The 69,589-nt window shown below is 51.8% G+C and overlaps 3 non-coding genes across 3 annotated transcripts; all 3 read left to right on the forward strand.

The window, feature by feature from the left end:
• Positions 1-33,244: 33,244 nt before the first annotated feature.
• TRNAN-GUU (transfer RNA asparagine (anticodon GUU)) lies at positions 33,245-33,318 on the forward strand. Its single transcript has one exon. It is a non-coding gene; the product is annotated as a tRNA-Asn (tRNA).
• A 7,587-nt stretch (positions 33,319-40,905) lies between these two features.
• Positions 40,906-40,979, forward strand: TRNAN-GUU (transfer RNA asparagine (anticodon GUU)). Its single transcript has one exon. It is a non-coding gene; the product is annotated as a tRNA-Asn (tRNA).
• Positions 40,980-44,995: 4,016 nt separating this feature from the next.
• Positions 44,996-45,069, forward strand: TRNAN-GUU (transfer RNA asparagine (anticodon GUU)). The gene has a single exon. It is a non-coding gene; the product is annotated as a tRNA-Asn (tRNA).
• The last annotated feature ends 24,520 nt before the right edge of the window (positions 45,070-69,589 follow it).

Consider the following 69,589-nt stretch of genomic DNA (forward strand, 5'->3'; position numbering starts at 1 on the left):
GCTAGCGCAATCGGCTGTTAACCGAAAGGTCTGAGGTTCGAGCCCTTCCGGGTGTGGTGTGTTGCTTTTTTTCTGTGGACTGATAGCTTTGAAGATATGTTCTGATGGTGATGAGAGTGAAGCAGGACTGTCTCCATGGCGCAATTGGCTAGCGCGATCGACTGTTAACCGAAAGGTTGGAGGTTCGAGCTCACCCGGTGGTGGTGCGGCGCTTTTTTTCTTTGGGCTGATAGCTTTGAAGATATGTTCTGATGGTGGTGAGAGTGGAGCAGGACTGTCTCCGTGGCGCAATTGGCTAGCGCGATCGGCTGTTATCCGAAAGCTTGGAGTTTGGAGCCCACCCGGTAGTGGTGCGGCGCTTTTTTTTCTTTGAGCTGATAGCTTTGAAGATATGTTCTGATGGTGGTGAGAGTGGAGCAGGACTGTATCCGTGGCGCAATTGGCTAGCACGATCGGCTGTTATCCGAAAGGTTGGAGTTTCGAGCCCACCCGGGGACGGTGTGTCGCTTTTTTTTCTTTGCGCTGATAGCTTTGAAGATATGTTCTGTTGGTGGTGAGAGCAGAACACGACTGTCTCCGTGGCGCAATTGGCTAGCGCGATCGGCTGTTAACCGAAAGTTTGGAGGTTCGAGCTCACCCGGTGGTGGTGCGGCGCTTTTTTTCTTTGGGCTGATAGCTCTGAAGAAATGTTCTGACGGTGGTGAGAGTGGAGCACGACTCTCTCCGTGGCGCAATTGGCTAGCACGTTCGGCTGTTAACCGAAAAATTGGAGTTTGGAGCCCTCCCGGGAGTGGTGTGTTGCTTTTTTCTTTGCACTGATAGCTTTGAAGGTATGTTCTGTTAGTGGTGAGAGTGGAGCACGACTCTCTCCGTAGCGCAATTAGCTAGCGCGATCGGCTGTTAACCAAAAGGTTGGAGGTTAGAGCCCACCCGGTGGTGGTGCGGCGTTTTTTTTTCTTTGGGCTGATAGCTCTGAAGAAATGTTCTCACGGGGTAGAGAGTGGAGCACGACTGTCTTCGTGGCGCAATTGGCTAGCGCAATCGGCTGTTAACCGAAAGGGTTGAGGTTCGAGCCCACCGGGTGGTGGTGCGGGCTTTTTTTCTATGGTCTGATAGCTTTGAAGATATGTTCTGATGGTGGTGAGAGTGGAGCAGGACTGTCTCTATGGCGCAATTGGCTAGCGCGATCGACTGTTAACCGAAAGGTTGGAGGTTCGAGCCCACCCGGTGGTAGTGCAGCGCTTTTTTTCTTTGGGCTGATAGCTTTGAAGATATGTTCTGATGGTGGTGAGAGTGGAGCCGGACTGTCTCCGTGGCACAATTGGCTAGCGCAATCGGCTGTTAACCGAAAGGTCTGAGGTTCGAGCCCTTCCGGGTGTGGTGTGTTGCTTTTTTTTCTTTGGGCTGATAGCTTTGAAGATATGTTCTGATGGTGGCTAGAGTGGAGCAGGACTGTCTCCGTGCGCAATTGGCTAGCACGGTCGGCTGTTAACCGAAAAACTGGAGTTTGTAGCCCTCCCGGGAGTGGTGTGTTGCTTTTTTCTTTGCACTGATAGCTTTGAAGATATGTTCTGATGGTGGTGAGAGTGGAGCACGACTGTCTCAGTGGCGCAATTAGCTAGCACATTCGGCTGGTAACCGAAAAATTGGAGTTTCGAGCCCTCCCGGGAGTGGTGTGGCGTTTTTCGTTGCGCTGATAGCTTTGAAAACATGTTCTGATGGTGGTGAGAGTGGAGCAGGACTGTCTACGTGGCGCAATTGGCTAGCGCGATCGGCTGTTATCCGAAAGCTTGGAGTTTGGAGCCCACCCGGTAGTGGTGCGGCACTTTTTTTTCTTTGAGCTGATAGCTTTGAAGATATGTTCTGATGGTGGTGAGAGTGGAGCAGGACTGTATCCGTGGCGCAATTGGCTAGCACGATCGGCTGTTATCCGAAAGGTTGGAGTTTTGAGCCCACCCGGGGACGGTGTGTCGCTTTTTTTTCTTTGCGCTGATAGCTTTGAAGATATGTTCTTATGGTGGTGAGAGCAGAACACGACTGTCTCCGTTGCGCAATTGGCTAGCGCGATCGGCTGTTAACTGAAAGTTTGGAGGTTCGAGCCCACCCGGTGGTGGTGCGGCGCTTTTTTTTCTTTGGGCTGATAGCTCTGAAGAAATGTTCTGACGGTGGTGAGAGTGGAGCACGACTGTCTCCGTGCGCAATTGGCTAGCACGGTCGGCTGTTAACCGAAAAACTGGAGTTTGTAGCCCTCCCGGGAGTGGTGTGTTGCTTTTTTCTTTGCACTGATAGCTTTGAAGATATGTTCTGATGGTGGTGAGAGTGGAGCACGACTGTCTCAGTGGCGCAATTAGCTAGCACATTCGGCTGGTAACCGAAAAATTGGAGTTTCGAGCCCTCCCGGGAGTGGTGTGGCGTTTTTCGTTGCGCTGATAGCTTTGAAAACATGTTCTGATGGTGGTGAGACTGGAGCACGACTGTCTCCGTGCGCAATTGGCTAGCGCGATCTGCTGTTGACCGAAAGGTTGGAGGTTCGAGCCCACCCGGTGGTGGTGCGGCGCTTCTTTTTCTTTCGGCTGATAGCTCTGAAGAAATGTTCTGACGGTGGTGAGAGTGGAGCACGACTGTCTCCGTGGCGCAATTGGCTAGCACGTTCGGCTGTTAACCGAAAATTTGGAGTTTCGAGCCCTCCCGGGAGTGGTGTGTTGCTTTTTTCTTTGCGCTGATAGCTTTGAAGATATGTTCTGATGGTGGTGAGAGTGGAGCACGACTGTCTCCGTGGCGCAATTGGCTAGCACGTTGGGCTGTTAACCGAAAAATTGGAGTTTCGAGCACTCCCGGGAGTGGTGTGTTGCTTTTTTCTTTGCGCTGATAGCTTTGAAGATATGTTCTGATGGTGATGAGAGTGGAGCGCGACTGTCTCCGTGGCGCAATTGGCTAGCGCGATCGGCTGTTTACCGAAAGGTTGGAGGTTCGAGCACACCCGGTGGTGGTGCGGCGCTTTTTTTCCTTTGGGCTGATAGCTCTGAAGAAATGTTCTGATGGTGGTTAGAGTGGAGCACGACTGTCTCCGTGGCGCAATTGGCTTGCGCAATCGGCTGTTAACCGATAGGTCTGAGGTTCGAGCCCTTCCGGGTGTGGTGTGTTGCTTTTTTTTCTTTGGGCTGATAGCTTTGAAGATATGTTCTGATGGTGGCTAGAGTGGAGCAGGACTGTCTCCGTGCGCAATTGGCTAGCACGGTCGGCTTTTAACCGAAAAACTGGAGTTTGTAGCCCTCCCGGGAGTGGTGTGTTGCTTTTTTCTTTGCACTGATAGCTTTGAAGATATGTTCTGATGGTGGTGAGAGTGGAGCACGACTGTCTCAGTGGCGCAATTAGCTAGCACATTCGGCTGGTAACCGAAAAATTGGAGTTTCGAGCCCTCCCGGGAGTGGTGTGGCGTTTTTCGTTGCGCTGATAGCTTTGAAAACATGTTCTGATGGTGGTGAGACTGGAGCACGACTGTCTCCGTGGCGCAATTGGCTAGCGCGATCTGCTGTTGACCGAAAGGTTGGAGGTTCGAGCCCACCCGGTGGTGGTGCGGCGCTTCTTTTTCTTTGGGCTGATAGCTCTGAAGAAATGTTCTGATGGTGGTGAGAGTGGAGCACGACTGTCTCCGTGGCGCAATTGGCTAGCACGTTCGGCTGTTAACCGAAAATTTGGAGTTTCGAGCCCTCCCGGGAGTGGTGTGTTGCTTTTTTCTTTGCGCTGATAGCTTTGAAGATATGTTCTGATGGTGGCTAGAGTGGAGCAGGACTGTCTCCGTGGCGCAATTGGCTAGCGCGTTCGGCCGTTAAACGGAAGGTTGAAGGTTCGAGCCCACCCGGTGGTGGTGCGGGCTTTTTTTCTATGGACTGATAGCTTTGAAGATATGTTCTGATGGTGATGAGAGTGAAGCAGGCCTGTCTCCATGGCGCAATTGGCTAGCGCGATCGACTGTTAACCGAAAGGTTGGAGGTTCGAGCTCACCCGGTGGTGGTGCGGCGCTTTTTTTCTTTGGGCTGATAGCTTTGAAGATATGTTCTGATGGTGGTGAGAGTGGAGCAGGACTGTCTCCGTGGCGCAATTGGCTAGCGCGATCGGCTGTTATCCGAAAGCTTGGAGTTTGGAGCCCACCCGGTAGTGGTGCGGCGCTTTTTTTTCTTTGAGCTGATAGCTTTGAAGATATGTTCTGATGGTGGTGAGAGTGGAGCAGGACTGTATCCGTGGCGCAATTGGCTAGCACGATCGGCTGTTATCCGAAAGGTTGGAGTTTCGAGCCCACCCGGGGACTGTGTGTCGCTTTTTTTTCTTTGCGCTGATAGCTTTGAAGATATGTTCTGATGGTGGTGAGAGCAGAACACGACTGTCTCCGTGGCGCAATTGGCTAGTGCAATCTGCTGTTGACCGAAAGGTTGGAGGTTCGAGCCCACCCGGTGGTGGTGAGGCGCTTCTTTTTCTTTGGGCTGATAGCTCTCAAGAAATGTTCTGACGGTGGTGAGAGTGGAGCACGACTGTCTCCGTGGCGCAGTTGGTTAGCGTGATTATCAGTTAACCTAAAAGTCGGAGGTTTGAGCCCACCCGATGGTGGTGCGGCACTTTTTTTGGGCTGATAGCTTTGAAGATATCTTCTAATGGTGGTGAGAGTGGAGCACGACTGTCTCCGTGACCCAATTGGCTAGCGCGATCCGCTGTTAACCTAAAGCTTGGAGTTTGGAGCCCACCCGGTAGTGGTGCGGCGCTTTTTTTTTCTTTGAGCTGATAGCTTTGAAGATATGTTCTGATGGTGGTGAGAGTGGAGCAGGACTGTATCCGTGGCGCAATTGGCTAGCACGATCGGCTGTTATCCGAAAGGTTGGAGTTTCGAGCCCACCCGGGAGTGGTGTGTTGCTTTTTTCTTTGCACTGATAGCTTTGAAGATATTTTCTGATGGTGGTGAGAGTGGAGCACGACTGTCTCCGTGGCGCAATTAGCTAGCGCGGTCAGCTGTTAACCGAAAGGTTAGAGGATCGAGCCCACGCGGTGGTGGTGCGGCGCTTTTTTTCTTTGGGCTGATAGCTTTGAAGATATGTTCTGATGGTGGTGAGAGTGGAGCAGGACTGTCTCCGTGGCGCAATTGGCTAGCGCGATCGGCTGTTAACCGAAAGCTTGGAGTTTGGAGCCCACCCGGTAGTGGTGCGGCGCTTTTTTTTCTTTGAGCTGATAGCTTTGAAGATATGTTCTGATGGTGGTGAGAGTGGAGCAGGACTGTATCCGTGGCGCAATTGGCTAGCGCGATCGGCTGTTATCCGAAAGGTTGGAGTTTCGAGCCCACCCGGGGACGGTGTGTCGCTTTTTTTCTTTGCGCTGATAGCTTTGAAGATACGTTCTGATGGGGGTGAGAGTGGAGCACGACTGTCTCCGTGGTGCAATTGGCTAGCGTGATTTGCAGTTAACCGAAAAGTTGAAGGTTCGAGCCCACCCGATAGTGGTGCGGCACTTTTTTTGGGCTGATAGCTTTGAAGATATGTTCTGATGGTGGTGAGAGTATAGCAGGACTGTCTCCGTGGCGCAATTTGCTAGCGTGATCGGCTGTTAAGCGAAAGGTTGGAGGTTCGAGCCCTCCCGGGAGTGGTGTGTTGCTTTTTTCTTTGCGCTGATAACTTTGGAGACATGTTCTCACGGTGGTGAGATCTGAGCACGACTGACTCCTGGCGCAATAGGCTAGCACGTTGGGCTGTTAACCGAAAAATTGTAGGTTTGAGCTCTCCCGAAACTGGTGTGTTGCTTTTTCCTTTGCGCTGACAGCTTTGAAGATATTTTCTAATGGTGGTGAGAGTGGAGCACGACTGTCTCCGTGACCCAATTGGCTAGCGCGATCCGCTGTTAACCTAAAGGTTGGTGGTTCGAGCCCACCCGGTGGTGGTGCGTTGCTTTTTTTTGGGGTGATAGCTCTGAAAAAATGTTCTGACGGTGTTGAGCATGGAGCACGACTGTCTCCGTGGCGCAATTGGCTAGCGCGATCGGCTGTTAACCGAAAGTTTGGAGGTTCGAGCCCACCCGGTGGTGGTGCGGCGCTTTTTTTTCTTTGGGCTGATAGCTCTGAAGAAATGTTCTGACGGTGGTGAGAGTGGAGCACGACTGTCTCCGTGGCGCAATTGGCTAGCACGGTCGGCTGTTAACCGAAAAACTGGAGTTTGGAGCCCTCCCGGGAGTGGTGTGTTGCTTTTTTCTTTGGATTGAGAGCTTTGAAGATATGTTCTGATGGTGGTGAGAGTGGAGCACGACTGTCTCCGTGGCGCAATTAGCTAGCACATTCGGCTGGTAACCGAAAAATTGGAGTTTCGAGCCCTCCCGGGAGTGGTGTGGCGTTTTTCGTTGAGCTGATAGCTTTAAAAATATGTTCTGATGGTGGTGAGACTGGAGCACGACTGTCTCCGTGGCGCAATTGGCTAGCGCGATCTGCTGTTGACTGAAAGGTTGGAGGTTCGAGCCCACCCGGTGGTGGTGCGGCGCTTCTTTTTCTTTGGGCTGATAGCTCTGAAGAAATGTTCTGACGGTGGAGAGAGTGTAGCACGACTGTCTCCGTGGCGCAATTGGCTAGCACGTTCGGCTGTTAACCGAAAAATTGGAGTTTCGAGCACTCCCGGGAGTGGTGTGTTGCTTTTTTCTTTGCGCTGATAGCTTTGAAGATATGTTCTGATGGTGGTGAGAGTGGAGCGTGACTGTCTCCGTGGCGCAATTGGCTAGCGCGATCGGCTGTTTACCGAAAGGTTGGAGGTTCGAGCCCACCCGGTGGTGGTGCGGCGCTTTTTTTCTTTGCGCTGATAGCTCTGAAGAAATAATCTGATGGTGGTTAGAGTGGAGCACGACTGTCTCCGTGGAGCAATTGGCTAGCGCAATCGGCTGTTAACCGATAGGTCTGAGGTTCGAGCCCTTCCGGGTGTGGTGTGTTGCTTTTTTTTCTTTGGGCTGATAGCTTTGAAGATATGTTCTGATGGTGGTGAGAGTGGAGCAGGACTGTCTCCATGGCGCAATTGGCTAGCGCGATCGGCTCTTAACCGAAAGGTTGGAGCTTCGAGCCCACCCGGGGACGGTGTGTCGCTTTTTTTTTCTTTGCGCTGATAGCTTTGAAGATATGTTCTGACTGGGGTGAGAGTGGAGCACGACTGTCTCCGTGGCGCAATTGGCTAGCGCGATCGGCTGTTAACAGAAAGGATGGGCGTTCTAGCCCACCCGGGGGTGGTGCGGCGCTTTTTTTTCTTTGGGCTGATAGCTTTGAAGATATGTTCTGATGTTGGTGAGAGTGGAGCACGACTGTCTCCATGGCGCGATTGGCGAGCGCGATCGGCTGTTAATCGAAAGGTATGAGGTTCGAGCCCACCCGGTGGTAGTGTGTCGCTTTTTTTTCTTTGCGCTGATAGCTTTGAAGATATGTTCTGATGGTGGTGAGAGCAGAACACGACTGTCTCCGTGGCGCAATTGGCTAGTGAAATCTGCTGTTGACCGAAAGGTTGGAGGTTCGAGCCCACCCGGTGGTGGTGAGGCGCTTCTTTTTCTTTGGGCTGATAGCTCTCAAGAAATGTTCTGACGGTGGTGAGAGTGGAGCACGACTGTCTCCGTGGCGCAGTTGGTTAGCGTGATTATCAGTTAACCTAAAAGTCGGAGGTTTGAGCCCACCCGATGGTGGTGCGGCACTTTTTTTGGGCTGATAGCTTTGAAGATATCTTCTAATGGTGGTGAGAGTGGAGCACGACTGTCTCCGTGACCCAATTGGCTAGCGCGATCCGCTGTTAACCTAAAGCTTGGAGTTTGGAGCCCACCCGGTAGTGGTGCGGCGCTTTTTTTTCTTTGAGCTGATAGCTTTGAAGATATGTTCTGATGGTGGTGAGAGTGGAGCAGGACTGTATCCGTGGCGCAATTGGCTAGCACGATCGGCTGTTATCCGAAAGGTTGGAGTTTCGAGCCCACCCGGGAGTGGTGTGTTGCTTTTTTCTTTGCACTGATAGCTTTGAAGATATGCTCTGATGGTGGTGAGAGTGGAGCACGACTGTCTCCGTGGCGCAATTAGCTAGCGCGGTCAGCTGTTAACCGAAAGGTTGGAGGATCGAGCCCACGCGGTGGTGGTGCGGCGCTTTTTTTCTTTGGGCTGATAGCTTTGAAGATATGTTCTGATGGTGGTGAGAGTGGAGCAGGACTGTCTCCGTGTCGCAATTAGCTAGCGCGATCGGCTGTTAACCGAAAGCTTGGAGTTTGGAGCCCACCCGGTAGTGGTGCGGCGCTTTTTTTTCTTTGAGCTGATAGCTTTGAGGATATGTTCTGATGGTGGTGAGAGTGGAGCAGGACTGTATCCGTGGCGCAATTGGCTAGCGCGATCGGCTGTTATCCGAAAGGTTGGAGTTTCGAGCCCACCCGGGGAAGGTGTGTCGCTTTTTTTCTTTGCGCTGATAGCTTTGAAGATACGTTCTGATGGGGGTGAGAGTGGAGCACGACTGTCTCTGTGGTGCAATTGGCTAGCGTGATTTGCAGTTAACCGAAAAGTTGAGTGTTCGAGCCCACCCGATAGTGGTGCGGCACTTTTTTTGGGCTGATAGCTTTGAAGATATGTTCTGATGGTGGTGAGAGTATAGCAGGACTGTCTCCGTGGCGCAATTTGCTAGCGTGATCGGCTGTTAAGCGAAAGGTTGGAGGTTCGAGCCCTCTTGGGAGTGGTGTGTTGCTTTTTTCTTTGCGCTGATAACTTTGGAGACATGTTCTCACGGTGGTGAGATCTGAGCACGACTGACTCCTGGCGCAATAGGCTAGCACGTTGGGCTGTTAACCGAAAAATTGTAGGTTTGAGCTCTCCCGAAACTGGTGTGTTGCTTTTTCTTTTGCGCTGACAGCTTTGAAGATATTTTCTAATGGTGGTGAGAGTGGAGCACGACTGTCTCCGTGACCCAATTGGCTAGCGCGATCCGCTGTTAACCTAAAGGTTGGTGGTTCGAGCCCACCCGGTGGTGGTGCGTTGCTTTTTTTTTGGGGTGATAGCTCTGAAAAAATGTTCTGACGGTGTTGAGCATGGAGCACGACTGTCTCCGTGGCGCAATTGGCTAGCGCGATCGGCTGTTAACCGAAAGTTTGGAGGTTCGAGCCCACCCGGTGGTGGTGCGGCGCTTTTTTTTCTTTGGGCTGATAGCTCTGAAGAAATGTTCTCACGGGGTAGAGAGTGGAGCACGACTGTCTTCGTGGCGCAATTGGCTAGCGCAATCGGCTGTTAACCGAAAGGGTTGAGGTTCGAGCCCACCCGGTGGTGGTGCGGGCTTTTTTTCTATGGTCTGATAGCTTTGAAGATATGTTCTGATGGTGGTGAGAGTGGAGCAGGACTGTCTCCATGGCGCAATTGGCTAGCGCGATCGACTGTTAACCGAAAGGTTGGAGGTTCGAGCCCACCCGGTGGTGGTGCAGCGCTTTTTTTCTTTGGGCTGATAGCTTTGAAGATATGTTCTGATGGTGGTGAGAGTGGAGCAGGACTGTCTCCGTGGCGCAATTGGCTAGCGCAATCGGCTGTTAACCGAAAGGTCTGAGGTTCGAGCCCTTCCGGGTGTGGTGTGTTGCTTTTTTTTCTTTGGGCTGATAGCTTTGAAGATATGTTCTGATGGTGGCTAGAGTGGAGCAGGACTGTCTCCGTGCGCAATTGGCTAGCACGGTCGGCTGTTAACCGAAAAACTGGAGTTTGTAGCCCTCCCGGGAGTGGTGTGTTGCTTTTTTCTTTGCACTGATAGCTTTGAAGATATGTTCTGATGGTGGTGAGAGTGGAGCACGACTGTCTCAGTGGCGCAATTAGCTAGCACATTCGGCTGGTAACCGAAAAATTGGAGTTTCGAGCCCTCCCGGGAGTGGTGTGGCGTTTTTCGTTGCGCTGATAGCTTTGAAAACATGTTCTGATGGTGGTGAGAGTGGAGCAGGACTGTCTACGTGGCGCAATTGGCTAGCGCGATCGGCTGTTATCCGAAAGCTTGGAGTTTGGAGCCCACCCGGTAGTGGTGCGGCGCTTTTTTTTCTTTGAGCTGATAGCTTTGAAGATATGTTCTGATGGTGGTGAGAGTGGAGCAGGACTGTATCCGTGGCGCAATTGGCTAGCACGATCGGCTGTTATCCGAAAGGTTGGAGTTTCGAGCCCACCCGGGGACGGTGTGTCGCTTTTTTTTCTTTGCGCTGATAGCTTTGAAGATATGTTCTTATGGTGGTGAGAGCAGAACACGACTGTCTCCGTTGCGCAATTGGCTAGCGCGATCGGCTGTTAACCGAAAGTTTGGAGGTTCGAGCCCACCCGGTGGTGGTGCGGCGCTTTTTTTTCTTTGGGCTGATAGCTCTGAAGAAATGTTCTGACGGTGGTGAGAGTGGAGCACGACTGTCTCCGTGCGCAATTGGCTAGCACGGTCGGCTGTTAACCAAAAAACTGGAGTTTGTAGCCCTCCCGGGAGTGGTGTGTTGCTTTTTTCTTTGCACTGATAGCTTTGAAGATATGTTCTGATGGTGGTGAGAGTGGAGCACGACTGTCTCAGTGGCGCAATTAGCTAGCACATTCGGCTGGTAACCGAAAAATTGGAGTTTCGAGCCCTCCCGGGAGTGGTGTGGCGTTTTTCGTTGCGCTGATAGCTTTGAAAACATGTTCTGATGGTGGTGAGACTGGAGCACGACTGTCTCCGTGGCGCAATTGGCTAGCGCGATCTGCTGTTGACCGAAAGGTTGGAGGTTCGAGCCCACCCGGTGGTGGTGCGGCGCTTCTTTTTCTTTCGGCTGATAGCTCTGAAGAAATGTTCTGACGGTGGTGAGAGTGGAGCACGACTGTCTCCGTGGCGCAATTGGCTAGCACGTTCGGCTGTTAACCGAAAATTTGGAGTTTCGAGCCCTCCCGGGAGTGGTGTGTTGCTTTTTTCTTTGCGCTGATAGCTTTGAAGATATGTTCTGATGGTGGTGAGAGTGGAGCAGGACTGTATCCGTGGCGCAATTGGCTAGCACGATCGGCTGTTATCCGAAAGGTTGGAGTTTTGAGCCCACCCGGGGACTGTGTGTCGCTTTTTTTTCTTTGCGCTGATAGCTTTGAAGATATGTTGTGATGGTGGTGAGAGCAGAACACGACTGTCTCCGTGGCGCAATTGGCTAGTGCAATCTGCTGTTGACCGAAAGGTTGGAGGTTCGAGCCCACCCGGTGGTGGTGAGGCGCTTCTTTTTCTTTGGGCTGATAGCTCTCAAGAAATGTTCTGACGGTGGTGAGAGTGGAGCACGACTGTCTCCGTGGCGCAGTTGGTTAGCGTGATTATCAGTTAACCTAAAAGTCGGAGGTTTGAGCCCACCCGATGGTGGTGCGGCACTTTTTTTGGGCTGATAGCTTTGAAGATATCTTCTAATGGTGGTGAGAGTGGAGCACGACTGTCTCCGTGACCCAATTGGCTAGCGCGATCCGCTGTTAACCTAAAGCTTGGAGTTTGGAGCCCACCCGGTAGTGGTGCGGCGCTTTTTTTTCTTTGAGCTGATAGCTTTGAAGATATGTTCTGATGGTGGTGAGAGTGGAGCAGGACTGTATCCGTGGCGCAATTGGCTAGCACGATCGGCTGTTATCCGAAAGGTTGGAGTTTCGAGCCCACCCGGGAGTGGTGTGTTGCTTTTTTCTTTGCACTGATAGCTTTGAAGATATGTTCTGATGGTGGTGAGAGTGGAGCACGACTGTCTCCGTGGCGCAATTAGCTAGCGCGGTCAGCTGTTAACCGAAAGGTTGGAGGATCGAGCCTACGCGGTGGTGGTGCGGCGCTTTTTTTCTTTGGGCTGATAGCTTTGAAGATATGTTCTGATGGTGGTGAGAGTGGAGCAGGACTGTCTCCGTGGCGCAATTGGCTAGCGCGATCGGCTGTTAACCGAAAGCTTGGAGTTTGGAGCCCACCCGGTAGTGGTGCGGCGCTTTTTTTTTCTTTGAGCTGATAGCTTTGAAGATATGTTCTGATGGTGGTGAGAGTGGAGCAGGACTGTATCCGTGGCGCAATTGGCTAGCGCGATCGGCTGTTATCCGAAAGGTTGGAGTTTCGAGCCCACCCGGGGACGGTGTGTCGCTTTTTTTCTTTGCGCTGATAGCTTTGAAGATACGTTCTGATGGGGGTGAGAGTGGAGCACGACTGTCTCCGTGGTGCAATTGGCTAGCGTGATTTGCAGTTAACCGAAAAGTTGAAGGTTCGAGCTCACCCGATAGTGGTGCGGCACTTTTTTGGGCTGATAGCTTTGAAGATATGTTCTGATGGTGGTGAGAGTATAGCAGGACTGTCTCCGTGGCGCAATTTGCTAGCGTGATCGGCTGTTAAGCGAAAGGTTGGAGGTTCGAGCCCTCCCGGGAGTGGTGTGTTGCTTTTTTCTTTGCGCTGATAACTTTGGAGACATGTTCTCACGGTGGTGAGATCTGAGCACGACTGACTCCTGGCGCAATAGGCTAGCACGTTGGGCTGTTAACCGAAAAATTGTAGGTTTTAGCTCTCCCGAAACTGGTGTGTTGCTTTTTCCTTTGCGCTGACAGCTTTGAAGATATTTTCTAATGGTGGTGAGAGTGGAGCACGACTGTCTCCGTGACCCAATTGGCTAGCGCGATCCGCTGTTAACCTAAAGGTTGGTGGTTCGAGCCCACCCGGTGGTGGTGCGTTGCTTTTTTTTGGGGTGATAGCTCTGAAAAAATGTTCTGACGGTGTTGAGCATGGAGCACGACTGTCTCCGTGGCGCAATTGGCTAGCGCGATCGGCTGTTAACCGAAAGTTTGGAGGTTCGAGCCCACCCGGTGGTGGTGCGGCGCTTTTTTTTCTTTGGGCTGATAGCTCTGAAGAAATGTTCTGACGGTGGTGAGAGTGGAGCACGACTATCTCCGTGGCGCAATTGGCTAGCACGGTCGGCTGTTAACCGAAAAACTGGAGTTTGGAGCCCTCCCGGGAGTGGTGTGTTGCTTTTTTCTTTGGATTGAGAGCTTTGAAGATATGTTCTGATGGTGGTGAGAGTGGAGCACGACTGTCTCCGTGGCGCAATTAGCTAGCACATTCGGCTGGTAACCGAAAAATTGGAGTTTCGAGCCCTCCCGGGAGTGGTGTGGCGTTTTTCGTTGAGCTGATAGCTTTAAAAATATGTTCTGATGGTGGTGAGACTGGAGCACGACTGTCTCCGTGGCGCAATTGGCTAGCGCGATCTGCTGTTGACTGAAAGGTTGGAGGTTCGAGCCCACCCGGTGGTGGTGCGGCGTTTCTTTTTCTTTGGGCTGATAGCTCTGAAGAAATGTTCTGACGGTGGTGAGAGTGGAGCACGACTGTCTCCGTGGCGCAATTGGCTAGCACGTTCGGCTGTTAACCGAAAAATTGGAGTTTCGAGCACTCCCGGGAGTGGTGTGTTGCTTTTTTCTTTGCGCTGATAGCTTTGAAGATATGTTCTGATGGTGGTGAGAGTGGAGCGTGACTGTCTCCGTGGCGCAATTGGCTAGCGCGATCGGCTGTTTACCGAAAGGTTGGAGGTTCGAGCCCACCCGGTGGTGGTGCGGCGCTTTTTTTCTTTGCGCTGATAGCTCTGAAGAAATAATCTGATGGTGGTTAGAGTGGAGCACGACTGTCTCCGTGGAGCAATTGGCTTGCGCAATCGGCTGTTAACCGAAAGGTCTGAGGTTCGAGCCCTTCCGGGTGTGGTGTGTTGCTTTTTTTTCTTTGGGCTGATAGCTTTGAAGATATGTTCTGATGGTGGTGAGAGTGGAGCAGGACTGTCTCCATGCCGCAATTGGCTAGCGCGATCGGCTCTTAACCGAAAGGTTGGAGCTTCGAGCCCACCCGGGGACGGTGTGTCGCTTTTTTTTTCTTTGCGCTGATAGCTTTGAAGATATGTTCTGACTGGGGTGAGAGTGGAGCACGACTGTCTCCGTGGCGCAATTGGCTAGCGCGATCGGCTGTTAACAGAAAGGATGGGCGTTCTAGCCCACTCGGGGGTGGTGCGGCGCTTTTTTTTCTTTGGGCTGATAGCTTTGAAGATATGTTCTGATGTTGGTGAGAGTGGAGCACGACTGTCTCCATGGCGCGATTGGCGAGCGCGATCGGCTGTTAACCGAAAGGTATGAGGTTCGAGCCCACCCGGTGGTAGTGTGTCGCTTTTTTTTCTTTGCGCTGATAGCTTTGAAGATATGTTCTGATGGTGGTGAGAGCAGAACACGACTGTCTCCGTGGCGCAATTGGCTAGTGCAATCTGCTGTTGACCGAAAGGTTGGAGGTTCGAGCCCACCCGGTGGTGGTGAGGCGCTTCTTTTTCTTTGGGCTGATAGCTCTCAAGAAATGTTCTGACGGTGGTGAGAGTGGAGCACGACTGTCTCCGTGGCGCAGTTGGTTAGCGTGATTATCAGTTAACCTAAAAGTCGGAGGTTTGAGCCCACCCGATGGTGGTGCGGCACTTTTTTTGGGCTGATAGCTTTGAAGATATCTTCTAATGGTGGTGAGAGTGGAGCACGACTGTCTCCGTGACCCAATTGGCTAGCGCGATCCGCTGTTAACCTAAAGCTTGGAGTTTGGAGCCCACCCGGTAGTGGTGCGGCGCTTTTTTTTCTTTGAGCTGATAGCTTTGAAGATATGTTCTGATGGTGGTGAGAGTGGAGCAGGACTGTATCCGTGGCGCAATTGGCTAGCACGATCGGCTGTTATCCGAAAGGTTGGAGTTTCGAGCCCACCCGGGAGTGGTGTGTTGCTTTTTTCTTTGCACTGATAGCTTTGAAGATATGTTCTGATGGTGGTGAGAGTGGAGCACGACTGTCTCCGTGGCGCAATTAGCTAGCGCGGTCAGCTGTTAACCGAAAGGTTGGAGGATCGAGCCCACGCGGTGGTGGTGCGGCGCTTTTTTTCTTTGGGCTGATAGCTTTGAAGATATGTTCTGATGGTGGTGAGAGTGGAGCAGGACTGTCTCCGTGGCGCAATTGGCTAGCGCGATCGGCTGTTAACCGAAAGCTTGGAGTTTGGAGCCCACCCGGTAGTGGTGCGGCGCTTTTTTTTCTTTGAGCTGATAGCTTTGAAGATATGTTCTGATGGTGGTGAGAGTGGAGCAGGACTGTATCCGTGGCGCAATTGGCTAGCGCGATCGGCTGTTATCCGAAAGGTTGGAGTTTCGAGCCCACCCGGGGACGGTGTGTCGCTTTTTTTCTTTGCGCTGATAGCTTTGAAGATACGTTCTGATGGGGGTGAGAGTGGAGCACGACTGTCTCTGTGGTGCAATTGGCTAGCGTGATTTGCAGTTAACCGAAAAGTTGAGTGTTCGAGCCCACCCGATAGTGGTGCGGCACTTTTTTTGGGCTGATAGCTTTGAAGATATGTTCTGATGGTGGTGAGAGTATAGCAGGACTGTCTCCGTGGCGCAATTTGCTAGCGTGATCGGCTTTTAAGCGAAAGGTTGGAGGTTCGAGCCCTCCCGGGAGTGGTGTGTTGCTTTTTTCTTTGCGCTGATAACTTTGGAGACATGTTCTCACGGTGGTGAGATCTGAGCACGACTGACTCCTGGCGCAATAGCAAGCACGTTGGGCTGTTAACCGAAAAATTGTAGGTTTGAGCTCTCCCGAAACTGGTGTGTTGCTTTTTTCTTTGCGCTGACAGCTTTGAAGATATTTTCTAATGGTGGTGAGAGTGGAGCACGACTGTCTCCGTGACCCAATTGGCTAGCGCGATCCGCTGTTAACCTAAAGGTTGGTGGTTCGAGCCCACCCGGTGGTGGTGCGGCGCTTTTTTTTCTTTGGGCTGATAGCTCTGAAGAAATGTTCTGACGGTGGTGAGAGTGGAGCACGACTGTCTCCGTGGCGCAATTGGCTAGCGCGATCGGCTGTTAACCGAAAGTTTGGAGGTTCGAGCCCACCCGGTGGTGGTGCGGCGCTTTTTTTTCTTTGGGCTGATAGCTCTGAAGAAATGTTCTGACGGTGGTGAGAGTGGAGCACGACTGTCTCCGTGGCGCAATTGGCTAGCACGGTCGGCTGTTAACCGAAAAACTGGAGTTTGGAGCCCTCCCGGGAGTAGTGTGTGGCTTTTTTCTTTGAATTGAGAGCTTTGAAGATATGTTCTGATGGTGGTGAGAGTGGAGCACGACTGTCTCCGTGGCGCAATTAGCTAGCACATTCGGCTGGTAACCGAAAAATTGGAGTTTCGAGCCCTCCCGGGAGTGGTGTGGCGTTTTTCGTTGAGCTGATAGCTTTAAAAATATGTTCTGATGGTGGTGAGACTGGAGCACGACTGTCTCCGTGGCGCAATTGGCTAGCGCGATCTGCTGTTGATTGAAAGGTTGGAGGTTCGAGCCCACCCGGTGGTGGTGCGGCGCTTCTTTTTCTTTGGGCTGATAGCTCTGAAGAAATGTTCTGACGGTGGTGAGAGTGGAGCACGACTGTCTCCGTGGCGCAATTGGCTAGCACGTTCGGCTGTTAACCGAAAAATTGGAGTTTCGAGCACTCCCGGGAGTGGTGTGTTGCTTTTTTCTTTGCGCTGATAGCTTTGAAGATATGTTCTGATGGTGGTGAGAGTGGGGCGTGACTGTCTCCGTGGCGCAATTGGCTAGCGCGATCGGCTGTTTACCGAAAGGTTGGAGGTTCGAGCCCACCCGGTGGTGGTGCGGCGCTTTTTTTCCTTTGGGCTGATAGCTCTGAAGAAATAATCTGATGGTGGTTAGAGTGGAGCACGACAGTCTCCGTGGCGCAATTGGCTAGCGCAATCGGCTGTTAACCAAAAGGTCTGAGGTTCGAGCCCTTCCGGGTGTGGTGTGTTGCTTTTTTTTCTTTGGGCTGATAGCTTTGAAGATATGTTCTGATGGTGGTGAGAGTGGAGCAGGACTGTCTCCATGGCGCAATTGGCTAGCGCGATCGGCTCTTAACCGAAAGTTTGGAGCTTCGAGCCCACCCGGGGACGGTGTGTCGCTTTTTTTTTCTTTGCGCTGATAGCTTTGAAGATATGTTCTGACTGGGGTGAGAGTGGAGCACGACTGTCTCCGTGGCGCAATTGGCTAGCGCGATCGGCTGTTAACAGAAAGGATGGACGTTCTAGCCCAACCGGGGGTGGTGCGGCGCTTTTTTTTCTTTGGGCTGATAGCTTTGAAGATATGTTCTGATGTTGGTGAGAGTGGAGCACGACTGTCTCCATGGCGCGATTGGCGAGGGCGATCGGCTGTTAACCGAAAGGTATGAGGTTCGAGCCCACCCGGTGGTAGTGCGGCGCTTTTTTATCTTTGAGCTGATAGCTTTGAAGAAATGTTCTGACGGTGGTGAGAGTGGAGCACGACTGTCTCCGTGGCGCAGTTGGCTAGCGTGATTATCAGTTAACCTAAAAGTTGGACGTTCGAGCCCACCCGATGGTGGTGCGGCACTTTTTTTTTGGGCTGATAGCTTTGAAGATATCTTCTAATGGTGGTGAGAGTGGAGCACGACTGTCTCCGTGACCCAATTGGCTAGCGCGATCCGCTGTTAACCTAAACGTTGGAGGTTCGAGCCTACCCGGTGGTGGTGCGTTGCTTTTTTTTGGGGGCTGATAGCTCTGAAGAAATGTTCTGACGGTGGTGAGAGTGGAGCACGACTGTCTCCGTGGCGCAGTTGGTTAGCGTGATTATCAGTTAACCTAAAAGTCGGAGGTTTGAGCCCACCCGATGGTGGTGCGGCACTTTTTTTGGGCTGATAGCTTTGAAGATATCTTCTAATGGTGGTGAGAGTGGAGCACGACTCTCTCCGTGGCGCAATTGGCTAGCACGTTCGGCTGTTAACCGAAAAATTGGAGTTTGGAGCCCTCCCGGGAGTGGTGTGTTGCTTTTTTCTTTGCACTGATAGCTTTGAAGATATGTTCTGATGGTGGTGAGAGTGGAGCACGACTGTCTCCGTGGCGCAATTAGCTAGCGCGGTCAGCTGTTAACCGAAAGGTTGGAGGATCGAGCCCACGCGGTGGTGGTGCGGCGCTTTTTTTTCTTTGCACTGATAGCTTTCGAGAAATGTTCTGACAGTGGTGAGATTGGAGCACGACTGTCTCCTTGGCGCAATTCGCTAGCACATTCGGCTGGTAACCGAAAAATTGCAGTTTCAAGCCCTCCCGGGAGTGGTGTGTCGCGTTTTTCGTTGCGCTGATAGCTTTGAAAATATGTTCTCATGGTGGTGAGACTGGAGCACGACTGTCTCCGTGGCGCAATCGGCTAGCGCGATCTGCTGTTGACCGAAAGGTTGGAGGTTCGAGCCCACCCGGTGGTGGTGCGGCGCTTCTTTTTCTTTGGGCTGATAGCTCTGAAGAAATGTTCTGCCAGTGGTGAGAGTGGAGCACGACTTTCTCCGTGGCGCAATTGGCTAGCGTGATTATCAGTTAACCTAAAAGTTGGAGGTTCGAGCCCACCCGATGGTGGTGCGGCACTTTTTTTTGGGCTGATAGCTTTGAAGATATCTTCTAGTGGCGGTGAGAGTGGAGCACGACTGTCTCCGATACCCGATTGGCTAGCGCGATCCGCTGTTAACCTAAAGGTTGGAGGTTCGAGCCCACCCGGTGGTGGTGCGTTGCTTTTTTTGGGGGGCTGATAGCTCTGAAGAAATGTTCTGACAGTGTTGAGTGTAGAGCACGACTGTCTCCGTGGCGCAATTGGCTAGCGCGATCGGCTGTTTACCGAAAGTTTGGAGGTTCGAGCCCACCCGGTGGTGGTGCGGCGCTTTTTTTGGGGGCTGATAGCTCTGAAGAAATGTTCTGACGGTGGTGAGAGTGGAGCACGACTGTCTCCGTGGCGCAATTGGCTAGCGCGATCGGCAGTTAACCGAAAAGTTGGAGGTTCAAGCCCACGTGGTGGTGGTGCGGAAATTTTTTTTTTGGCCGATAGCTTTGAAGATATGTTCTGATGGTGGTGAAACTATAGCAGGACTGTCTCCGTGGCGCAATTGGCTAGCGCGATCGGCTGTTTATCGAAAGGTTGGAGGTTCGAGCACACCCGGTGGTGGTGCGGCGCTTTTTTTTCTTTGGGCTGATAGCTCTGAAGAAATGTTCTGACGGTGGTTAGAGTGGAGCACGACTGTCTCCGTGGCGCAATTGGCTAGCGCAATCGGCTGTTAACCGAAAGGTCTGAGGTTCGAGCCCTTCCGGGAGTGGTGTGTTGCTTTTTTTTCTTTGGGCTGATAGCTTTGAAGTTATGTTCTGATGGTGGCTAGAGTGGAGCAGGACTGTCTCCGTGGCGCAACTGGCTAGCGCGTTCGGCCGTTAAACGAAAGGTTTAAGGTTCGAGCCCACCCGGTGGTGGTGCGGGCTTTTTTTCTATGGGCTGATAGCTTTGAAGATATGTTCTGATGGTGATGAGAGTGAAGCAGGACTGTCTCCATGGCGCAATTGGCTAGCGCTATCGACTGTTAACTGAAAGGTTTGAGGTTCGAGCCCACCCGGTGGTCGTGTGGCGCTTTCTTTTTCTTTGGGCTGATAGCTCTGAAGATATGTTCTGATGGTGGTGAGAGTGGAGCAGGACTGTCTCCGTGGCGCAATTGGCTAGCGCGATCGGCTGTTAACCGAAAGCTTGGAGTTTAGAGCCCAGCCGGTAGTGGTGCGGCGCTTTTTTTTCTTTGAGCTGATAGCTTTGAAGATATGTTCTGATGGTGGTGAGAGTGAAGCAGGACTGTATCCGTGGCGCAATTGGCTAGCGCGATCGGCTCTTATCCGAAAGGTTGAAGTTTCGAGCCCACCCGGGGACGGTGTGTCGCTTTTTTTTTCTTTGCGCTTATAGCTTTGAAGATATGTTCTGATGGGGGTGAGAGTGGAGCACGACTGTCTCCGTGGCGCAATTGGCTAGCGCGATCGGCTGTTAACAGAAAGGATGGAGGTTCGAGCCCACCCGGAGGTGATGCGGCGCTTTTTTTTCTTTGGGCTGATAGCTTTGAAGATAAGTTCTGATGTTGGTGAGAGTGGAGCACGACTGTCTCCATGGCGCAATTCGCGAGCGCGATCGGCTCTTAACCGAAAGGTTGGAGGTTCGAGCCCACCCGGTGGTGGTGCGGCGCTTTTTTTCCTTTGGGCTGATAGCTCTGAAGAAATAATCTGATGGTGGTTAGAGTGAAGCACGACTGTCTCCGTGGCGCAATTGGCTAGCGCAATCGTCTGTTAACCGAAAGGTCTGAGGTTCGAGCCCTTCCGGGTGTGGTGTGTTGCTTTTTTTTCTTTGGGCTGATAGCTTTGAAGATATGTTCTGATGGTGGTGAGAGTGGAGCAGGACTGTCTCCATGGCGCAATTGGCTAGCGCGATCGGCTCTTAACCGAAAGGTTGGAGCTTCGAGCCCACCCGGGGACGGTGTGTCGCTTTTTTTTTCTTTGCGCTGATAGCTTTGAAGATATGTTCTTACTGGGGTGAGAGTGGAGCACGACTGTCTCCGTGGCGCAATTGGCTAGCGCGATCGGCTGTTAACAGAAAGGATGGACGTTCTAGCCCACTCGGGGGTGGTGCGGCGCTTTTTTTTCTTTGGGCTGATAGCTTTGAAGATATGTTCTGATGTTGGTGAGAGTGGAGCACGACTGTCTCCATGGCGCGATTGGCGAGCGCGATCGGCTGTTAACCGAAAGGTATGAGGTTCGAGCCCACCCGGTGGTAGTGCGGCGCTTTTTTATCTTTGAGCTGATAGCTTTGAAGAAATGTTCTGACGGTGGTGAGAGTGGAGCACGACTGTCTCCGTGGCGCAGTTGGCTAGCGTGATTATCAGTTAACCTAAAAGTTGGAGGTCCGAGCCCACCCGATGGTGGTGCGGCACTTTTTTTTTGGGCTGATAGCTTTGAAGATATCTTCTAATGGTGGTGAGAGTGGAGCACGACTGTCTCCGTGACCCAATTGGCTAGCGCGATCCGCTGTTAACCTAAACGTTGGAGGTTCGAGCCTACCCGGTGGTGGTGCGTTGCTTTTTTTGGGGGGCTGATAGCTCTGAAGAAATGTTCTGACGGTGGTGAGAGTGGAGCACGACTGTCTCCGTGGCGCAGTTGGTTAGCGTGATAATCAGTTCACCTAAAAGTCGGAGGTTTGAGCCCACCAGATGGTGGTGCGGCACTTTTTTTGGGCTGATAGCTTTGAAGATATCTTCTAATGGTGGTGAGAGTGGAGCACGACTGTCTCCATGACCCGATTGGCTAGCGCGATCCGCTGTTAACCTAAAGGTTGGAGGTTCGAGCCCACCCGGTGGTGGTGCGTTGCTTTTTTTGGGGGGCTGATAGCTCTGAAGAAATGTTCTGACAGTGTTGAGCGTAGAGCACGACTGTCTCCGTGGCGCAATTGGCTAGCGCGATCGGCTGTTTACCGAAAGTTTGGAGGTTCGAGCCCACCCGGTGGTGGTGCGGCGCTTTTTTTTGGGGGGCTGATAGCTCTGAAGAAATGTTCTGACGGTGGTGAGAGTGGAGCACGACTGTCTCCGTGGCGCAATTGGCTAGCGCGATCGGCAGTTAACCGAAAAGTTGGAGGTTCGAGCCCACGTGGTGGTGGTGGTGCGGAAATTTTTTTTTTGGCCGATAGCTTTGAAGATATGTTCTGATGGTGGTGAAAGTATAGCAGGACTGTCTCCGTGGCGCAATTGGCTAGCGCGATCGGCTGTTTATCGAAAGGTTGGAGGTTCGAGCACACCCGGTGGTGGTGCGGCGCTTTTTTTCCTTTGGGCTGATAGCTCTGAAGAAATGTTCTGACGGTGGTTAGAGTGGAGCACGACTGTCTCCGTGGCGCAATTGGCTAGCGCAATCGGCTGTTAACCGAAAGGTCTGAGGTTCGAGCCCTTCCGGGAGTGTTGTGTTGCTTTTTTTTCTTTGGGCTGATAGCTTTGAAGTTATGTTCTGATGGTGGCTAGAGTGGAGCAGGACTGTCTCCGTGGCGCAACTGGCTAGCGCGTTCGGCCGTTAAACGAAAGGTTTAAGGTTCGAGCCCACCCGGTGGTGGTGCGGGCTTTTTTTCTATGGGCTGATAGCTTTGAAGATATGTTCTGATGGTGATGAGAGTGAAGCAGGACTGTCTCCATGGCGCAATTGGCTAGCGCTATCGACTGTTAACTGAAAGGTTTGAGGTTCGAGCCCACCCGGTGGTCGTGTGGCGCTTTCTTTTTCTTTGGGCTGATAGCTCTGAAGATATGTTCTGATGGTGGTGAGAGTGGAGCAGGACTGTCTCCGTGGCGCAATTGGCTAGCGCGATCGGCTGTTAACCGAAAGCTTGGAGTTTAGAGCCCAGCCGGTAGTGGTGCGGCGCTTTTTTTTCTTTGAGCTGATAGCTTTGAAGATATGTTCTGATGGTGGTGAGAGTGAAGCAGGACTGTATCCGTGGCGCAATTGGCTAGCGCGATCGGCTCTTATCCGAAAGGTTGAAGTTTCGAGCCCACCCGGGGACGGTGTGTCGCTTTTTTTTTCTTTGCGCTTATAGCTTTGAAGATATGTTCTGATGGGGGTGAGAGTGGAGCACGACTGTCTCCGTGGCGAAATTGGCTAGCGCGATCGGCTGTTAACAGAAAGGATGGAGGTTCGAGCCCACCCGGAGGTGATGCGGCGCTTTTTTTTCTTTGGGCTGATAGCTATGAAGATAAGTTCTGATGTTGGTGAGAGTGGAGCACGACTGTCTCCATGGCGCAATTCGCGAGCGCGATCGGCTCTTAACCGAAAGGTTGGAGGTTTGAGCCCACCTGGTGGTAGTGCGGCGCTTTTTTTCTTTGAGCTGATAGCTTCGAAGATATGTTCTGATGGTGGTGAAAGTGGAGCAGGACTGTCTCCGTAGCGCAAATGGCTAGCGCGATCGGTTGTTAACCGAGAGGTTGGAGGTTTGAGCCCACCAGGCGACGGTGTGTCGCCTTTTTTTTCTTTTCGCTGATTGCTTTGAAGATATGTTTTGATGGTGGTGAGAGTGGAACACGACTGTCTCCGTGGCGCAATTGGCTAGTGCAATCTGCTGTTGACCGAAAGGTTGGAGGTTCGAGCCCACCCGGTGGTGGTGTGGCGCTTCTTTTTCTTTGGGCTGATAGCTCTGAAGAAATGTTCTGACGGTGGTGAGAGTGGAGCACGACTGTCTCCGTGGCGCAGTTGGCTAGCGTGATTTGCAGTTAACCGAAAAGTTGGAGGTTCGAGCCCACCCGATGGTGGTGCGGCACTTTTTTTTGGGCTGATAGCTTTGAAGATATCTTCTAATGGCGGTGAGAGTGGAGCACGACTGTCTCCGTGACCCAATTGGCTAGCGCGATCCGCTGTTAACCTAAAGGTTGGAGGTTCGAGCCCACTCGGTGGTGGTGCGTTGCTTTTTTTGGGGGGCTGATAGCTTTGAAGATATGTTCTGATGGTGGTGAGAGTGGAGCACGACTGTCTCCGTGGCGCAATTAGCTAGCGCGGTCAGCTGTTAACCGAAAGGTTGGAGGTTCGAGCCCACGCGGTGGTGGTGCGGCGCTTTTTTTCTTTGCACTGATATAGCTATCAAGAAATGTTCTGACGGTGGTGAGATTGGAGCACGACTGTCTCCTTGGCGCAATTCGCTAGCACATTCGGCTGGTAACCGAAAAATTGGAGTTTCAAGCCCTCCCGGGAGTGGTGTGTCGCGTTTTTCGTTGCGCTGATAGCTTTGAAAATATGTTCTGATGGTGGTGATACTGGAGCACGACTGTCTTCGTGGCGCAATCGGCTAGCGCGATCTGCTGTTGACCGAAAGGTTGGAGGTTCGAGCCCACCCGGCGGTGGTGCGGCGCTTCTTTTTCTTTGCGCTGATAGCTCTGAAGAAATGTTCTGACGGTGGTGAGAGTGGAGCACGACTGTCTCCGTGGCGCAAGTGGCTAGCGCGATCGGCAGTTAACCGAAAAGTTGGAGGTTCGAGCCCACGTGGTGGTGGTGCGGAAATTTTTTTTGGGCCGATAGCTTTGAAGATATGTTCTGATGGTAGTGAAAGTGTAGCAGGACTGTCTCCGTGGCGAAATTTGCTAGCGCTATCGGCTGTTAACCGAAAGATTGGAGGTTCGAGCCCACCCGGTGGTGGTGCGGCGCTTTTTTTTTCTTTGGGCTGATAGCTCTGAATAAATGTTCTGACGGTGGTGAGAGTGTAGCGCGACTGTCTCCATGGCGCAACTGGCAAGCGTGATCGGCTGCTAACCGAAACGTTGGAGGTTCGAGCCCACCCGGTGGTGGTGCGGCGCTTTTTTTTCTTTGGGCTGATAGCTCTGAAGAAATGTTCTGATGGTGGTGAGAGTGGAGCACGACTGTCTCCGTGGCGCAATTGGCTAGCACGTTCGGCTATTAACCGAAATATTGGAGTTTCGAGCCCTCGCGGGAGTGGTGTGTTGCTTTTTTCTTTGCGCTGATAGCTTTGAAGATATGTTCTGATGGTGGTGAGAGCGGAGCACGACTGTCTCCGTGGCGCAATTGGCTAGCACGTTTGGCTGTTAACCGAAAAATTGGAGTTTCGAGCCCTCCCGGGTGTGGTGTGTTGCTTTCTTCTTTGCGCTGATAGCTTTGAAGATATGTTCTGATGGTGGTGAGAGTGGAGCGTGACTGTCTCCGTGGCGCAATTGGCTAGCGCGATCGACTGTTTACCGAAAGGTTGGAGGTTTGAGCCCAGCCGGTGGTGGTGCGGCGCTTTTTTTCCTTTGGGCTGATAGCTCTGAAGAAATGTTCTGACGGTGGTTAGAGTGGAGCACGACTGTCTCCGTGGCGCAATTGGCTAGCGCAATCGGCTCTTAACCCAAAGGTCTGAGGTTCGAGCCCTTCCGGGAGTGGTGTGTTGCTTTTTTTTCTTTGGGCTGATAGCTTTGAAGATATGTTCTGATGGTGTTTAGAGTGGAGCAGGACTGTCTCCGTGGCGCAATTGGCTAGCGCGTTCGGCCGTTAAACGAAAGGTTGAAGGTTCGAGCCCACCCGGTGGTGGTGCGGGCTTTTTTTCTATGGGCTGATAGCTTTGAAGATATGTTCTGATGGTAATGAGAGTGAAGCAGGACTGTCTCCATGGCGCAATTGGCTAGCGCGATCGACTGTTAACCGAAAGGTTGGAGGTTCGAGCCCACCCGGTGGTAGTGCGGCGCTTTTTTTCTTTGGGCTGATAGCTTTGAAGATATGTTCTGATGGTGGTGAGAGTGGAGCAGGACTGTCTCCGTGGCGTAATTGGCTAGCGGGATCGGCTGTTAACCGAAAGCTTGGAGTTTGGAGCCCACCCGGTAGTGGTGCGGCGCTTTTTTTTCTTTGGGCTGATAGCTCTGAAGAAATGTTCTGACGGTGGTGAGAGTGGAGCACGACTGTCTCCGTGGCGCAGTTGGCTAGCGTGATTTGCAGTTAACCGAAAAGTTGGAGGTTCGAGCCCACCCGATGGTAATGCGGCACTTTTTTTGGGGCTGATAGCTTTGAAGATATCTTCTAATGGTGGTGAGAGTGGAGCACGACTGTCTCCGTGACCCAATTGGCTAGCGCGATCCGCTGTCAACCTAAAGGTTGGAGGTTCGAGCCCACCCGGTGGTGGTGCATTGCTTTTTTTGGCGCTGATAGCTCTGAAGAAATGTTCTGATGGTGTTGAGCGTGGAGCACGACTGTCTCCGTGGCGCAATTGGCTAGCGCGATCGGCTGTTAACCGAAAGTTTGGAGGTTCGAGCCCACCCGGTGGTGATGCGGTGCTTTTTTTTCTTTGGGCTGATAGCTCTGAAGAAATGTTCTGACGGTGGTGAGAGAGGAGGACGACTCTCTACGTGGCGCAATTGGCTAGCACGTTCTTCTGTTAACCAAAAAATTGGAGTTTGGAGCCCTCCCGGGAGTGGTGTGTTGCTTTTTTCTTTGCCCTGATAGCTTTGAAGATATGTTCTGATGGTGGTGAGAGTGGAGCACGACTGTCTCCGTGGCGCAATTGGCTAGCGCGATCTGCTGTTGACCGAAAGGTTGGAGGTTCGAGCCCACCCGGTAGTGGTGCGGCGCTTCTTTTTCTTTGGGCTGATAGCTCTGAAGAAATGTTCTGACGGTGGTGAGAGTGGAGCACGACTGTCTCCGTCGCGCAATTGGCTAGCGCGATCGGCAGTTAACCGAAAAGTTGGAGGTTCCAGCCCACGTGGTGGTGGTGCGGAAATTTTTTTTGGGCCGATAGGTTTGAAGATATGTTCTGATGGTGGTGAGAGTGGAGCACGACTGTCTCCGTGGCACAATTGGCTAGCACGTTCGGCTGTTAACCAAAAAATTGGACTTTCGAGCCCTCCTGGGAGTGGTGTGTTGCTTTTTTCTTTGCGCTGATAGCTTTGAAGTAATGTTCTGATGGTGGTGAGAGTGGAGCACGACTGTCTGCGTGGCGCATTGGCTAGCACGTTACGCTGTTAACCGAAAATTTGGAGTTTCGAGCCCTCCCTGGAGTGGTGTGTTGCTTTTTTCTTTGCGCTGATAGCTTTGAAGATATGTTCTGATGGTGGTGAGAGTGGAGCGTGACTCTCTCCGTGGCGCAATTGGCTATCGCGATTGGCTGTTTACCGAAAGGTTGGAGGTTCGAGCCGACCCGGTGGTGGAGCGGCGCTTTTTTTCCTTTGGGCTGATAGCTCTGAAGAAATGTTCTGACGGTGGTTAGAGTGGAGCACGACTGTCTCCGTGGCGCAATTGGCTAGCGCAATCGGCTGTTAACCGAAAGGTCTGAGGTTCGAGCCGTTCCGGGAGTGGTGTGTTGCTTTTTTTTCTTTGGGCTGATAGCTTTGAAGACATGTTCTGATGGTGTCTAGAGTGGAGCAGGACTGTCTCCGTGGCGCAATTGGCTAGCGCGTTCGGCCGTATAACGAAAGGTTGAAGGTTTGAGCCCGCCCGGTGGTGGTGCGTGCTTTTTTTCTTTGGGCTGATAGCTTTGAAGATATGTTCTGATGGTGATGAGAGTGAAGCAGGACTGTCTCCATGGCGCAATTGGCTAGCGCGATCGACTGTTAACCGAAAGGTTGGAGGTTCGAGTCCACCCGGTGGCGGTGCGGCGCTTTTTTTTTGGGCTGATAGCTTTGAATATATGTTCTGATGGTGGTGAGAGTATAGCAGGACTGTCTCCGTGGCGCAGTTTGCTAGCGTGATCGCCTGTTAAGCGAAAGGTTGGAGGTTCGAGCCCTCCCGGGAGTGGTGTGTTGCTTTTTTCTCTGCGCTGATAACTTTGAAGATATGTTCTGATGGTGGTGAGAGTGGAGCGTGACTCTCTCCGTGGCGCAATTGGCTATCGCGATAGCCAATTGCGTGGGCACGGTGGGCACGGCGAAATCCGTGGAAACATGGCTAAACGTTTCCTCTACCTTGTGCAGGGCTTGCTGCTCTGCGTCCCCAACGTATCTCCTGGATCTACAACGGCCACCACTGGGTACTCGCCGCATTCGCACCACTTTCCTTTCTGCAAGTCACAGCCACCGCACGTGGAACCATGTGACGTCATCCCGAAGCTGCTGCCGCCTGGCAGTGCTTGGTCTGTGACGTCATCCGATCATCGACTACTTAAAGACACCTGGAACCCCCCCTCCCTTAGTGGGCACGGCGAAATCCGTGGAAACATGGCTAAACGTTTCCTCTACCTTGTGCAGGGCTTGCTGCTCTGCGTCCCCAACGTATCTCCTGGATCTACAACGGCCACCACTGGGTACTCGCCGCATTCGCACCACTTTCCTTTCTGCAAGTCACAGCCACCGCACGTGGAACCATGTGACGTCATCCCGAAGCTGCTGCCGCCTGGCAGTGCTTGGTCTGTGACGTCATCCGATCATCGACTACTTAAAGACACCTGGAACCCCCCCTCCCTTAGTGGGCACGGCGAAATCCGTGGAAACATGGCTAAACGTTTCCTCTACCTTGTGCAGGTTAGTAGGGCGTACAGCTCATTTCGAAGCGATTGCCGCTGTTTGGTTGTTATGCCGTGCCCACGGCAGTGTCGTAAAATTGCATACGATTGTTTTTGTGCACTTCGGTTACTACTTTGTGGTGATGTCGAACAAAACCCCGGACCTACCAACCAAGACATGCTGGCTAAACTTTTAGAGGGTCAAAAAGCTCTCCGTAGTGAGGTAGCAGACCTTACAACTAAAACGGAAAACATGTTAGCAGAGCTTACACGGCGTCTTTCAGAAGTTGAGACCCATGTGGCTGAATTGAAAACTAAAAATTCAAAATTAGATGACCTGGACAACCTTCTTAAGGTCTACACAAACTCTATGAATTTCCAGGCCCGAAAGCTAACGGATCTTGAAGATCGAGGCAGACGTTCAAACTTGATTGTTTTTGGTATCCCAGAACAGCCGGAAGAAACTGAATCTGATCTTAAAAAGAAAGTCGTCTCTGAAACATTTCACAGCAAGCTCGGCGTTAAATGCACTTCTGTTGCCCGGATTCATAGGCTTGGAAGATCAGGCTCGAATAGGCCGATTATCTTGTATCTTCAAGACTTCACCGAAAAGCTAGCTGTGCTGAAAAAGGCGAGCAATCTAAAGGGAACTAACATCTTTGTTCAGAACGACTACTCAAAGCAGACGTTGGCAAAACGTAAATTACTGTGGGAAAGTGCAAAAGCCGACAAAGAACAAGGCAAGAAGGCATTTTTAGTGCATGATAAGTTGCGTGTAGGTGATGATCTGTTTATTTGGAATGACGTAACAAACAAACGTCAGTTAATTGGAAGCCGTCGGTGTGCCACGGCATCGCCTCAGTCTATCGGCAGTGCACCCGATAACGAAAGTACGGGTAGCAAGTGTTGACCAGCTGCGCAGAAGCAAGTTAGACTGATTAATATGAATGCTCGAAGCATTGGAAATAAAACCGAACAACTTGAGGCTGTACTTTTAGCATACAACCCTCATGTTGTTGTAATAACGGAAACGTGGCTCCACAGCGAAATGTGTGACCAAGACTTAGTGCCTCCAGCTTATGAAATGTACCGCAGAGATAGGGCCTCAAGAGGTGGTGGAGTTGCAGTACTTGTTAAAACAGGAATCACTGTCACCCGTTTACCGGACGTTGAAAGTACAGAAAGCATATGCCTGAGGCTTTCACTCTTCAATAAGTCTTTTGTATTGTATGCAGTGTACAGGCCGCCGAATTCGTTGCCGGATTATTTGTTTAACTTGAAAACCCATATGGAAAATTACAGTAATCAAAAGCTAATTGTCATCGGCGACTTCAATCTGCCTAATATTGACTGGAACCAAATGCAGTCGACATCAGATTTGATTAATGCAAATATACTGTTCGATATAATGCTTTCCCACAATCTCGCCCAAATTGTTCAGCAACCAACACGTGTTGGTAATGCTTCGTCCACGTTACTAGATCTTGTGTTCATGAATCGCACTATTCTTGATTGCTGTGTTTGTGTTGAACCCGGCTTATCTGATCACGACATGGTCACAGTTTCTTTTCCCTTGCATTGTAATCGCTCCAATAGCCCACCTAACTCTAAACAGGTCAAAAATTTTTCCCGTGCTGACGATACGAGCATCCAAGATTATCTTGAATGTGAATTGGTGCATTTTGATGGCGACGACGCTGCTGTTCTCTGGGATAAGTTTAAGAAACTATGCTTCCACTGCATTGAACGGTTTGTACCAAACAAAACGAAAAAACCCCCAAAGTTCACACCATGGATCACAAGGCCAATAATACAAATGAAGCGTAAAGCCAAGCGTTATCGGAAAAAAGGTGCTCCCGCTAACATTCTCAGGGAAATTCGTAACTCCCTCTCCGAAGCTATTAAAAGTGCCAAGAATTTTTATTTTACTGTCAAGTTGCAAAACTTTATCAAAGAGGACCCTAAAAAATTTTGGTATTTTATTAGGGACCGTAAAAGCTCTGTAAATCGAATCAAGTTTAACGGCACTATAATTGACAATCCCCAAACTATCGCGAAAAATTTCAACGACTATTTTCATAGTGTTTTTTCAACTTCTACCCTGCCTGTCTCAATTAGCATTGACGCTTCTGATTCAGATCCTAACCTCATTTCTTTCGATGGTGTCCTAAATTTACTGCTGCGATTAAAAGTTAAATCAACCCCTGGACCAGACAACATACCCAATGCATTTCTCCGGCGATATGCCGAAATATTGGCCAAGTACATTGTTGTGATCTTCCGAGCCTCAATAAGTTCAGCAACTTTACCCATCGATTGGAAATTGGCACGTGTTCTGCCCTTTGTGAAAAAGGGGGACCCAGAGTGCATAGCAAACTACCGTCCCATTTCTATGACTTCCGCATGTTGCAAAATGCTAGAACATATAATTGCCACTCGTATAAACAGCTTCTTAGATGATAACCACATTTTATCTCCCTTTCAGCATGGATTTAGAAAACGGTTTTCCACAGTCACCCAGTTGGTCTCAGTTATTCATCACATTGCTTCTATTTTAGACAAAGCTGGTCAGGTCGATGTACTGTTTTTGGATTTCAGTAAAGCATTCGACCGTGTTCCCCATAACAAGCTCATCGAGAAATTGCAGACTATAGGGCTTCCAAACTACCTAGTATCCTGGGTGTCTGCTTACCTGAACGGCCGGAAACAGTATGTCGACGTCTGTGGACAGACATCACCTCATCTCCCAGTAGATTCCGGCGTACCGCAGGGTAGTGTTCTAGGTCCGCTGCTGTTTATAATTTATTGCAATGATATTGTTAATGCTATTACTGATCCGGTTAAAATAAGACTTTTTGCAGACGACTGCATTATTTTCACAGATGTACAATCGCCAGATGACCAGGTTGCTCTCGACACTGCCCTTAACAATATTCTTTCGTGGTGTAACAAATGGGGCATGGTGCTCAATTTCGATAAATCTGTTTGCCTTCGAATTACTAACAGGAAAAATCCCCTTCAGTTTTCCTATTCCTCCAAAAGCCAACCCTTAAAAGAAGTCAGTCAATACAAATACCTAGGTATAACGATAACGAATAAGTTGTCCTGGAATGCACACATTGCCGATGTTTCGTCATCGGCTTTCCGTAAACTGTGTCTTTTAAGGCACAAACTCAGAGACGCCCCGTCGCAAGTGAAACTATTAGCTTATAACACTTTAATACGTCCAAAGCTTGAATACGCTTGTATTGTATGGGATCCGCATACTAAGTCAAACATATATTCCCTCGAAAAGGTTCAAAGACGAGCAGTGCGTTTTATTTACTCAAAGTATGGTCGTGGTACATCAGTTACGGAACTAATGCGAGATAACGAAATCCAGACGCTACAATCGCGGCGCCAGCTTCTCCGTCTAAAATTCTTGGACTCGCTAATTAACAATAAACTTGGGCTAGACCCATCACATTACGTTACCCCAGTTTCGACCAGGCAAACTCGTCATTCTCATGTCCGATCCTTAACTCCGTATTTTGCGCGGACAGATTTATTCAAGTTTTCCTTTTTTCCGAGAACTGTAACAGAATGGAATAACTTGCCTTCTGATTTCCGCCAAACCTTCGATCTTGATGAACCCAATGTTTAATTCTGTGAATCTTGACCCCCCCCTCCCAATATTGCTTGATTTTTTTTTATGTTTCTCTTCTACTCGCTCTTCTCCTACACAGATGTATTTTAGTCAAGCTGTGTCACTCATGTACTGATATTGTGTTTGTGTTTGTGCCCCTCCTGCTTGGGCCTTTTTGGCCTGCAGTATTTCACAAATAAATAAATAAATAAATAAATAAACTTTGGAGACATGTTCTCACGGTGGTGAGATCTGAGCACGACTGTCTCCATGGCGCAATTGGCTAGCACGTTGGGCTGTTAACCGAAAAATTGTAGGTTTGAGCTCTCCCGAAACTGGTGTGTTGCTTTTTTCTTTGCGCTGACAGCTTTGAAGTTATCTTCTAATGGTGGTGAGAGTGGAGCACGACTGTCTCCGTGACCCAATTGGCTAGCGCGATCCGCTGTTAACCTAAAGGTTGGAGGTTCGAGCCAACCCGGTGGTGGTGCGTTGCTTTTTTTGGGGCTGATAGCTCTGAAGAAATGTTCTGACGGTGATTAGAGTGAAGCACGACTGTCTCCATGGCGCAATTGGCTTGCGCAATCGGCTGTTAACCGAAAGGTCTGAGGTTGGAGCCCTTCCGGGAGTGGTGTGTTGTTTTTTTTCTTTGGGCTGATAGCTTTGAAGATATGTTCTGATGGTGGCTAAAGTGGAGGAGGACTGTCTACGTGGCGCAATTGGCTAGCGCGTTCGGCCGTTAAACGAAAGGTTGAAGGTTCCTGCCCACCCGGTGGTGGTGCGGGCTTTTTTTCTTTGGGCTGATAGCTTTGAAGATATGTTCTGATGGTGATGAGAGTGAAGCCGGATTGTCTCCATGGTGCAATTGGCTAGCGCGATCGACTGTTAACCGAAAGGTTGGAGGTTCGAGCCCACCCGGTGGTGGTGCGGCGCTTTTTTTCTTTGGGCTGATAGCTTTGAAGATATGTACTGATGGTGGTGAGAGTGGAGCAGGACTGTCTCCGTGGCGCAATTGGCTAGCGCGATCGGCTGTTAACCGAAAGCTTGGAGTTTGGAGCCCACCCGGTAGTGGTGCGGCGCTTTTTTTTCTTTGAGCTGATAGCTTTGAAGATATGTTCTGATGGTGGTTAGAGTGGAACAGGACTGTATCCGTGGCGCAATTGGCTAGCGCGATCGGCTGTTATCCGAAAGGTTGGAGTTTCGAGCCCACCCGGAGACGGTGTGTCGCTTTTTTTTCTTTGCGCTGATAGCTTTGAAGATATGTTCTGATGGGGGTGAGAGTGGAGCACGACTGTCTCCGTGGCGCAATTGGCTAGCGCGATCAGCTGTTAACAGAAAGGATGGAGGTTTGAGCCCACCCGGGGGTGGTGCGGCGCTTTTTTTTCTTTGGGCTTTGAAGATATGTTCTGATGTTGGTGAGAGTGGAGCACGACTGTCTCCATGGCGCAATTGGCGAGCGTGATCGGCTGTTAACCGAAAGGTTGGAGGTTCGAGCCCACCCGGTGGTGGTGCGGAACTTTTTTTCTTTGGGCTGATAGCTTTGAAGATATGTTCTGATGGTGGTGAGAGTGGAGCAGGACTGTCTCCGTGGCGCAATTGGCTAGCGCGATCGGCTGTTAACCGAAAGCTTGGAGTTTGGAGCCCACCCGGTAGTGGTGCGGCGCTTTTTTTTTCTTTGGGCTGATAGCTTTGAAGATATGTTCTGATGTTGGTGAGAGTGGAGCACGACTGTCTCCATGGCGCAATTGGCGAGCGCGATCGGCTGTTAACCGAAAGGTTGGAGGTTCGAGCCCACCCGGTGGTAGTGCGGCGCTTTTTTTTCTTTGAGCTGATAGCTTTGAAGATATGTTCTGATGGTGGTGTAAGTGGAGCTGGACTGTCTCCGTAGCGCAATTGGCTAGCGCGATCGGTTGTTAACCGAGAGGTTGGAGGTTTGAGCCCACCCGGGGACGGTGTGTCGCTTTTTTTTCTTTTCGTTGATTGCTTTGAAGTTGTGTTCTGATGGTGGTGAGAGTGGAACACGACTGTCTCCGTGGCGCAATTCGCTAGTGCAATCTGCTGTTGACCGAAAGGTTGGAGGTTCGAGCCCTCCCGGTGGTGGTGTGGCGCTTCTTTTTCTTTGGGCTGATAGCTCTGAAAAAATGTTCTGACGGTGGTGAGAGTGGAACACGACTGTCTCCGTGGCGCCGTTGGCTAGCGTGATTTGCAGTTAACCGAAAAGTTGGAGGTTGAAGCCCACCCGATGGTGGTGCGGCACTTTTTTTTGGGCTGATAGCTTTGAAGATATCTTCTAATGGTGGTGAGAGTGGAGCACGACTGTCTCCGTGACCCAATTGGCTAGCGCGATCCGCTGTTAACCTAAAGGTTGGAGGTTCGAGCCCACCCGGTGGTGGTGCGTTGCTTTTTTTGGGGGCTGATAGCTTTGAAGAAATGTTCTGACGGTGTTGAGCGTGGAGCACGACTGTCTCCGTGGCGCAATTGGCTAGCGCGATCGGCTGTTAACCGAAAGTTTGGAGGTTCGAGCCCACCCGGTGGTGGTGTGGCGCTTTTTTTTCTTTGGGCTGATAGCTCTGAAGAAATGTTCTGACGGTGGTGAGAGTGGAGCACGACTCTCTCCGTGGCGCAATTGGCTAGCACGTTCGGCTGTTAACCGAAAAATTGGAGTTTGGAGCCCTCCCGGGAGTGGTGTGTTGCTTTTTTCTTTGCACTGATAGCTTTGAAGATATGTTCTGATGGTGGTGAGAGTGGAGCACGACTGTCTCCGTGGCGCAATTAGCTAGCGCGGTCAGCTGTTAACCGAAAGGTTGGAGGTTCGAGCCCACGCTGTGGTGGTGCGGCGCTTTTTTTTCTTTGCACTGATAGCTTTCGAGAAATGTTCTGACGGTGGTGAGATTGGAGCACGACTGTCTCCTTGGCGCAATTCGCTAGCACATTTGGCTGGTAACCGAAAAGTTGGAGTTTCGAGCCCTCCCGGGAGTGGTGTGTTGCTTTTTTTCGCGCTTATAGCTTTGAAGATATGTTCTAATGGTGGTGAGAGTGGAGCACGACTGTCTCCGTGGCGCAATTGGCTAGCACGTTCGGCTGTTAACCGAAACATTGGAGTTTCGAGCCCTCCCGGGAGTGGTGTGTTGCTTTTTTCTTTGCGCTGATAGCTTTGAAGATATGTTCTGATGGTGGTGAGAGTGGAGCGTGACTGTCTCCGTGGCGCAATTGGCTAGCGCGATCGGCTGTTTACCGAAAGGTTGGAGGTTCGAGCCCACCCGGTGGTGGTGCGGCGCTTTTTTTTCTTTGGGCTGATAGCTCTGAAGAAATGTTCTGATGGTGGTTAGAGTGGAGCACGACTGTCTCGGTGGCGCAGTTTGCTAGCGTGATCGGCTGTTAAGCGAAAGGTTGCAGGTTCGAGTCCTCCCGGGAGTGGTGTGTTGCTTTTTTCTTTGCACTGATAACTTTGGAGACATGTTCTCACGGTGGTGAGATCTGAGCACGACTGTCTCCATGGCGCAATTGGCTTGCACGTTGGGCTGTTAACCGAAAAATTGTAGGTTTGAGCTCTCCCGAAAGTGGTGTGTTGCTTTTTTCTTTGCGCTGACAGCTTTGAAGATATCTTCTAATGGTGGTGAAAGTGGAGCACGACTGTCTCCGTGACCCAATTGGCTAGCGCCATCCGCTGTTAACCCTGTTAAGGCGTTTAATAGCACTCTTTCTCCGTGACGGTGTAGTTTGTCTCAGCTCTCGTGAGCGTACGGCTTGCATATGCTACGACATAATCAGGGAATCCGGGTTTGCGCTGCGCCAGGACAGCGCCGAGGCCTACACCGCTGGCGTCTGTGTGCACCTCCGTCGGGGCCGTAGGGTCGTAGTGGCATAGAATGGGAGGAGATGTCAACACATGGCGGAGCTTCGCGAACGCGTCGTCGCACTCAGACGACCACGAATTGAGGGACCCGTTACTTACAAGGAGCTTCGTCAGCGGTGATATGATCGTGGCAAAGTTTCGTATGAAGCGTCGGAAGTACGAGCACAGGCCCACGAAACTACGCAGTTCTTTGACGGACGCAGGTTTGGGGAATTCGGCCACGACCCGAAGCTTGGCTGGGTCAGGAAGAATGCCATCCTTGGACACGACGTACCCAAGGATGGTGAGTTGCCGTGCTGCAAAGCGGCACTTCTTCAGATTTAGTTGCAAGGCGGAATTGCTGACACGTGCAAAAACTTCTTTCAGACGTTGGAGGTGCGTAGAGAAATCTGGAGCGAACACAACAACGTCATCGAGGTAACACAAGCACGTGTGCCATTTCAAGTTGCGCAGAACGGTGTCCATCATGCGCTCAAAGGTCACAGGTGCATTACATAGAACAAACGGCATGACGTTGAATTCGTACAAGCCGTCGGGTGTGATGAACGCAGTCTTCGGTCGAGCGTCATCAGCCATGGGTACTTGCCAGTACCCCGAGCGCAGATCGAGAGAAGAAAAAAATTCGGCTCCGTGAAGGCTGTCAATTGCGTCATCGATGCGCGGCAGTGGGTAAACATCCTTGCGAGTGATCTTATTGAGCCGTCTGTAGTCTACACAGAACCGCGCAGAACCATCTTTCTTCGCAACAAGAACAACAGGAGACGCCCATGGACTGTCCGAGGGCCGAATAACGTCGCGTCTGAGCATATCATCAACCTGCTCGTTAATTTCCCGACGTTCAGCAGGCGACACGCGGTAGGGACGTTGCCGTAATGGTGGATGGGCACCAGTGTCGATACGATGCGTAACAGCGGACGCACGACCGAGAGAACTTCGCCCGACATCGAAAGAAGAACGATATTCTCGCAAAAGGTTCAGAAGCTGGGAACGCTGTACCGACGTGAGGTTGTCATCAATGCAAGGGCCAAATACATCAGGAGATGATGAATCAGAAGTGGAAACAGCACTGATGGTACGCAAATTGGGACAACGCGAGTCATCAGGTACGTCCAGGACTTGTGCGTTATCCACTGGTTCCACTCTGCCGAGACATTCCCCTCGAACCAAGGTAACAGTGTACGGGGATGGGTTGGTCACGAAAATAGAGGCGTTGCCCTGGGTGATTTGCACGGTCGCGAAAGATACTAGCAACCCTTTTCTTCGGCAAGCACGGTCGGATGGCGAAACGAGTGCAATTGTGTCGGAGAGTCCAGCGCAGTAGACAGATACACCCATCGTGGAGCTTGGAGGCACTATGGTATCGTCTTTCACGAGAATCTTGCTCACTTTCGAAGAACTGTCTTCCGGCGTCAAATGCGAGAAGGGGGAGAGTTCAATTTCGGCGGCGGCACAATGGATGACGGCGTCGTTGCGGGAGAGAAAATCCCACCCCAGGATGACGTCATGAGAGCATGCGGGAATGATGATGAATTGGGCGACATACAGAACGTCCTGAACGACAACGCGAGCTGTGCACCCTGCTGTAGGATGGATACGATGCAAACCGGCGGTACGAAGGGACAATCCAGAAATTGGCGTCGTCACTTTACGAAGCAAGCGGCAAAATTTTTCGTCCATAACGGATACTGCAGCTCCTGTGTCAATAAGAGCAGATGCGTGAACACCGTCCACAAGCACGTCAATGACATTAGATGGGCGGCTCTGAGGGCTTTCACAATGCGATAGCATCGCAGTCCTTGCCTCGGGGACTGCGACGACTAGTTTTCCCGCTCGTGAGCAGCTGAACTTGGCCGCATGGGGGACGGGGAACGACGTCGTGGAGACGGTGACCTACGAGAAGATGAAGCTAGGCGAGTTGGCGGTGGCATAGACGGCGTTTCCTCGTGATAGGTGCGCCTAATCTGGCCAGCAATAGGCGACGAGATATGGGGCGTCTGTACGCGAGTGCAATAACGTGCTACGTGGCCGGCGTAACCGCAGGCAAAGCAAATGGGCCGGTTGTCGGATGTGCGCCGTCGGTTCGCCGGGGTAGGTCTTGTCCATGACGCAAGAGCCGATGGACGGAACGGTGGCTTGAAAGGCTCCAGAGGGTGCTGGAGCTGAGTCTGAGAGGTCACGTCAACATACGTAGCCGGCATACCCACTGCAAAGGATGGAGGTCGTGCGGCAGCTTCGGCGTAAGTCAGTGGGGCGGGCGCTTGAACGACTGGAGGCGGCCTGGCGACCACTTGGGCGTAACTTGGGGATACAGGAGCCGGAAGATGTTGTGGGTGGTACGCAGGCATAACCTCCGCTATTTCCTGCTCAATCGCTCGGCGGATGGGGGGGAAAATGGTAGTGGCCGATTGTTGAGCAGCCGGTGGGTGGGCGAAAGGCAGGAGAGAGAACTGCCGTGCGATTTCCTCACGTATGAAGGACTTGAGGTCTGCCAGCAGTGCCACCTGGTCACAGCTCGCCTCCAAGCCTGCAAGCCCTGCATCTCGTGGTGTGGATCGACGGGTCATCGAACGCTGCCGGCGGAGCTCCTCGTAGCTCTGGCACAGCGTGATGACCTCAGCTACTGTGCCTGGGTTTTTGGCCAGCAGCATCGTGAAGGCATCATCGGCAATGCCCTTCATGACGTTCCGGATCTTGTCTGATTCGGACATGCTGTCGTTGCATTTCTTGCATAGGTCCAAGACGTCTTCAATGTAGCTGGTGAATGATTCACCGGCCTGCTGAGCGCGTTCGCGTAAGCGCTCCTCGGCTTGCAGCTTACGAACGGCAGGGCGGCCAAAAACGTTGGTGATAGCGGTCTTAAAATCGGACCAGGTTGCGAAATCAGACGCGTGGTTGTTATACCACATGCCAGCCACACCCGCGAGGTAGAAAACCAGGTTGCCGAGTTTACCTGCCTCGTCCCAATGATTGGGGACGCTGACGCGTTCGTACATGACGAGCCAGTCCTCGACGTCGGTGCCATCCGCGCCGGTGAAGACAGGTGGGTCGCGGATGCGGGGGACACCGGAACATGGCGTCGGCGCAGGAGGAAGCGTTTGCTGGGCGGCGTCTTGTTGCATGGTTGAAGGCACGGTACGGGATCTAAGCTCCAAGGGCATCGAATGTGAATCGAAGATGTTTGAAGGGCACAGCACTCTCCACCAAAATGTTAAGGCGTTTAATAGCCGGTCCACAGCGAGCAAGCACAATGGCGACAGTAACGGCCAAGCACGGGCTCTCAGTGCGAGCGGCGTCCTTGTTGGGTAGCCCCACTAGAAGGTACTCAAGAGTTCGACCCATTTCATAGTTCGGAGGCTTCGCTACAACCCAAAGGTTGGAGGTTCGAGCCAACCCGGTGGTGGTGCGTTGCTTTTTTTGGGGGCTGATAGCTCTGAAAAAATGTTCTGACGGTGTTGAGCGTGGAGCACGACTGTCTCCGTGGCGCAATTGGCTAGCGCGATCGGCTGTTTACCGAAAGGTTGGAGGATCGAGCCCACCTGGTGGTGGTGCGGCGCTTTTTTTCCTTTGGGCTGATAGCTCTGAAGAAATGTTCTGACGGTGGTTATACTGGAGCACGACTGTCTCCGTGGCGCAATTGGCTAGCGCAATCGGCTGTTAACCAAAGGTCTGAGGTTCGAGCCCTTCCGGGAGTGGTGTGTTGCTTTTTTTTTCTTTGGGCTGATAGCTTTGAAGACATGTTCTGATGGTGGCTAGAGTGGAGCAGGACTGTCTCCGTGGCGCAATTGGCTAGCGCGTTCGGCCGTATAACCAAAGGTTGAAAGTTCGAGCCCACCCGGTGGTGGTGCGGGGTTTTTTTCTTTGGGCTGATAGCTTTGAAGATATGTTCTGATGGTGATGAGTGTGAAGCAGGACTGTCTCCATGGCGCAACTGGCTAGCGCGATCGACTGTTAACCGAAAGGTTGGAGGTTCGAGTCCACCCGGTGGTGGTGCGGCGCTTTTTTGGGGCTGATAGCTTTGAAGATATGTTGTGATGGTGGTGAGAGTATCGCAGGACTGTCTCCGTGGCGCAGTTTGCTAGCGTGATTGGCTGTTAAGCGAAAGGTTGGAGGTTCGAGCCCTCCCGGGAGTGGTGTGTTGCTTTTTTCTTTGCGCTGATAACTTTGGAGACATGTTCTCACGGTGGTGAGATCTGAGCACGACTGTCTCCATGGCGCCATTGGCTAGCACGTTGGGCTGTTAACCGAAAAATTGTAGGTTTGAGCTCTCCCGAAAGTGGTGTGTTGCTTTTTTCTTTGCGCTGACAGCTTTGAAGACATGTTCTGATGGTGTCTAGAGTGGAGCAGGACTGTCTCCGTGGCGCAATTGGCTAGCGCGTTCGGCCGTATAACGAAAGGTCTGAGGTTCGAGCCCTTCCGGGAGTGGTGTGTTGCTTTTTTTTTTCTTTGGGCTGATAGCTTTGAAGATATGTTCTGATGGTGGTGAGAGTGGAGCAGGACTGTCTCCGTGGCGCAATTGGCTAGCGCGATCGGCTGTTAACCGAAAGCTTGGAGTTTGGAACCCACCCGGTAGTGGTGCGGCGCTTTTTTTTCTTTGAGCTGATAGCTTTGAAGATATGTTCTGATGGTGGTGAGAGTGGAACAGGACTGTATCCGTGGCGCAATTGGCTAGCGCGATCGGCTGTTATCCGAAAGGTTGGAGTTTCGAGCCCACCCGGAGACGGTGTGTCGCTTTTTTTTTTCTTTGCGCTGATAGCTTTGAAGATATGTTCTGATGGGGGTGAGAGTGGAGCACGACTGTCTCCGTGGCGCAATTGGCTAGCGCGATCAGCTGTTAACAGAAAGGATGGAGGTTTGAGCCCACCCGGGGGTGGTGCGGCGCTTTTTTTTCTTTGGGCTGATAGCTTTGAAGATATGTTCTGATGTTGGTGAGAGTGGAGCACGACTGTCTCCATGGCGCAATTGGCGAGCGCGATCGGCTGTTAACCGAAAGGTTTGAGGTTCGAGCCCACCCGGTGGTGGTGCGGAACTTTTTTTCTTTGGGCTGATAGCTTTGAAGATATGTTCTGACGGTGGTGAGAGTGGAGAAGAACTGTCTCCGTGGCGCAATTGGCTAGCGCGATCGGCTGTTAACCGAAAGCTTGGAGTTTGGAGCCCACCCGGTAGTGGTGCGGCGCTTTTTTTTCTTTGAGCTGATAGCTTTGAAGATATGTTCTGATGGTGGTGAGAGTGGAGCAGGACTGTATCCGTGGCGCAATTGGCTAGCGCGATCGGCTGTTATCCGAAAGGTTGGAGTTTCGAGCCCACCCGGGGACGGTGTGTCGCTTTTTTTTTCTTTGCGCTGATAGCTTTGAAGATTGTTCTGATGGGGGTGAGAGTGGAGCACGACTGTCTCCGTGGCGCAATTGGCCTGCGCGATCGGCTGTTAACAGAAAGGATGGAGGTTCTAGCCCACCCGGGGGTGGTGCGGCGCTTTTTTTTCTTTGGGCTGATAGCTTTGAAGATATGTTTTGATGTTGGTGAGAGTGGAGCACGACTGTCTCCATGGCGCAATTGGCGAGCGCGATCGGCTGTTAACCGAAAGGTTGGAGGTTCGAGCCCACCCGGTGGTAGTGCGGCGCTTTTTTTTCTTTGAGCTGATAGCTTTGAAGATATGTTCTGATGGTGGTGAAAGTGGAGCAGGACTGTCTCCGTAGCGCAATTGGCTAGCGCGATCGGTTGTTAACCGAGAGGTTGGAGGTTTGAGCCCACCCGGGGACGGTGTGTCGCTTTTTTTTTCGTTGATTGCTTTGAAGATATGTTCTGATGGTGGTGAGAGTGGAACACGACTGTCTCCGTGGCGCAATTGGCTAGTGCAATCTGCTGTTGACCGAAAGGTTGGAGGTTCGAGCCCTCCCGGTGGTGGTGTGGCGCTTCTTTTTCTTTGGGCTGATAGCTTTGAAGATATCTTCTAATGGTGGTGAGAGTGGAGCACGACTGTCTCCGTGACCCAATTGGCTAGCGCGATGCGCTGTTAACCTAAAGGTTGGAGGTTCGAGCCCACCCGGTGGTGGTGCGTTGCTTTTTTTTTGGGGCTGATAGCTTTGAAGAAACGTTCTGACGGTGTTGAGCGTGGAGCACGACTGTCTCCGTGGCGCAATTGGCTAGCGCGATCGGCTGTTGACCGAAAGTTTGGAGGTTCGAGCCCACCCGGTGGTGGTGTGGCGCTTTTTTTTCTTTGGGCTGATAGCTCTGAAGAAATGTTCTGACGGTGGTGAGAGTCGAGTACGACTCTCTCCGTGGCGCAATTGGCTAGCACGTTTGGCTGTTAACCGAAAAATTGGAGTTTGGAGCCCTCCCGGGAGTGGTGTGTTGCTTTTTTCTTTGCACTGATAGCTTTGAAGATATGTTCTGATGGTGGTGAGATTGGAGCACGACTGTCTCCTTGGCGCAATTCGCTAGCACATTTGGCTGGTAACCGAAAAATTGGAGTTTCGAGCCCTCCCGGGAGTGGTGTGTTGCTTTTTTTCGCGCTTATAGCTTTGAAGATATGTTCTAATGGTGGTGAGAGTGGAGCACGACTGTCTCCGTGGCGCAATTGGCTAGCACGTTCGGCTGTTAACCGAAACATTGGAGTTTCGAGCCCTCCCGGGAGTGGTGTGTTGCTTTTTTCTTTGCGCTGATAGCTTCGAAGATATGTTCTGATGGTGGTGAGAGTGGAGCGTGACTGTCTCCGTTGCGCAATTGGCTAGCGCGATCGGCTGTTTACCGAAAGGTTGGAGGTTCGAGCCCACCCGGTGGTGGTGCGGCGCTTTTATTTCTTTGGGCTGATAGCTCTGATGAAATGTTCTGACGGTGGTTAGAATGGAGCACGACTGTCTCGGTGGCGCAGTTTGCTAGCGTGATTGGCTGTTAAGCGAAAGGTTGGAGGTTCGAGCCCTCCCTGGAGTGATGTGTTGCTTTTTTCTTTGCGCTGATAACTTTGGAGACATGTTCTCACGGTGGTGAGATCTGCGCACGACTGTCTCCATGGCGCAATTGGCTAGCACGTTGGGCTGTTAACCGAAAAATTGTAGGTTTGAGCTCTCCCGAAAGTGGTGTCTTGCTTTTTTCTTTGCGCTGACAGCTTTGAAGATATCTTCTAATGGTGGTGAAAGTGGAGCACGACTGTCTCCGTGACCCAATTGGCTAGCGCCATCCGCTGTTAACCCAAAGGTTGGAGGTTCGAGCCAACCCGGTGGTGGTGCGTTGCTTTTTTTTGGGGCTGATAGCTCTGAAGAAATGTTCTGACGGTGTTGAGCGTGGAGCACGACTGTCTCCGTGGCGCAATTGGCTAGCGCGATCGGCTGTTTACCAAAGGTTGGAGGATCGAGCCCACCTGGTGGTGGTGCGGCGCTTTTTTTCCTTTGGGCTGATAGCTCTGAAGAAATGTTCTGACGGTGGTTATAGTGGAGCACGACTGTCTCCGTGGCGCAATTGGCTAGCGCAATCGGCTGTTAACCAAAGGTCTGAGGTTCGAGCCCTTCCGGGAGTGGTGTGTTGCTTTTTTTTTCTTTGGGCTGATAGATTTGAAGACATGTTCTGATGGTGGCTAGAGTGGAGCAGGACTGTCTCCGTGGCGCAACTGGCTAGCGCGTTCGGCCGTATAACGAAAGGTTGAAAGTTCGAGCCCACCCGGTGGTGGTGCGGGGTTTTTTTCTTTGGGCTGATAGCTTTGAAGATATGTTCTGATGGTGATGAGTGTGAAGCAGGACTGTCTCCATGGCGCAATTGGCTAGCGCGATCGACTGTTAACCGAAAGGTTGGAGGTTCGAGTCCAGCCGCTGGTGGTGCGGCGCTTTTTTTGGGCTGATAGCTTTGAAGATTTGTTCTGATGGTGGTGAGAGTATAGCAGGACTGTCTCCGTGGCGCAGTTTGCTAGCGTGATCGGCTGTTAAGCGAAAGGTTGGAGTTTCGAGCCCTCCCGGGAGTGGTGTGTTGCTTTTTTCTTTGCGCTGATAACTTTGGAGACATGTTCTCACGGTGGTGAGATCTGAGCACGACTGTCTCCATGGCGCAATTTGCTAGCACGTTGGGCTGTTAACCGTAAAATTGTAGGTTTGAGCTCTCCCGAAAGTGGTGTGTTGCTTTTTTCTTTGCGCTGACAGCTTTGAAGATATCTTCTAATGGTGGTGAGAGTGGAGCACGACTGTCTCCGTGACCCAATTGGCTAGCGCCATCCGCTGTTAACCCAAAGGTTGGAGGTTCGAGCCAACCCGGTGGTGGTGCGTTGCTTTTTTTTGGGGCTGATAGCTCTGAAGAAATGTTCTGACGGTGCTGAGCGTGGAGCACGACTGTCTCCGTGGCGTATTTGGCTAGCGCGATCGGCTGTTTACCGAAAGGTTGGAGGATCGAGCCCACCTGGTGGTGGTGCGGCGCTTTTTTTCCTTTGGGCTGATAGCTCTGAAGAAATGTTCTGACGGTGGTTAGAGTGGAGCACGACTGTCTCCGTTGCGCAACTGGCTAGCGCAATCGGCTGTTAACCAAAGGTCTGAGGTTCAAGCCCTTCCGGGAGTGGTGTGTTGCTTTTTTTTCTTTGAGCTGATAGCTTTGAAGATATGTTCTGATGGTGGCTAGAGTGGAGCAGGACTGTCTCCGTGGCGCAATTGGCTAGCGCGTTCGGCCGTTAAACGAAAGGTTGAAGGTTCGAGCCCACCCGGTGGTGGTGCGGGCTTTTTTTCTTTGGGCTGATAGCTTTGAAGTTATGTTCTGATGGTGATGAGAGTGAAGCAGGACTGTCTCCATGGCGCAATTGGCTAGCGCGATCGACTGTTAACCGAAAGGCTGGAGGTTCGAGCCCACCCGGTGGTGGTGCGGCGCTTTTTTTCTTTGGGCTGATAGCTCTGAAGATATGTTCTGATGGTGGTGAGAGTAGAGCAGAACTGTGTCCGTGGCGCAATTGGCTAGCGCGATCGGCTGTTAACCGAAAGCTTGGAGTTTGGAGCCCACCCGGTAGTGGTGCGGCGCTTTTTTTTCTTTGAGCTGATAGCTTTGAAGATATGTTCTGATGGTGGTGAGAGTGGAACAGGACTGTATCCGTGGCGCAATTGATTTTCATTGTATTTTTTTAATAATTGCCTATGTATAGAAACTAGCTGCAAGCTAATAAGTATGCATATCTGCAAGAAAAAATGTATTACTGTGTTATCTGTATCACATGATTGTTTTTTTTTATGTTGTTACCTCAGAGCTGACCTGTACACTTTTTTATGTTGCACATTGTATTGGACCGTCCACTAGCCACTTTAGGCTATCGGTCCAAATAATCCCTGTAATTGCATATATCTATTTATGAAAATAAAGCTTCATTGATTGATTGAAAAAAAAAATTGGCTAGCGCGATCGGCTGTTATCCGAAAGGTTGGAGTTTCGAGCCCACCCGGGGACGGTGTGTCGCTTTTTTTTTCTTTGCGCTGATAGCTTTGAAGATATGTTCTGATGGGGGTGAGAGTGGAGCACGACTGTCTTCGTGGCGCAATTGGCTAGCGCGATCAGCTGTTAACAGAAAGGATGGAGGTTCGAGCCCACCCGGGGGTGGTGCGGTGCTTTTTTTTCTTTGGGCTGATAGCTTTGAAAATATGTTCTGATGTTGGTGAGAGTGGAGCAAGACTGTCTCCATGGCGCAATTGGCGAGCGCGATCGGCTGTTAACCGAAAGGTTGGAGGTTCGAGCCCGCCCGGTGGTAGTGCGGCGCTTTTTTTCTTTGAGCTGATAGCTTTGAAGATATGTTCTGATGGTGGTGAAAGTGGAGCAGGACTGTCTCCGTAGCGCAATTGGCTAGCGCGATCGGTTGTTAACCGAGAGGTTGGAGGTTTGAGCCCACCCGGGGACGGTGTGTCGCTTTTTTTCTTTTCGCTGATTGCTTTGAAGATATGTTCTGATGGTGGTGAGAGTGGAACACGACTGTCTCCGTGGCGCAATTGGCTAGTGCAATCTGCTGTTGACCGAAAGGTTGGAGGTTCGAGCCCACCCGGTGGTGGTGTGGCGCTTCTATTTCTTTCAGCTGATAGCTCTGAATAAATATTCTGACGGTGGTGAGAGTGGAGCACGACTGTCTCCGTGGCGCAGTTGGCTAGCTTGATTTGCAGTTAACCTAAACGTTGGAGGTTCGAGCCCACCCGATGGTGTTGCGGCACTTTTTTTTGGGCTGATAGCTTTGAAGATATGTTCTGATGGTGGTGAGAGTATAGCAGGACTGTCTCCGTGGTGCAGTTTGCTAGCGTGATCGGCTGTTAAGCTAAAGGTTTGAGGTTCGAGCCCTCCCGGGAGTGGTGTGTTGCTTTTTTCGTTGCGCTGATAACTTTGGAGACATGTTCTCACGGTGGTGAGATCTGAGCACGACTGTCTCCATGGCGCAATTGGCTAGCACGTTGGGTTGTTAACCGAAAAATTGTAGGTTTGAGCTCTCCCGAAAGTGGTGTGTTGCTTTTTTCTTTGCACTGACAGCTTTTAAGATATCTTCTAATGGTGGTGAGAGCGGAGCACGACTGTCTCCGTGACCCAATTGGCTAGCGCGATCCGCTGTTAACCTAAAGGTTGGAGGTTCGAGCCAACCCGGTGCTGGTGCGTTGCTTTTTTTGGGGCTGATAGCTCTGAAGAAATGTTCTGACGTTGTTGAGCGTGGAGCACGACTGTCTCCGTGGCGCAATTGGCTAGCGCGATCGGCTGTTTACTGAAAGGTTCGAGGTTCGAGCCCACCTGGTGGTGGTGCGGCGCTTTTTTTCCTTTGGGCTGATAGCTCTGAAGAAATGTTCTGACGGTGGTTAGAGTGGAGCACGACTGTCTCCGTGGCGGAATTGGCTAGCGCAATCGGCTGTTAACCTAAAGGTCTGTGGTTCGAGCCCTTCCGGGAGTGGTGTGTTGCTTTTTTTTCTTTGGGCTGATAGCTTTGAAGATATGTTCTGATGGTGGTTAGAGTGGAGCAGGACTGCCTCCGTGGCGCAATTGGCTAGCGCGTTCGGACGTTAAACGAAAGGTTGAAGGTTCGAGCCCACCTGGTGGTGGTGCGGGCTTTTTTTCTTTGGGCTGATAGCTTTGAAGATATGTTCTGATGGTGATGAGAGTGAAGCAGGACTGTCTCCAAGGCGCAATTGGCTAGCGCGATCGACTGTTAACCGAAAGGTTGGAGGTTCGAGCCCACCCGGTGGTGGTGCGGCGCTTTTTTTCTTTGGGCTGATAGCTTTGAAGATATGTTCTGATGGTGGTGAGAGTGGAGCAGGACTGTCTCCGTGGCGCAATTGGCTAGAGCGATTGGCTGTTAACCGAAAGCTTGGAGTTTGGAGCCCACCCGGTAATGGTGCGGCGCTTTTTTTTCTTTGAGCTGATAGCTTTGAAGATATGTTCTGATGGTGGTGAGAGTGGAACAGGACTGTATCCGTGGCGCAATTGGCTAGCGCGATCGGCTGTTATCCGAAAGGTTGGAGTTTCGAGCCCACCCGGGGACGGTGTGTCGCTTTTTTTTTCTTTGCGCTGATAGCTTTGAAGATATGTTCTGATGGGGGTGAGAGTGGAGCACGACTGTCTTCGTGGCGCAATTGGCTAGCGCGATCGGCTGTTAACAGAAAGGATGGAGGTTCGAGCCCACCCGGGAGTGGTGCGGCGCTTTTTTTTCTTTGGGCTGATAGCTTTGAGGATATGTTCTGATGTTGGTGAGAGTGGAGCACGACTGTCTCAATGGCGCAATTGGCTAGCGTGATTTGCAGTTAACCTAAAAGTTGGAGGTTCGAGCCCACCCGATGGTGGTGCGGCTCTTTTTTTTTGGGCTGATAGCTTTGAAGATATGTTCTGATGGTGGTGAGAGTATAGCAGTACTGTCTCCGTGGCGCAGTTTGCTAGCGTGATCGGCTGTTAAGCAAAAGGTGGGAGGTTCGAGCCCTCCCGGGAGTGGTGTGTTGCTTTTTTCTTTGTGCTGATAACTTTGGAGACATGTTCTCACGGTGGTGAGTTCTGAGCACGACTGTCTCCATGGCGCAATTGGCTAGCACGTTGGGCTGTTAACCGAAAAATTGTAGGTTTGAGCTCTCCCGAAAGTGGTGTGTTGCTTTTTTCTTTGCGCTGACAGCTTTGAAGATATCTTCTAATGGTGGTAGTGGAGCACGACTGTCTCCGTGACCCAATTGGCTAGCACGATCCGCTGTTAACCTAAAGGTTGGAGGTTCGAGCCAACCTGGTGGTGGTGCGTTGCTTTTTTTGGGGGCTGATAGCTCTGAAGAAATGTTCTGACGGTGTTGAGCGTGGAGCACGACTGTCTGCGTGAAGCAATTGGCTAGCGCGATCGGCTGTTAACCGAAAGTTTGGAGGTTCGAGCCCACCCGGTGGTGGTGCGGCGATTTTTTCGTTGTGCTGTTAGCTTTGAAAATATGTTCTGATGGTGGTGAAAGTATAGCAGGACTGTCTCCGTGGCGCAATTTGCTAGCGCTATCGGCTGTTAACCGAAAGGTTGGAGGTTCGAGCCCACCCGGTGGTGTTCGGCGCTTTTTTTTCTTTGGGCTGATAGCTCTGAATAAATGTTCTGACGGTGGTGAGAGTGTAGCGCGACTGTCTCCATGGCGCAACTGGCTATCGTGATCGGCTGTTAACCGAAAGGTTGGAGTTTCCAGCCGACCCGGTAGTGGTGCGGCGCTTTTTTTTCTTTAGGCTGATAGCTTTGAAGATATGTTCTGATGGTGGCGAGAGTGAAGCAGGACTGTCTCCGTGGCGCAATTGGCTAGCGCGTTCGGACGTTGGTTGAAAAAGGTTGGTTGAAAGGTTGAAGGTTCGAGCCCACCTGGTGGTGGTGCGGGCTTTTTTTCTTTGGGCTGATAGCTTTGAAGATATGTTCTGATGTTGGTGAAAGTGGAGCACGACTGTCTCAATGGCGCAATTGGCTAGCGTGATTTGCAGTTAACCTAAAAGTTGGAGGTTCGAGCCCACCCGATGGTGGTGCGGCGATTTTTTCGTTGTGCTGTTAGCTTTGAAAATATGTTCTGATGGTGGTGAAAGTATAGCAGGACTGTCTCCGTGGCGCAATTTGCTAGCGCTATCGGCTGTTAACCGAAAGGTTGGAGGTTCGAGCCCACCCGGTGGTGGTGCGGCGCTTTTTTTTTCTTTGGGCTGATAGCTCTGAATAAATGTTCTGACGGTGGTGAGAGTGTAGCGCGACTGTCTCCATGGCGCAACTGGCTAGCGTGATCGGCTGTTAACCGAAAGGTTGGAGGTTCGAGCCCACCCGGTGGTGGTGCGGCGCTTTTTTTTCTTTGGGCTGATAGCTTTGAAGATATGTTCTAATGGTGGTGAGAGTGGAGCAGGACTGTCTCCGTGGCGCAATTGGCTAGCGCGATCGGCTGTTAATCGAAAGCTTGGAGTTTTGAGCCCACCCGGTAGTGGTGCGGCCCTTTTTTTTCTTTTGGCTGATAGCTTTGAAGATATGTTCTGATGGTGGTGAGATTGGAGCAGGACTGTCTCCGTGGCGCAATTGGCGAGCGTGATCGGCTGATAACCGAAAGGTTGGAGGTTCGAGCCCACTCGGTGGTGGTAAGGCGCTTTTTTTTTCTTTGGGCTGATAGCTTTGAAGATATCTTCTGATGGTGGTGAGAGTGGAGCAGGACTGTCTCCGTGGCGCATTTGGCTAGCGCGATCGGCTGTTAACCGAAAGCTTGGAGTTTCGAGCCCACCCGGTAGTGGTGCGGCGCTTTTTTTTTCTTTGCGCTGATGGCTTTGGAGAAATGTTCTGACGGTGGTGAGATTGTAGCACGACTGTCTCCATGGCACAATTGGCTAGCACGTTCGGCTGTTAACCGAAAAATTGGAGTTTCGAGCCCTCCCGGGATTGGTGTGTTGCTTTTTTTCTTTGCGCTGATAGCATTGAAGATATGTTCTGATGGTGGTGAGAGTGAAGCACGACTGTCTCCGTGGCGCAATTGGCTAGCGCGATCGGCTGTTACCGAAAGGTTGGAGGTTCGAGCCCACCTGGCGGTGGTGCAGCGCTTTTTTTTGGCTGATAGCTTTCTAGAAATGTTCTGACGGTGGTGAGATTGGAGCACGACTGTCTCCTTGGCGCAATTCGCTAGCACATTCGGCTGGAAACCGAAAAATGGGAGTTTCAAGCCCTCCCGGGAATGGTGTGTCGCGTTTTTTGTTGCGCTGATAGCTTTGAAAGTATGTTCTGATGGTGGTGAGACTGGAGCACGACTGCCTCCGTGGCGCAATCGGCTAGCGCGATCTGCTGTTGACCGAAAGGTTGGAGGTTCGAGCCCACCCGGTGGTGGTGCGGAAATGTTTTTGGGCCGATAGCTTTGAAGATATGTTCTGATGGTGGTGAAAGTATAGCAGGACTGTCTCCGTGGCGCAATTTGCTAGCGCTATCGGCTGTTAACCGAAACATTGGAGGTTCGAGCCCACCCGGTGGTGGTGCGGCGCTTTTTCTTCTTTGGGCTGATAGCTCTGAATAAATGTTCTGACGGTGGTGAGAGTGTAGCACGACTGTCTCCATGGCGCAACTGGCTAGCGTGATCGGCTGTTAACCGAAAAATTGGAGTTTCGAGCCCTCCCGGGAGTGGTGTGTCGCTTTTTTTTCTTTGCGCTGATAGCTTTGAAGATATGTTGTGATGGGGGTGAGAGTGGAGCACGACTGTCTCCGTCGCGCAATTGGCTAGCGCGATCAGCTGTTAACAGAAAGGATGGAGGTTCGAGCCCGCCCGGGGGTGGTGCGGCGCTTTTTTTTCTTTGGGCTGATAGCTTTGAAGATATGTTGTGATGTTGGTGAGAGTGGAGCACGACTGTCTCTGTGGCGCAATTGGCTAGCGCCGTCAGCCTGTTAACCGAAAGGTTGGAGGTTCGAGCCCACCCGGTGGTGGTGCGGCGCTTTTTTTTCTTTGCACTGATAGCTTTGGAGAAATGTTCTGATGGTGGTGAGAGAGTAGCGCGACTGTCTCCATGGCGCAATTGGCTAGCGTGATCGGCTGTTAACCGAAAGGTTGGATGTTCGAGCCCACCCGGTGGTGGTGCGGCGCTTTTTTTTCTTTGGGCTGATAGCTCTGAAGAAATGTTTTGATGGTGGTGAAAGTGGAGCACGACTGTCTCCGTGGCGCAATTGGCTAGCACCTTCGGCTGTTAACCGAAAAATTGGAGTTTCGAGCCCTCCCGGGAGTGGTGTGTTGCTTTTTTCTTTGCGCTGATAGCTTTGAAGATATGTTCTGATGGTGGTGATAGTGGAGCACGACTGTCTCCGTGGCGCAATTGGCTAGCACGTTCGGGTGTTAACCGAAAAATTGGAGTTTCCAGCCCTCCCGGGAGTGGTGTGTTGCTTTTTTCTTTGCGCTGATAGCTTTCAAGATATGTTCTGATGGTGGTGAGAATGGAGCGTGACTGTCTTCTTGGCGCAATTGGCTAGCGCGATCGGCTGTTTACCGAAAGGTTGGAGGTTCGAGCCCACCCGGTGGTTGTGCAGCGCTTTTTTCCTTTGGGCTGATAGCTTTGAAGATATGTTCTGGCGGTGGTGAGATTGGAGCACGACTGTCTCCTTGGCGCAATTCGCTAGCACATTTGGCTGGTAACTGAAAAATTGGAGTTTCGAGCCCTCCCGGGAGTGGTGTGTCGCGTTATTCGTTGCGCTGATAGCTTTGAAAATATGTTCTAATGGTGCTGAGACTGCAGCACGACTGTCTTCGTGGCGCAATTGGCTAGCGCGATCTGCTGTTGACCGAAAGGTTGGAGGTTCGAGCCCACCCGGTGGTGGTGCGGCGCTTCTTTTTCTTTGGGCTGATAGCTCTGAAGAAATATTCTGACGGTGGTGAGAGCGGAGCACGACTGTCTCCGTGGCGCAATTGGCTAGCGCGATCGGCAGTTAACCGAAAAGTTGGAGGTTCGAGCCCACGTGGTGGTGGTGCAGAATTTTTTTGGGGGGCCGATTGCTTTGAAGATATGTTCTGATGGTGGTGAGAGTATAGCAGGACTGTCTCCGTGGCGCAATTTGCTAGCGCTATCGGCTGTTAACCGAAAGGTTGGAGGTTCGAGCCCACCCGGTGGTGGTGCGGCGCTTTTTTTTCTTTGCGCTGATAGCTTTGAAGATATGTTCTGATGGTGGTGAGAGTGGAGCGTGACTGTCTCCGTGGCGCAATTGGCTAGCGCAATCGGCTGTTTACCGAAAGGTTGGAGGTTCGAGCCCACCCGGTGGTGGTGCAGCGCTTTTTTTCTTTGGGCTGATAGCTTTGAAGATATGTTCTCATGGTGGTGAGAGTGGAGCAGGACTGTCTCCGTGGCGCAATTGGCTAGCGCGATCGGCTGTTAACCGAAAGGCTGGAGGTTCGTTCCCACCCGGTGGTGGTGCGGCGCTTTTTTTCTTTGAACTGATAGCTTTGAAGATATGTTCTTATGGTGGTGAGAGTAGAGCAGGACTGTATCCGTGGCGCAATTGGCTAGCGCGATCGGCTGTTATCCGAAAGGTTGTTGTTTCGAGCCCACCCGGGGACGGTGTGTCGCTTTTTTTTTCTTTGCGCTCATAGCTTTGAAGATATGTTCTGATGGGGGTGAGAGTGGAGCACGACTGTCTCCGCCGCGCAATTGGCTAGCGCGATCAGCTGTTAACCGAAAGGTTGCAGGTTCGAGCCCACCCGGTGGTGGTGCGGCGCTTTTTTTTCTTTGCACTGATAGCTTTGGAGAAATGTTCTGACGGTAGTGAGATTGGAGCACGACTGTCTCCTTGGCGCAATTCGCTAGCACATTCGGCTGGTAACCGAAAAATTGGAGTTTCGAGCCCTCCCGGGAGTGGTGTGTCGCGTTTTTTGTTGCGCTGATAGCTTTGAAAATATGTTCTGATGGTGGTGAGACTGAAGCACGACTGTCTCCGTGGCGCAATTGGCTTGCGCGATCTGCTGTTGACCGAAAGGTTGGAGGTTCGAGCCCACCCGGTGGTGGAACGGCGCTTCTTTTTCTTTGGGCTGATAGCTCTGAAGAAATATTCTGACGGTGGTTAGAGTGGAGCACGACAGTCTCCGTGGCGCAATTGGCTCGCGCGATCGGCAGTTAACCGAAAAGTTGGAGGTTCGAGCCCACGTGGTGGTGGTGGTGCGGAAATTTTTTTTGGGGCCGATAGCTTTGAAGATATGTTCTGATGGAGGTGAGAGTATAGCAGGACTGTCTCCGTGGCGCAATTTGCTAGCGCTATCGGCTGTTAACCGAAAGGTTGGATGTTCGAGCCCACCCGGTGGTGGTGCGGCGCTCTTTTTTCTTTGGGCTGATAGCTCTGAATAAATGTTCTGATGGTGGTGAGAGAGTAGCGGGACTGTCTCCATGGCGCAATTGACTAGCGTGATCGGCTGTTAACCGAAAGGTTGGAGGTTCGAGCCCACCCGGTGGTGGTGCGGCGCTTTTTTTTCTTTGGGCTGATAGCTCTGAAGAAATGTTTTGATGGTGGTGAAAGTGGAGCACGACTGTCTCCGTGGCGCAATTGGCTAGCACGTTCGGCTGTTAACCGAAAAATTGGAGTTTCGAGCCCTCCCGGGAGTGGTGTGTTGCTTTTTTCTTTGCGCTGATAGCTTTGAAGATATGTTCTGATGGTGGTGAGAGTGGAGCGTGACTGTCTCCGTGGCGCAATTGGCTAGCGCAATCGGCTGTTTACCGAAAGGTTGGAGGTTCGAGCCCACCCGGTGGTGGTGCAGCGCTTTTTTTCTTTGGGCTGATAGCTTTGAAGATATGTTCTCATGGTGGTAAGAGTGGAGCAGGACGGTCTCCGTGGCGCAATTGGCCTGCGCGATCGGCTGTTAACCGAAAGGTTGGAGGTTCGTTCCCACCCGGTGGTGGTGCGGCGCTTTTTTTCTTTGGACTGATAGCTCTGAAGAAATGTTCTGACGGTGGTGAGAAAGGAGCACGACTGTCTCCGTGGCGCAATTGGCTAGCGCAATCGGCTGTTAACGGAAAGGTTGGAGGTTCGAGCCCTCTCGGGAGTGGTGTGTTGCTTTTTTTTCTTTGGGCTGATAGCTTTGAAGATGTGTTCTGATGGTGGTGAGAATGGAGCAGGACTGTCTCCGTGGCGCAATTGGCTAGCGCGATCGGCTCTTAACCGAAAGGTTGGAGGTTCGAGCCCACTCGGTGGTGGTAAGGCGCTTTTTTTTTCTTTGGGCTGATAGCTTTGAAGATATCTTCTGATGGTGGTGAGAGTGGAGCAGGACTGTCTCCGTGGCGCATTTGGCTAGCGCGATCGGCTGTTAACCGAAAGCTTGGAGTTTCGAGCCCACCCGGTAGTGGTGCGGCGCTTTTTTTTTCTTTGCGCTGATGGCTTTGGAGAAATGTTCTGACGGTGGTGAGATTGTAGCACGACTGTCTCCATGGCGCAATTGGCAAGCACGTTCGGCTGTTTACCGAAAAATTGAAGTTTCGAGCCCTCCCGGGATTGGTGTGTTGCTCTTTTTCTTTGCGCTGATAGCATTGAAGATATGTTCTGATGGTGGTGAGAGTGAAGCACGACTGTCTCCGTGGCGCAATTGGCTAGCGCGATCGGCTGTTACCGAAAGGTTGGAGGTTCGAGCCCACCTGGCGGTGGTGCAGCGCTTTTTTTGGCTGATAGCTTTCTAGAAATGTTCTGACGGTGGTGAGATTGGAGCACGACTGTCTCCTTGGCGCAATTCGCTAGCACATTCGGCTGGTAACCGAAAAATGGGAGTTTCAAGCCCTCCCGGGAATGGTGTGTCGCGTTTTTCGTTGCGCTGATAGCTTTGAAAGTATGTTCTGATGGTGGTGAGACTGGAGCACGACTGCCTCCGTGGCGCAATCGGCTAGCGCGATCTGCTGTTGACCGAAAGGTTGGAGGTTCGAGCCCACCCGGTGGTGGTGCGGAAATGTTTTTGGGCCGATAGCTTTGAAGATATGTTCTGATGGTGGTGAAAGTATAGCAGGACTGTCTCCGTGGCGCAATTTGCTAGCGCTATCGGCTGTTAACCGAAACATTGGAGGTTCGAGCCCACCCGGTGGTGGTGCGGCGCTTTTTCTTCTTTGGGCTGATAGCTCTGAATAAATGTTCTGACGGTGGTGAGAGTGTAGCACGACTGTCTCCATGGCGCAACTGGCTAGCGTGATCGGCTGTTAACCGAAAAATTGGAGTTTCGAGCCCTCCCGGGAGTGGTGTGTCGCTTTTTTTTCTTTGTGCTGATAGCTTTGAAGATATGTTGTGATGGGGGTGAGAGTGGAGCACGACTGTCTCCGTCGCGCAATTGGCTAGCGCGATCAGCTGTTAACAGAAAGGATGGAGGTTCGAGCCCGCCCGGGGGTGGTGCGGCGCTTTTTTTTCTTTGGGCTGATAGCTTTGAAGATATGTTGTGATGTTGGTGAGAGTGGAGCACGACTGTCTCTGTGGCGCAATTGGCTAGCGCCGTCAGCCTGTTAACCGAAAGGTTGGAGGTTCGAGCCCACCCGGTGGTGGTGCGGCGCTTTTTTTTCTTTGCACTGATAGCTTTGGAGAAATGTTCTGATGGTGGTGAGAGAGTAGCGCGACTGTCTCCATGGCGCAATTGGCTAGCGTGATCGGCTGTTAACCGAAAGGTTGGATGTTCGAGCCCACCCGGTGGTGGTGCGGCGCTTTTTTTTCTTTGGGCTGATAGCTCTGAAGAAATGTTTTGATGGTGGTGAAAGTGGAGCACGACTGTCTCCGTGGCGCAATTGGCTAGCACCTTCGGCTGTTAACCGAAAAATTGGAGTTTCGAGCCCTCCCGGGAGTGGTGTGTTGCTTTTTTCTTTGCGCTGATAGCTTTGAAGATATGTTCTGATGGTGGTGATAGTGGAGCACGACTGTCTCCGTGGCGCAATTGGCTAGCACGTTCGGGTGTTAACCGAAAAATTGGAGTTTCCAGCCCTCCCGGGAGTGGTGTGTTGCTTTTTTCTTTGCGCTGATAGCTTTCAAGATATGTTCTGATGGTGGTGAGAATGGAGCGTGACTGTCTTCTTGGCGCAATTGGCTAGCGCGATCGGCTGTTTACCGAAAGGTTGGAGGTTCGAGCCCACCCGGTGGTTGTGCAGCGCTTTTTTCCTTTGGGCTGATAGCTTTGAAGATATGTTCTGGCGGTGGTGAGATTGGAGCACGACTGTCTCCTTGGCGCAATTCGCTAGCACATTTGGCTGGTAACTGAAAAATTGGAGTTTCGAGCCCTCCCGGGAGTGGTGTGTCGCGTTATTCGTTGCGCTGATAGCTTTGAAAATATGTTCTAATGGTGCTGAGACTGCAGCACGACTGTCTTCGTGGCGCAATTGGCTAGCGCGATCTGCTGTTGACCGAAAGGTTGGAGGTTCGAGCCCACCCGGTGGTGGTGCGGCGCTTCTTTTTCTTTGGGCTGATAGCTCTGAAGAAATATTCTGACGGTGGTGAGAGTGGAGCACGACTGTCTCCGTGGCGCAATTGGCTAGCGCGATCGGCAGTTAACCGAAAAGTTGGAGGTTCGAGCCCACGTGGTGGTGGTGCAGAATTTTTTTGGGGGGCCGATTGCTTTGAAGATATGTTCTGATGGTGGTGAGAGTATAGCAGGACTGTCTCCGTGGCGCAATTTGCTAGCGCTATCGGCTGTTAACCGAAAGGTTGGAGGTTCGAGCCCACCCGGTGGTGGTGCGGCGCTTTTTTTTCTTTGCGCTGATAGCTTTGAAGATATGTTCTGATGGTGGTGAGAGTGGAGCGTGACTGTCTCCGTGGCGCAATTGGCTAGCGCAATCGGCTGTTTACCGAAAGGTTGGAGGTTCGAGCCCACCCGGTGGTGGTGCAGCGCTTTTTTTCTTTGGGCTGATAGCTTTGAAGATATGTTCTCATGGTGGTGAGAGTGGAGCAGGACTGTCTCCGTGGCGCAATTGGCTAGCGCGATCGGCTGTTAACCGAAAGGCTGGAGGTTCGTTCCCACCCGGTGGTGGTGCGGCGCTTTTTTTCTTTGAACTGATAGCTTTGAAGATATGTTCTTATGGTGGTGAGAGTAGAGCAGGACTGTATCCGTGGCGCAATTGGCTAGCGCGATCGGCTGTTATCCGAAAGGTTGTTGTTTCGAGCCCACCCGGGGACGGTGTGTCGCTTTTTTTTTCTTTGCGCTCATAGCTTTGAAGATATGTTCTGATGGGGGTGAGAGTGGAGCACGACTGTCTCCGCCGCGCAATTGGCTAGCGCGATCAGCTGTTAACCGAAAGGTTGCAGGTTCGAGCCCACCCGGTGGTGGTGCGGCGCTTTTTTTTCTTTGCACTGATAGCTTTGGAGAAATGTTCTGACGGTAGTGAGATTGGAGCACGACTGTCTCCTTGGCGCAATTCGCTAGCACATTCGGCTGGTAACCGAAAAATTGGAGTTTCGAGCCCTCCCGGGAGTGGTGTGTCGCGTTTTTTGTTGCGCTGATAGCTTTGAAAATATGTTCTGATGGTGGTGAGACTGAAGCACGACTGTCTCCGTGGCGCAATTGGCTTGCGCGATCTGCTGTTGACCGAAAGGTTGGAGGTTCGAGCCCACCCGGTGGTGGAACGGTGCTTCTTTTTCTTTGGGCTGATAGCTCTGAAGAAATATTCTGACGGTGGTTAGAGTGGAGCACGACAGTCTCCGTGGCGCAATTGGCTCGCGCGATCGGCAGTTAACCGAAAAGTTGGAGGTTCGAGCCCACGTGGTGGTGGTGGTGCGGAAATTTTTTTTGGGGCCGATAGCTTTGAAGATATGTTCTGATGGAGGTGAGAGTATAGCAGGACTGTCTCCGTGGCGCAATTTGCTAGCGCTATCGGCTGTTAACCGAAAGGTTGGATGTTCGAGCCCACCCGGTGGTGGTGCGGCGCTCTTTTTTCTTTGGGCTGATAGCTCTGAATAAATGTTCTGATGGTGGTGAGAGAGTAGCGGGACTGTCTCCATGGCGCAATTGACTAGCGTGATCGGCTGTTAACCGAAAGGTTGGAGGTTCGAGCCCACCCGGTGGTGGTGCGGCGCTTTTTTTCTTTGGGCTGATAGCTCTGAAGAAATGTTTTGATGGTGGTGAAAGTGGAGCACGACTGTCTCCGTGGCGCAATTGGCTAGCACGTTCGGCTGTTAACCGAAAAATTGGAGTTTCGAGCCCTCCCGGGAGTGGTGTGTTGCTTTTTTCTTTGCGCTGATAGCTTTGAAGATATGTTCTGATGGTGGTGAGAGTGGAGCGTGACTGTCTCCGTGGCGCAATTGGCTAGCGCAATCGGCTGTTTACCGAAAGGTTGGAGGTTCGAGCCCACCCGGTGGTGGTGCAGCGCTTTTTTTCTTTGGGCTGATAGCTTTGAAGATATGTTCTCATGGTGGTAAGAGTGGAGCAGGACGGTCTCCGTGGCGCAATTGGCCTGCGCGATCGGCTGTTAACCGAAAGGTTGGAGGTTCGTTCCCACCCGGTGGTGGTGCGGCGCTTTTTTTCTTTGGACTGATAGCTCTGAAGAAATGTTCTGACGGTGGTGAGAGTGGAGCACGACTGTCTCCGTGGCGCAATTGGCTAGCGCAATCGGCTGTTAACGGAAAGGTTGGAGGTTCGAGCCCTCTCGGGAGTGGTGTGTTGCTTTTTTTTCTTTGGGCTGATAGCTTTGAAGATGTGTTCTGATGGTGGTGAGATTGGAGCAGGACTGTCTCCGTGGCGCAATTGGCTAGCGCGATCGGCTCTTAACCGAAAGGTTGGAGGTTCGAGCCCACCCGGTGGTGGTGCGGCGCTTTTTTTTCTTTGGGCTGATAGCTTTGAAGATATGTTCTGATGGTGTTGAGAGTGGAGCAGGACTGTCTCCGTGGCGCAATTGGCTATTGCGATCGGCTGTTAACCGAAAGCTTGGAGTTTTGAGCCCACCCGGTAGTGGTGCGGCGCTTTTTTTCTTTTGGCTGATAGCTTTGAAGATATGTTCTGATGGTGGTGAGAGTGGAGCAGGACTGTCTCCGTGGCGCAATTGGCGAGCGTGATCGGCTGATAACCGAAAGGTTGGAGGTTCGAGCCCACCCGGTGGTGGTGCGGCGCTTTTTTTTCTTTGGGCTGATAGCTTTGAAGATATATTCTGATGGTGGTGAGAGTGGAGCAGGACTGTCTCCGTGGCGCATTTGGCTAGCGCGATCGGCTGTTAACCGAAAGCTTGGAGTTTCGAGCCCACCCGGTAGTGGTGCGGCGCTTTTTTTTCTTTGGGCGGATAGCTTTGAAGATATGTTCTGATGGCGGTGAGAGTGGAGCAGGACTGGGTCCGTGGCGCAATTGGCTAGCGCGATCGGCTGTTAACCGAAATGTTGGAGGATCGAGCCCACCCGGTGGTGCTGCGGCGGCGTTTTTTCTTTGGGCGGATAGCTTTGAAGATATGTTCTGATGGCGGTGAGAGTGGAGCAGGACTGGGTCCGTGGCGCAATTGGCTAGCGCGATCGGCTGTTAACCGAAATGTTGGAGGATCGAGCCCACCCGGTGGTGCTGCGGCGGCGTTTTTTCTTTGGGCTGATAGATTTGAAGATATGTTCTGATGGTGATGAGTGTGGAGCAGGACTGTCTCCGTGGCGCAATTGGCTAGCGCGATCGGCTGTTTACTGAAAGGTGGTAGGTTCGAGCCCAACCGGTGGTGGTGCGGCGCTGTTTTTTTCTTTGGCTTATAGCTTTGAAGATATGATCTCATGGAGGTGAGAGTAGAGCAGGACAGTCTCCGTGGCGCAATTGGCTAGCGCGATCGGCTGTTAACCGACGGGTTGGAGGTTCGAGCCCACCCGGTGGTGGTGCGGCGCTTTTTATTCTTTGGGCTGATAGCTCTGAAGAAATGTTCTGACGGTGGTGAGAGTGGAGCACGACTGTCTCCGTGGCGCAATTGGCTAGCGCGATCGGCTGTTAACCGAAAGCTTGGAGGTTCGAGCCCACCCGGTGGTGGTGCGGCGCTTTTTTTTCTTTAGGCTAATAGCTCTGAAGAAATGTTCTGACGGTGGTGAGAGTCGAGCACGACTGTCTCCATGGCGCAATCGGCTAGCACGTTCGGCTGTTAACCGAAAAGTTGGAGTTTCGAGCCCTCCCGGGAGTGGTGTGTTGCTTTGTTCTTTGCGCTGATAGCTTTGAAGATATGTTCTGATGGTGGTGAGAGTGGAGCACGACTGTCTCCGTGGCGCAATTGGCTAGCGCCGTCAGCTGTTAACCGAAAGGTTGGAGGTTCGAGCCCACCCGGTGGTGGTGCGGCGCTTTTTTTTCTTTGCACTGATAGCTTTGGAGAAATGTTCTGACGGTAGTGAGATTGGAGCACGACTGTCTCCTTGGCGCAATTCGCTAGCACATTGGGCTGGTAACCAAAAAATTGGAGTTTCGAGCCCTCCCGGGAGTGGTGTGTCGCGTTTTTCGTTGCGCTGATAGCTTTGAAAATATGTTCTGATGGTGGTGAGACTGAAGCACGACTGTCTCCGTGGCGCAATTGGCTTGCGCGATCTGCTGTTGACCGAAAGGTTGGAGGTTCGAGCCCACCCGGTGGTGGTGCGGCGCTTCTTTTTCTTTGGACTGATAGCTCTGAAGAAATATTCTGACGGTGGTGAGAGTGGAGCACGACTGTCTCCGTGGGCAATTGGCTCGCGCGATCGGCAGTTAACCGAAAAGTTGGACGTTCGAGCCCACGTGGTGGTGGTGCGGAAATTTTTTGGGGGGCCGATAGCTTTGAAGATATGTTGTGATGGAGGTGAGAGTATAGCAGGACTGTCTCCGTGGCGCAATTTGCTAGCGCCATTGGCTGTTAACCGAAAGGTTGGAGGTTCGAGCCCACCCGGTGGTGGTGCGGCGCTTTTTTTCTTTGGGCTGATAGCTCTGAATAAATGTTATGATGGTGGTGAGAGTGTAGCGCGACTGTCTTCATGGCGCAATTGGCTAGCGTGATCGGCTGTTAACCGAAAGGTTGGAGGTTTGAGCCCACCCGGTGGTGGTGCGGCGCTTTTTTTTTCTTCGGGCTGATAGCTCTGAAGAAATGTTTTGATGGTGGTGAAAGTGGAGCACGACTGTCTCCGTGGCGCAATTGGCTAGCCCCTTCGGCTGTTAACCGAAAAATTGGAGTTTGGAGCCCTCCCGGAAGTGGTGTGTTGCTTTTTTCTTTGCGCTGATAGCTTTGAAGATATGTTCTGATGGTGGTGATAGTGGAGCACGACTGTGTCCGTGGCGCAATTGGCTAGCACGTTCGGCTGTTAACCGAAAAATTGGAGTTTCGAGCCCTCCCGGGAGTGGTGTGTTGCTTTTTTCTTTGCGCTGATAGCTTTCAAGATATGTTCTGATGGTGGTGAGAATGGAGCGTGACTGTCTTCTTGGCGCAATTGGCTAGCGCGATCGGCTGTTTACCGAAAGGTTTGATGTTCGAGCCCACCCGGTGGTGGTGCAGCGCTTTTTTCCTTTGGGCGGATAGCTTTGAAGATATGTTCTGATGGTGGTGAGAGTGGAGCAGGACTGTCTCCGTGGCGCAATTGGCTAGCGCGATCGGCTGTTAACCGAAAGTTTGGAGGATCGAGCCCACCCGGTGGTGCGGCGGCGGCGTTTTTTCTTTGGGCTGATAGATTTGAAGATATGTTCTGATAGTGGTGAGTGTGGAGCAGGACTGTCTCCGTGGCGCAATTGGCTAGCGCGATCGGCTGTTAACCGAAAGGTGGCAGGTTCGAGCCCAACCGGTGGTGGTGCGGCGCTGTTTTTTTCTTTGGCTGATAGCTTTGAAGATATGATCTCATGGAGGTGAGAGTAGAGCAGGAGAGTCTCCGTGGCGCAATTGGCTAGCGCGATCGGCTGTTAACCAGCGGGTTGGAGGTTCGAGCCCACCCGGTGGTGGTGCGGCGCTTTTTATTCTTTGGGCTGATAGCTCTGAAGAAATGTTCTGACGGTGGTGAGAGTGGAGCACGACTGTCTCCGTGGCGCAATTGGCTAGCGCGATCGGCTGTTAACCGAAAGCTTGGAGGTTCGAGCCCACCCGGTGGTGGTGCGGCGCTTTTTTTTTCTTTAGGCTAATAGCTCTGAAGAAATGTTCTGACGGTGGTGAGAGTGGAGCACGACTGTCTCCATGGCGCAATCGGCTAGCACGTTCGGCTGTTAACCGAAAAGTTGGAGTTTCGAGCCCTCCCGGGAGTGGTGTGTTGCTTTGTTCTTTGCGCTGATAGCTTTGAAGATATGTTCTGATGGTGGTGAGAGTGGAGCACGACTGTCTCCGTGGCGCAATTGGCTAGCGCCGTCAGCTGTTAACCGAAAGGTTGGAGGTTCGAGCCCACCCGGTGGTGGTGCGGCGCTTTTTTTACTTTGCACTGATAGCTTTGGAGAAATGTTCTGACGGTAGTGAGATTGGAGCACGACTGTCTCCTTGGCGCAATTCGCTAGCACATTGGGGTGGTAACCAAAAAATTGGAGTTTCGAGCCCTCCCGGGAGTGGTGTGTCGCGTTTTTCGTTGCGCTGATAGCTTTGAAAATATGTTCTCATGGTGGTGATGCTGAAGCACGACTGTCTCCGTGGCGCAATTGGCTTGCGCGATCTGCTGTTGACCGAAAGGTTGGAGGTTCGAGCCCACCCGGTGGTGGTGCGGCGCTTCTTTTTCTTTGGGCTGATAGCTCTGAAGAAATATTCTGACGGTGGTGAGAGTGGAGCACGACTGTCTCCGTGGCGCAATTGGCTCGCGCGATCGGCAGTTAACCGAAAAGTTGGACGTTCGAGCCCACGTGGTGGTGGTGCGGAAATTTTTTTTGGGGCCGATAGCTTTGAAGATATGTTGTGATGGAGGTGAGAGTATAGCAGGACTGTCTCCGTGGCGCAATTTGCTAGCGCTATTGGCTGTTAACCGAAAGGTTGGAGGTTCGAGCCCACCCGGTGGTGGTGCGGCGCTTTTTTTTCTTTGGGCTGATAGCTCTGAATAAATGTTCTGATGGTGGTGAGAGTGTAGCGCGACTGTCTCCATGGCGCAATTGGCTAGCGTGATCGGCTGTTAACCGAAAGGTTGGAGGTTTGAGCCCACCCGGTGGTGGTGCGGCGCTTTTTTTTCTTTGGGCTGATAGCTCTGAAGAAATGTTTTGATGGTGGTGAAAGTGGAGCACGACTGTCTCCGTGGCGCAATTGGCTAGCCCCTTCGGCTGTTAACCGAAAAATTGGAGTTTCGAGCCCTACCGGGAGTGGTGTGTTGCTTTTTTCTTTGCGCTGATAGCTTTGAAGATATGTTCTGATGGTGGTGATAGTGGAGCACGACTGTGTCCGTGGCGCAATTGGCTAGCACGTTCGGCTGTTAACCGAAAAATTGGAGTTTCGAGCCCTCCCGGGAGTGGTGTGTTGCTTTTTTCTTTGCGCTGATAGCTTTCAAGATATGTTCTGATGGTGGTGAGAATGGAGCGTGACTGTCTTCTTGGCGCAATTGGCTAGCGCGATCGGCTGTTTACCGAAAGGTTTGAGGTTCGAGCCCACCCGGTGGTGGTGCAGCGCTTTTTTCCTTTGGGCGGATAGCTTTGAAGATATGTTCTGATGGTGGTGAGAGTGGAGCAGGACTGTCTCCGTGGCGCAATTGGCTAGCGCGATCGGCTGTTAACCGAAAGTTTGGAGGATCGAGCCCACCCGGTGGTGCGGCGGCGGCGTTTATTCTTTGGGCTGATAGATTTGAAGATATGTTCTGATAGTGGTGAGTGTGGAGCAGGACTGTCTCCGTGGCGCAATTGGCTAGCGCGATCGGCTGTTAACCGAAAGGTGGCAGGTTCGAGCCCAACCGGTGGTGGTGCGGCGCTGTTTATTTCTTTGGCTGATAGCTTTGAAGATATGATCTCATGGAGGTGAGAGTAGAGCAGGACTGTCTCCGTGGCGCAATTGGCTAGCGCGATCGGCTGTTAACCAAGAGCTTGGAGGTTCGAGCCCGCCCGGTGGTGGTGCTGCGCTTTTTTTTTCTTTCGGCCAATAGCTCTGAAGAAATGTTCTGACGGTGGTGAGAGTGAAGCACGACTGTCTCCGTGGCGCAATTCGCTAGCACGTTCGGCTGTTAACCGAAAATATGGAGTTTCGAGCCCTCCCGGGAGTGGTGTGTTGCTTTGTTCTTTGCGCTGATAGCTTTGAATATATGTTCTGATGGTGGTGAGAGTGGAGCACGACTGTCTCCGTGGCGCAATCGGCTAGCGCCGTCAGCTGTTAACCGAAAGGTTGGAGGTTCGAGCCCACCCAGTGGTGGTGCGGCGCTTTTTTTTCTTTGCACTGATAGCTTTGGAGAAATGCTCTGACGGTGGTGAGATTGGAGCACGATTGTCTCCTTGGCGCAATTCGCTAGCACATTCGGCTGGTAACCGAAAAATTGGAGTTTCGAGCCCTTCCGGGAGTGATGTGTCGCGTTTTTCGTTGCGCTGATAGCTTTGAAAATATTGCCACAATCAACCTGCAGAGGGGAGCTCGCACAGCCAGAGAAGAAGACGAAGCTCTTGCCCGGTCCTCTTTCCGAGCGCTTTTCATTTTTAATTAAAGTGAGCTCTTCTATAGCGAACTCCTGCTGTGTCTGCGTCGTGACACTGGTGGAGGCGCTGGGTACATGTCCAGGACACCTTCCAACAGCCCGGGATCTAGTCCACAAAGACTTCCGCTCGTCAAAACACCCGTTCACCGCGCCAGCCGCCGCCTGTTAGGTCTGAGCCCAGAGTTCGGTCCTTGGACTGAAAACATGACCGCGCCGGGAAGCAGTTGCCCCACCATGACGAGCCCAAGCACGACACAGGTGACTGTTTTCGCCCCTAAAACTCCTGTGGACTTTCATGGCAACACATATGAGGACGCAGATGACTGGCTTGAGGAGTTCGAGCGCACAGCCAACGTTAACGGGTGGAACGCCGCACAGAAGTTGGGGTACGTGTATTTCCCTCTTCAAGACGGGGCTCGCACGTGGTTCACGAATCGCGTGTGGTCAACGTGGGACCAGTTCCGGCGGAAGTTCCTGGACACCTTCGCAAACACCGAAAGGCGGGAGCAGGCACAACGACTCCTTGAATCACGGATACAAAAGCCCAACGAGTCTGTTACAATGTTTGTTGAGGACATGGCTCGTCTCTTTCATCGAGCCGATCCCGATATGTCCGAGAACAGAAAGATCAGCCACCTCATGCGTGGTGTTAAAGAGCAGCTGTTTGCTGGTCTCGTACGGAACCCACCTTCAAGCGTCGACGAATTTTCGAAGGAGGTGACCGCCATAGAACGCGCACTACAGCTACGGTACCGCCAGTACGACCGTCCAAACAACAGCGGACAAATCAGCGCAACCGCCGTGACCACCGTGACACCTGACGAGCGTTCTTTGCGTGACCTGATACGCGAAATTGTACAAGAAGAGGTGAAGAATCTCGCTGCCACACCGAATGGCTGCGCGATTGCGTCGGTCACAGAAGTTGTTCGCCAAGAAATAAGGCAAGCGCTTTCACTTCCCGAGCCGAACACTGAAATAGTTAGGCCAACATATGCAGATGTTCTCCGTCGACAGCCTAGATCTAACGTGCCGCCACCTCAACAGTACCACCAGCAACAGCCGCCGACAGTGCCTTGGTACTACAGGGAAACGTCGACGCCGATGCGACCCCCACTCCGCAAAACCGACATATGGCGTACCCCTGACTACAGGCCCCTGTGCTTCCATTGTGGGGAAGCAGGCCACATTGTGCGGTATTGTCCTCATCGCGTTGCCGGGTCTCAAGGATTTCCGTCCACTATCCCTCGGCGCTATTTTGACGGAAGACGCAACGTTGAAACGAGTGCGACGATCCCGCGAGACGTTTCTCCTGGGTTCCGGTCACGCTCGCCCTCCCCAGGTCATTTTCCCCGATCTAATAGGGGTAGCACCACGGACATGGCGAGAGGAAGGTCTCCCAGTCCACGCCGGGGAAACTAAAAGCAGCGACCTTAGAGGGGAAGGTTGCGAATTGCCGAAGATTTGAAAATCCCCCATTACCACCACATGAAGGGCCGCACATTTCGAATGAACCGACGAAAGACGAGATTGTCACCGCCGACATTACACTTTCAATTGACGGTCACGACGTGACCGCACTGATCGACACTGGTGCAGACTTTTCAATAATGAGTGCGAATCTGGCCGACCAACTCAAGAAGGTAAAAATGGAATAGACGGGGCCGCAAATTAGAGGAGCCGGAGGCCAGCTGCTGACACCTACCGGAAAGTGCACCGCACGAATCAAGATTGGGGATTCATCATTCGTGGCAACCTTCGTTATTCTTGCTGAGTGTTGTAAACAGGCCATCTTGGGTATGGATTTCCTGCGGGAGTACGGTGCCATTATAAATATACCGGACGGTGTACTGACTTTCTCAGCGGACCATAGCGCAGTGCTGCAGCGCAAGCCCATGCGCGTGATTGACGACGTGACCATGCCACCGTTGTCATGCCGCCTCGTCTCTGTCACGTGTAACACGCAGCATAGTGGAGAAGGTGTCGCGGAACAAATATCGACGCTTTTACTCTCTCGAGGAATCGCTATTGCCAGAAGTCTCGTCAGTGTAGTGTCTGGGCAAGCAGAGGTCCTGTTGACAAACTTCAGCAACGAGCGTCGACACATTGCAGAGGGTACCACAGTTGCATACTTCGAAGAAATTGTAGAATTCCGCGAGTGCTTCACATTACAACAGGCAGAGACACCGGCCGCTTCAACACCACTGCCTGTCGACGTGAGCACAGATTTATCGCCAGCGCAGAGGCAGAGTCTTCTAGATATTCTCGGCCAGTTTGAAGATTGTTTTTCGTCGACCTCGAGGGTAAATCAAACGCCACTGACAAAGCACCGAATTATAACGGAAGAGACGGCAAGACCAATTCGACAAAACCCATACCGCGTGGCACCGAAAGAACGCGAAGCAATCCAAGAACAAGTCCAGAAAATGCTCAATGCTGACATCATTCAGCCGTCAAAAAGCCCTTGGGCATCACCGGTAGTGCTAGTTAAGAAGAAAGACGGCAGCTTACGCTTCTGTGTGGACTACCGCAAGCTGAACCGCGTGACAAAGAAAGACGTATATCCACTACCGCGTATTGACGATTCACTTGACAGGCTGAGGCATGCACGCTTCTTCTCGTCAATTGACCTGAAAAGCGGTTATTGGCAAATCGAGGTCGATGAGCGGGACAGAGAAAAGACTGCTTTTGTTACGCCTGACGGGCTTTACGAGTTTAAAGTCTTGCCCTTCGGATTGTGCTCAGCCCCAGCAACATTTCAGAGACTGATGGATACCGTCCTATCAGGCCTTAAGTGGCAGACGTGTCTGGTATACCTCGACGACGTCATTGTTTTCTCACCAACATTCGAGGAACATCTAAGACGGCTGCTATTAGTATTTCGAGCAATACGGTCCGCTGGCTTATCGCTGAAACCTGAGAAATGTCATTTCGGTTTCAAGGAACTCCGATTCTTAGGACATGTGGTGAGCCATGAAGGTGTTTGTCCGGACCCCGACAAGATCGACGCCGTCCGAAAATTTCCGGTGCCAACAAAAAAGAAGGCCGTAAGACGTTTTCTTGGCCTTTGCGCCTACTACCGCAGATTTATTGCCAATTTCTCGCACATAGCGTCGCCCTTAACACGCATAACGAGAGACGATGTTCCATTTTTATGGGGCGAAGAGGAACAAGCAGCATTTGACGGTCTACGACAGCGCCTGCAGACACCCCCTGTGCTTGCTCACTTTGACGAGGACGCTCCAACCATGATCCACACTGATGCCAGCAACGTAGGTTTAGGCGCTGTAGTCGTCCAGTGGCAAGACTCAGCCGAGAGAGTGATTGCATATGCAAGTAGGACGCTTTCCCGTGCCGAGTCCCATTATTCCACAACGGAAAAGGAATGTCTTGCTGTAGTATGGGCAGTTCTGAAGTTTCGCCCATACCTCTACGGCCGTCCCTTCCACGTAGTCAGCGACCACCACTCTCTTTGCTGGCTGACCAACTTGAAGGACCCATCCGGTCGGCTAGCGCGCTGGAGCTTACGCCTACAAGAATTCGATATGACGGTCATCTATAAGTCGGGACGACAGCACTCTGATGCTGATTGCTTATCCAGGTCGCCTATAAAGCAAGATGATGTCTCAGAAGATGATGACATGGCATTTTTAGGAGTGGTCGACACGGTCACCATTTCGTCTAAGCAGAAGGAAGACAGTGAGTTGCTCCCTCTTATTAATTTTCTTAACGGCCAGTCTACAAGCGTTCCCAAGATATTTGCAAGGAGCCTGCCATCATTCTGCTTGCGCAGTGGTGTGCTATACAAGAAGAACTTTGCCCCCAGCGGAAATGCCCACTTACTTGTCGTCCCGACATCCATTCGCGATGAGATCCTGAGCGCTTGCCACGATGAGCCAACCTCCGGCCACCTCGGATACACGCGCACATTGGCCAGAATCCAACAAAAGTACTACTGGCCGAAGCTTCCAGGCACTGTAAAGCATTACGTCCGCACGTGCCTCGATTGTCAACGACGAAAATCACCACCTTTAAAACCAGCCGGATTGTTGCAACCAGTTCAAGTGCCCACCATGCCTTTTGCACAAATTGGAATGGATCTCCTTGGACCATTTCCGACTTCGCATACTGGAAATAAGTGCGTAATTGTCGCTACGGACTATCTTACTCGCTACGCAGAAACAAAGGCTTTATCAAGTGGAACCGCAGAAGAAGCGGCACGATTTTTCATTGAAAATATCGTTCTGAGGCATGGCGCTCCTAGAATTATAATAACAGACAGAGGTACCGCTTTCACGGCTATGCTCCTCAAGTCAGTGCTTGAGTTGAGTGGAACAGCGCATCGAAAAACTACCTCCTACCACCCACAAACCTACGGCTTAACAGAACGCCTCAACAAGACAATTGCTGATATGCTTAGTATGTACATCGATGTGGATCATAAAAATTGGGACGACGTTCTACCATACGTGACGTTTGCCTATAATACGGCGCAGCAGGAAACTACACGGAGCACGCCATTTAGTCTTCTTTATGGCCGTGAAGTGACGACAATGCTTGATGCCATGCTGCTGCACGACTGCGAGGATACAGACACGGATGTTCAAGCCTTTACCCAACGAGCTGAAGAGGCACGGCAGCTAGCACGCGTGCGAATCGCCCGACAGCAGAATTACGACGCACAACGTTATAACCTGCGACACCGATACGTCACTTATCAACCAGGCGAGAAAGTGTGGGACTGGAGCCCTATTCGCCGACGCGGCCTTTGTGAAAAGTTACTGAAGAAGTACTTTGGTCCCTACAATGTTATACGGTGCCTAAGTGACGTGAATTATGAGGTCATCCCTGACAGTTCTTCGCGAGCTCAAAAATCTGAAATCGTACACGTTGTGCGGATGAAGCCATATTGTACTGAGCTAGTTGCGTAATACGTAAACTATAGATACACCGCGTATTCTGTAGCCGAGCATCGGGTCGATGCTCTTCCTAGAGGGAGGCAAATGCCACATTCAACCTGCAGAGGGGAGCTCGCACAGCCAGAGAAGAAGACGAAGCTCTTGCCCGGTCCTCTTTCCGAGCGCCTTTCATTTTTAATTAAAGTGAGCTCTTCTATGGCGAACTCCTGCTGTGTCTGCGTCGTGACAATATGTTCTGATGGTGGTGAGACTGGAGCACGCCTGTCTCCGTGGCGCAATTGGCTAGCGCGATCTGCTGTTGACCGAAAGGTTGGAGGTTCGAGCCCACACGGTGGTGGTGCGGCGCTTTTTTTTCTTTGGGCTGATAGCTCTGAATAAATGTTCTGATGGTGGTGAGAGTGTAGCGCGACTGTCTCCATGGCGCAACTGGCTAGCGTGATCGGCTGTTAACTGAAAGGTTGGAGGTTCAAGCCCACCCGGTGGTGGTGCGGCGTTTTTTTTTCTTTGGGCTGATAGCTCTGAAGAAATGTTCTGATGGTGGTGAGAGTAGAGCACGACTGTCTTCGTGGCGCAATTGGCAAGACGTTCGGCTGTTAACCGAAAAATTGGAGTTTCGAGCCCTCCCGGGAGTGGTGTGTTGCTTTTTTCTTTGCGCTGATAGCTTTGAAGATATGTTCTGATGGTGGTGATAGTGGAGCACGACTGTCTCCGTGGCGCAATTGGCTAGCACGTTCGGCTGTTAACCGAAAAATTGGAGTTTCGAGCCCTCCCGGGAGTGGTGTGTTGCTTTTTTCTTTGCGCTGATAGCTTTGAAGATATGTTCTGATGGTGGTGAGAGTGGAGCGTGACTGTCATCGTGGCGCAATTGGCCAGCGCGATCGGCTGTTAACCGAAAGCTTGGAGTTTTGAGCCCACCCGGTAGTGGTGCGGCGCTTTTTTTCTTTTGGCTGATAGCTTTGAAGATATGTTCTGATGGTGGTGAGAGTGGAGAAGGACTGTCTCCGTGGCGCAATTGGCGAGCGTGATCGGCTGATAACCGAAAGGTTGGAGGTTCGAGCCCACCCGGTGGTGGTGCGGCG

Source organism: Rhipicephalus microplus, chromosome 9 (assembly GCF_043290135.1).
Source record: "Rhipicephalus microplus isolate Deutch F79 chromosome 9, USDA_Rmic, whole genome shotgun sequence".
In the NCBI taxonomy this organism is placed as follows: Eukaryota; Metazoa; Arthropoda; class Arachnida; order Ixodida; family Ixodidae; genus Rhipicephalus; species Rhipicephalus microplus.